This window comes from Thunnus thynnus, chromosome 16 (genome assembly GCF_963924715.1).
Source record: "Thunnus thynnus chromosome 16, fThuThy2.1, whole genome shotgun sequence".
NCBI lineage: Eukaryota > Metazoa > Chordata > Actinopteri > Scombriformes > Scombridae > Thunnus > Thunnus thynnus.
In genome coordinates this window covers 9,594,514-9,651,366 of record NC_089532.1, presented here as the reverse complement: position 1 = coordinate 9,651,366, position 56,853 = coordinate 9,594,514, and the positions used below count along the sequence as shown (strand labels likewise).

The window sequence follows — 56,853 nt, the reverse complement described above, 5'->3', positions numbered from 1 at the left end:
GTAGATGTGGAGCTAATTCACAGGATTAAGTGAAATTTTCGGCCTGCTGGTGGCGCTAGAGGAAATGTCAGGGGATCACCAAAGTTATTAGGAGTCATCCTCTGGGGACCATGAATGTATGTACAAAATTTCATGGCAATCCATCCAATAGCTGTTAGGATATTTCAGTCTATGGTGGACATCCCTACAGCTAACACCACTAGCATGGCTTAAAATATTGCAATAAAATCCACATCTATATAATAGTGTCAAATAACATCCTTTGACATGACATTTGGTATTGATGTTCATTTGACAGGGCTTGTCAAATACGTTGGTACGTCAGACAAAATCGTTTGGGAACTTGTACCCTAGAGCTTCTTTCAGGAATATTGTAACGGCTTTTTGGGTTCCTAATTATTAGTTACTTGAAGTTGTAATTTTAAAACTTTTGGAAGAGAGCATCAGCTAACACCAATGCGACATGTCTGAGAGTTTATACACTTCTATGGAAAGTCTGGGAACTTAAATTAATACTGTCAGGGCCTTAAACAGTTGTTGACACCCTTTAAACCACAACAAAGTTTTTGGCAGAATATAAAATGAAAAAAGAAATTCTGCAAGTACAGCTGCAAGTCTAAGCAACTGTCTGGGGTTAATTATATGTGAGCTTAAGCACTTGACCTTATGTTGCTGAACGAAGTAATGTGAGAGTAAATTATCATGATGTTACTGATGTTTATGACTGATATGGTTTTCAGTTTGCTACAAACCTGTCAAACAGGACCTTTTCGGGCTCTTTCCAAACATACAAAGAAAGAGACATTACTATTGAGGTATGTGTCACCTCTTCTTTTGTCACTTGATATGTGTGATGTTTTACACCTCTTCAAACTCCTGAAATATTCATCCCACTAGAGGTCTGGTGAGACTAAACCAGGTTCCCACAAAGGTCTAAAAGGGTGGAAAAACATTCCCAAGTCTTGAGTAACTACAATAGTCTCAACAGGAATTAGGAACAATGGGTGTTTGGAAATTATGCAAATGTATATACCTGCAAGAACACAGCAATTACCTGATGTTATAGACGTGAGAGAAGGGAAATGTGTTCACGGATGAAATCAAGGGAGTCTTTCCACTTTTAACATCATGTTAATATGTGTCAGAAATGCAAGAATAAGTGCATCCTTATCCACTAATATATTTTGAGTGACAGAAACACCTAATTTTAACCCCTCTATTTAGCATTTAGGGTGGATAAATATTAACTGCCCTACAAAGGCAGAGAGCAGTTGACAAGTGAATCAGATGAATGTTTGGATGGATGTGTTTTAGGTTGATTTTATCATAGCCTACAGAAAAATCACATAGATAAGACCAAAAAACTACACTACCCCTTTGGAAAAACTTCAGGAAATTTAAGGGGAAGCAACAAACAAAATGTGTTTTTTGTTTATAATCAATAAAATACATTTATTTAAATATATTAATATAAATACATATATTTAAATATGTGATTTAAAAATAGTTTAACTGAACCAAATTGTGAAATCAACTAGCTTCAAAAGCTAAAATGGCAGTTAACTAGCTATGGCTACTCCTAAGCTAACGTATATGATATACAGCTGGAGCTAGCAGCTAGTTAGCTTAGCACAAAGGAAGTAACAGGGCAAAACCACTTGTTGCCTGGCAACCTAATGCCCAACCAGGAGCAGTCTGCACATAACTGCTGGAAAAATCCGCAAATTATTGGTTTTAACGGATACTCTTTGGTTTTTGTACGGAAAAAATATATAAGATATAAGAGAAAAGGAAATGGTAAAGTGTTAATTAGCGTTTTAGAAGTTTCTCTAATTCTGTCATTGTGCTAAGCTATGATAAGCTAACCGGCTGCTGGTTGTAGCTTCATATTGAACGGACATATGAGAGGTAAAATTAACTTATCAATCATATAATTCAGCTCTGCTAAAAATATATTATTATTTATATTTCACCAAAAGTCAAACCATTCCTTTACAATTATCTGCTTATAACTGCATAGTATTATGTTTTCTGCAGCTCATAAATGCTAAATGCAGCGGTTAAGATTAGCTAAGTGTTACCAGTGACTCATGCATTCTCGATGAAATTAGGCTTTGATGTTGTTTAGGATGACCACGTAAATACTGACTCGTGTAAAGCCTGTTTGTCATCTTGCGGCTCCACAGTGACTGAATAAGTGGACTTCCAGCAGACTTTCCGGTAAGAAGCAGCGAGTCTGGAGGTCTGGACACTGAGCTGCGGTGAGCAAATGGTTAACCAAAGATGCGAGGACTGTGTGAGTCTGTCTGAGCATGTGCTGCTGCTGCAGTGAAGTAAAATGTGTCAATTTTCATCGGAGAGCAGAGACACCGTGGAGGAGAAGCCGGCGACAGACGTGCAGCAGACGGCCACAGCGACATCCAGGACGATCTCACCGGGTGTTGCGTTTCATCTACCGGCCTGTGTGCAGAGAGAGACACCGCAGAGTCCAATCTGAAGGTAAAAAAAAAAAAAACCTGCACTGAGGATGATTCATGTCCGTCTGCTGGAGCCGACATGAAACCAGCATGTTAGGATGTAGGAAGCATGACTATTTATAAGAACAGCATATGCATTTGTGAGGCTTTTTGAGAAGTTAAATCGGTCGGTTGTTAGCATAATTTAACAAGCTTTACCTCGAGAATTGCAATGGATCATCTTTAATGAGTGTTTGCAAGTTGGCAGCTGTGCAAGCATGTTTTTTTTTAACTGTGTCCCAAATCCAGTGCTCTGTAATTTGTGCAAAGTAAATAGCTGAGCTTTTATTTTAAATCAGGATGCATTCCCCTTCATTCGGCGTGCTTTTTTATCCTCAGTTCGGCTGTTACACCTGTTAAAATATGGATAGGACAAGGCGATGCAAGCTCAGAAAGAGGACTCCAACAGTAGCCTGTGTGTCTAATTGCGTCTTGTGGACTCCAGTGTTTCTTTGTAAGGCTTATAAAAGTGTTTTCAAGTATCCTCTGTTGATTTTCGGTGATATTTTTTTAGTGTTTGAGGATCCTAAACGTACCGCACTGCTCAGTGTGAAGGATGCTGCAGCGGAGTCCCAGCAGCCGGGCCTGCGCACTGGCCCGTAGTTCCCAGGGACAAAATAAAAATGACTTTGGCCATGTAGCATAATTATTACAACCCTCAGAGTGTTTCTAGGGCTGATTTAGTTCAGTCAGATTTCATTTCATCACCAAAGTTACATTCGTGGATGCTTTGTGCAGAGAAATGGTGCTATATGGGGCTGTGGGTTGGATTTCCAAAATCCCTCATCGATTTATTCCATATAAGGCCTGCAGTTCACTATCATTTGGGGTGAGATAATCCCTGCTGCTGCCTCGGTAGCCTATATCCCCTCTCAGTTTTACACCGTATTGACAGTTTGGACCTATTTATAACAGCCTTTCACAGCAAGGAATCTCAAAATGACACCATGATAGAAATAAAATAACATTGAGCCCACCTCAGCTGTGGGTCTCAATGATTGTAGTATTTAGTACAAATGGGTTTAGTACTGCCTAGCATGATGTATTTAAGCAGGTTTTTCATTTCTTGCTTCTGATTTTAACAGACCATAGCCTATAGGACATGTCGGGAAGGCACAGTTAGACATTAAAGGCACACAAATAGTAATTGCTGTGGGAAAGGAATTACTTTCCCAAACCAAATTTCCACTGTGTGTGTTTGAAGATTTGTAATACAGTCACATTAATAACAAAATTGTATTTCTGTACTGTTGCACTGTCTCTATGGAGATACAAAATGTTCCATAATAAAACAAAGCAAGGGAAGATGGCTTTGAAGAATAGTAATGACTAACAATAAAAGTACAGCGTAGCTGATGAATAAGCCAGATAGTAGATATATTAACTTATCACAGATATATCAGTATTGGCATATATGTCAGGTGATAATTGCCAAGAAATTTCAGCATGGATAGGACAAAGATATGTTTGGGGTCATTTGGAAACAGTGTTCATATTACACTGTCTGCCAGAGAGGACTGAAAAGTAGATTTTTAAACAGGCAAATGTCTCGGTACATATGCTCAGTACATATCTTTATCACAATTATTTTAAGAACCAAATTTTAGGGATACTTATTAAAAGTTTTGTATGATTTTATGTTAAAAAACAAATATTGGCTGATATATAATCAGATTTTTTGTATTTAAATATTGGTATTTTAAGTATTACTTGACCTAAAATAAGATTTTTGCTTGATACAAGTATATAAAAGTAGGTTTTGCGTTTTCTTTGGAATAGATCTCTGCGATTTAGACACCTGTCTGCACCTTTAGATTTGAAACAATAAGAATAGACATCTTTATTGTCCACTCACGAGGAAATTTGTCTTTGGCTTCACAGACATACACACGATTCAAAACTTCACGGACATACATACACTTAAAAACTTTATCTGTCATGGGTTAGAATACTTGAGATAAAGACAATAAATAAGGGGGCCTGTGATAATAAATGGTTGGGATGAAAATGCTAAAATAATAACAATAAATACATATCTTAAATATACTTCATAAAAACAGCAGCAGTCACTAACGTCTAATTAAGAGTCACTTGTTTAGTGAGATGACAGAGGATGAAATAAAAGATCTCTCAAAGATGTTTCTCGATGCTGTGGGTACCCTATATCGTCTTACTGAAGGGAGGTTTTCAAATTCATTAGACAAAGGATGTGAAGGTCCTGAACTATTAATGTTGCTTTCCTCCTGATTTATGTGGTGTACAGCTCCACCAACTGTCTACTGGCTGTGTTTAAAGGTGCAGTGTATATAATTTAGTGGCATCTAGCAGAACAGACTTGGCAGAAAGGGAATATAATATTCATAAGTATGTTTTAATGGGTTTATAATCACCTAAAAATAAGAATTGTTGTGTTTTTGTTACCTTAGAACGAGTCCTTTATATCTACCTAGTGAGCAGGTCCTCTTCCATGGACCTCGCTATGATGCACTGCCATGTTTCTACAGTAGCCCAGAACGGACAAACCAAACACTGGCTCTAGAGAGGGCCCTCTGCATTTTTTGCGAGTTTTGCGGCCACTGTAGGTTCTCCTACACGCTTGGAAGGGGAGGGTGAAGGGAGGGGTATTCAGTTGGATGCAATCTGCAACCTCACCACTAGATGCCACTAAATCCTACACACTGGTCCTTTAACTATTTTTGTGAGCTTGCTTTTGCTTCTAGCTACTAAGTTTCTGTACCAGTATGTGAGATTGTAGGAAATTATACTTTCCACTAGACTGGTTTAAACCATTCTCAGGACGTCTTTGCTCATGTCAAAGCCATTTAATTTCCTTAAAAGAAACAATCTTTGCATTGCCTTCTTAAAAATGTGGTCTGATTGTTCATTAAAATTTAAGTTGGTGTCTAAAATCATTCCCAAATATTTAAAACCTACTATCTCTACAGCTTGGCCCTCAATTGTAGTTGGCTGACACATTGGTTGCCCACCCCTATTGTTGACAACGAGTTCCTTGGTCTTGTTAGCGTTTAAGAGCAAAGCACTGTCTTGTCATCATGTTAATAGATTGTTGATGTGATTGTTGTAAGAACTCTCTAGTTCATCATTACCCTTAAACCCACCATTGCTGTGTCATCTGCATGTTTAAAAAGACAAAAGTTGCTGTCATAGATGTGTGTGTTTCATTTATATACATAGGAAAAGTGCAGGAGATAAAATGCAACCCCAGTATTCAAAATGATCTCATCAGACAGGGAGCCTTGTACAAAGACTCTTTGGGGGCGGTCAGATAAAAAGTCTTCCTGTCAGTCCTGATCGTAATAAAAGCTGAACTAAAATCAATAAATAAAATTCTGGCATAAGCCTCAGGATGCTGGATGTGTTTGGTAAGCAAGTGCACTAATGTTAATGTAGCATCCTCAGTACCTCTCTGTGCTTTAGAGGCAAATTGAAGGTTGTCTAGCTGACCATAGGGAGATGTTAGGCGCCCCAGTATGACCCTTTCCATGCACGTGCATAAGATACTGGTAAGAGCAACGGGCCCCTCTCATGTGCCCCTTTCAGTTTAACAGACAAACATGCTAAATATTTGACTTTTTTGAAAGCAGATGACACATTTGCTCCAGACCTTGCCTGATTGTCAAAAATCTTTGGCCCTAAAACCTTTGCAGAGCTGCTAGCATCAATTATGCATTGTCAGCGATTGATTATAAAGCTTCTTTGTCTGATAACAGATTAACATACACATGTATCCCTCCGTCAGAGGCATTACTCTCCACGGCACCATGATGACCATGTCAGTAAATCTCCTGCTTTCTCTGTAGCTGCTCCAAGATTTCTAATCTATGGGGCATGACCCACATACTATTCAGGAGAGAGGGCTTAGCTCCCATGTCTTAGGGTCTTTCATTAAACTGCAAAGAGCTCAAGAGCTTTAATGAGTGTGTGGGGGGTGATAGGCAGATGAGAGAGGGAAAGAAGGAGAAGACACTTTCAGAAATGATTTAAACTATAAATGTCAGTGTGTATAAAGGTAATTTTTGGGATACTTATCGGGCAATTAAGAGATAGAAAGACAGGCAGGGAGGCAGGCAGGCAGAGAGACAGGAAGTTACACAGAAGAGATACCACGAAAGACCACCCGCCAGCAGCTTAGATTAACCAACAGAATAGATTAAAAGTCAAAGTAGATTGCGACACAGTATGCTGTCAGTCCAAAAGCTACCGTAAGACCAAATTCATCAAATAAAGAGTGAACAGAGGTCACACTACACACCATCAGTCTGTGAAGGTTGAAGTGACCGAGTGGTGTCATGCTCCAAAATGTGATATCCACCATCAGCAGAAAGTTACACTTTATGCTTAACCAAGAATTAGAGATGCACTTTTTTCTCCTCTGATACTAATTACATTATTTAAACTCAGTTTATTGACCAGGTTGAGAGCCGATCTAATACCAGAGAACATTTTTCTTTTTCAATTTAAAATTTATAGATTAAAAACACAAAAAATCTATCTTATTTCAGTCTTTTATTTCCTTTCCTCTATATCTTTTATTCACATACCAAAATTCTTTTTGGGCTTGTGCACATTTTAATTACATTTTCTAGAGAGTTTGTATTGCATTTGAGGGATGGATAAAATCTTAATAATATGGTATATTTAATTGTACAGCATATGAAGATGGCAATAAATCTTGGCGTTAAGGCTGCAACTAACAATTGTTATCATTTCCGATTGATCTGTCAATTTTCTCTAGATTAATCGCAACAGATCTCAAGTTCCCAGAGGACACATTGAGGTCTTCAGACGTCTTGTATTGTCTTAACAGCAGTCGAAAACCCAAATATATTTAGTTAAACTTACATAAAAGAGAGAAAGGTAACTAATCCTTACATTCAAGAAGATGGCATTTTTGCTTTATAAATGACTTAAACAATTAATCAGTTATCAATATATAAAATTGCAATTAATTTTCTGTTGATTGACTATTCAATTTATTGATGAATCAATTCATCTTTTCAGCACTACTTGGTATAGTACTGAAAATTCAATTTAGAAACTGTTAATTGATAAATAACCAGGTGGCACCAGGTTGTGATATTGATAAACTCAAATTTAGTGGTATTTTATACCTTTTAAAATATGCAAAAATTCAACAATTATGCAATTAGTATGATTCAATGTTACATTTATCACTTAAATGATTAAAAAAGTAGATTTTTAATCGTACAGTACATCGCAATATTGATATTATATTAATTTATTGCTCAGCTCTATTGTATTTTGTCAAAGCTGCTGACTGAGCGTAGTATCTGGCTGATTCTCCATCCATTTAATAAAGTTTGTATCCTGATACACACTGACAAGGACATGCCAGTTCTTTTGAAAAAGGGTATCAGCTAATGCAAACTGTTTTACAGATGAATCTTCTATGATATAATATAGACAAAAAGTTATGATCCTGAGATGACCTCAGGTTTTATTTCTTCCAGATCAATACAGTGTTTTTGATATGAACCCTTCAGAGTACAGCTCCTGCTTCTCTGTTTACATGGAGCCCTCCCCACTCTGCTTGTTTTGTTCGGGCTTTCACCTTGCAGATATAGAAAGGATGCCTACTATAAAGTTATATGAGCCCCTGTTGGCCATGGCGCGTCCAGGCTTTTAGTCTCAGCCCTCATGGCGTCTCTTCAGCTCTATCAGAAGCCATTCTTGTTTCTGATACCAATATACTTAATGTGCCTCAGGAGGAATCTCTGGATTTAGGAGGATGAAGGGAGGAGGGATAAGTGTGCTAGTTTGAAACCTTGCAATGGCTGGGAGACCCTGGTCAGGGAAATGTAGTTTTCTGCCCTTCTTCAGCATCAAGGTGTCATTGAGAAGGTATTTACTCTAACAATCCAATTCCACCAATTCTGTATTCCTTTGTCTTGGTCAGAGTGGTTATCACCTCATGTGAGGCTGCAGTGGAAACATGTATGATAGTATTTCTTATAAACCTTAATGCCACAGTGTGTGCTATACTGGGCCAGTGGAAAAGTGGCCTATCAGATGCCAAAATTTAGAGGATTGTGGTCGTGCTGGACAGCTTACTGGTGTGTATGTGTACTATGTGCAAATATAGACATAGAAAGTATTCTGAAAGACGTTCTACATACTTTAGTGGAGACTTAAAGGTAAAGAAAAGTTTATCATGATGACATAAGTAAGGTTAAAATGTGGTTCATCGTAAAAAGTGTCATTGGTGTTGCCTAGAAGCCCAGAATTGTACAAATCTGAGTTGAAAATAGTTAAAAACGAGGTTTGGCAATGTATGATGACTTGGTGAAGCAAACTCCTGTGATTTTGCTCCTGGTGGAGAAGGAGTCATGTGATAATGTAGGGGGAAGAGCCAGCTTGCTGTTTCAGGTGTAATTGACCCTGTCTTTACGATTGATCGGGATCAACTTAGGCTATTTTGCGCTGCCTCGGACGGTTCTCCCCTACCATCACCCTCGCCCATCTTTCTTACTCTCCCCTTCGCGTGACATGCACCTTACTCATCACTGGGTCATGGCTAGTTTTCTGTTGATTGAATAACGGACAAATTGTTTCAGCACATCTGGCCAGTCCTGTCAGCTTATTGGTATCCCGAATTGTCAATCTGCAGAATAGCTAATCGCCTTACATGTACACTATTTTCATGAAGACAGATGCGACTACAGGGGCATGTATCTGGCAGCTGCCGTTTCCGTCACAGTTGATGAAGTGGTGGTTAGGTCACCTTGGTCACTGGCACTTAGCTGCATTGGATACTGCTGGTTTCTATACGCTACACCGCAGCTCCCAAAGTGACCTTCCAAAAGTCTGCATAGACCCGGGATCTGTGCCACAGCCAGAGCCGGGAACAGGGATTATATCATGATGTGAGGTCAGCAATGTGTTCAGTTTCTGATTTAATCACGGTGTCAAAGTTCACAGCTGTCAGCATGCTTTGGGCACAGTAAAGGGACCTCTTTGTTTTGCCCCTTTTTTATTCAACCTTGGCTTGCTCCCATATCTGTGTTTTTTTTCACGCTCGTCTTTGTGTACCTGCTGTCAGAGGACTGTCTAACTCACAGACCTGTCAGCCTTCTTTTCAATGAGAACCCTCTGGTAAAAGCTTGTTTTCGCTCACTCCCTTTCTCTACCTCACTCTTTACCTTTCTGTTTCATTGAAAAGCACACACACACACACACACACAGACAGACACACAGTCAGTTGGTGTCTTCCCTCTGTGATCTCAGACAAACTCCCAGCGCTCTTGGGTGAGACCCCCCACCCCGCAACACTCCTTTCAGTTCAGATAACCCCCTGCCTGCACTGTGTCTCCCCATGGTCATCGGGAGGTTTACAAAGCATGTAGTGCTATCACATCTGCCATTCTGATCACCATCACACAGTGATGTCCCTTAGCGGGGTTCATTAGAGTGCAATGGCGAAGTGGGGCGCTGCAGCAAGAGCTGGCAGGGACCTTGCCGATCAATACTTTGGGCCTGTGAGAGGGCTGGTGGGTTGGTGGGCGATATCCCTACAACAGCTGCAACAACAACAGCAGCTGAATCAAATAGCACCCAGTGTGTGAACTGTGTCATGCTGAGGCAACAAGTCAATAGATATGCTGAAATACACACACACAGAAAGGGTGTGTGGGGGCGTCCTGGTGGCGTAGGATTTTAAGACGCTGACCATGTAATCGCAATATCCCCGGTTTGAGTTCACCCGAGGACCTTTATGGCATGTCAACCCACATCGTTCTGCCCTTATTTCCTGTCAGCTCTCTACTGTCTGTCGATTAAAAGCAAAATAGGCGCCCAAAATACACTTAATTTTGAGTGTCCAATGTTAAGTGTAGTTTGAGTGTCAGTTATAATGACTTGGATTCACATCACATTGTACAGACTAAAGTATGAGCAGCCAGAAAAAAACATTTACACCAGCCTACTAGTTGTAATTTGAGTTTGAGAAATTAGAAATATGACAGATATGTGAAAAGAAGTACAGTAGTGTCAACAAACCTGTGGAATATGGCTGCAAAGCCGCTATTATTGGGGGTTATTTGGAAATTCAATATTAATACAGGGCTTCAAAAGACAGAACTCCCCACGCACAGCCAGTATTTTCAGTCAGGTGCTGGTCGGTCGCAGGAACATATAAGGTGAAAATCTAAATTAACCACTGCACACTGGAATGACTTTACTGTGACTTTATTAGGAGTGAACAACGCGTTTCGCCTGTAGCTTTCAAAGATTTCAGTAGCACACTTTTCACATCCTGACCCTTCACAGTATGGAGTGAGTCATTTTTGATCCTGCTCAAGTATCCCTTTATAATAAGCCCGTATACCAAATTTGGAACCAAAATTGTATTTTGCATCCATAGAGATCTTATCAGTCATTAATCAATGGGTGATTAATCCTTCATTAATGTTTCAGAGAGAACAGAGAGTGTTTTCTTTAGGTTTGACACTATTCGTTTATAGAGAAAACATTCCCAATCACACTACAGTTGACTTAACTAATCAAAATGAGTTGCTGCATGTTTTATCTGTATCTGGTTTCACTTGTTAACAGCTAAATGTGTAACGCAATATAAAAGAGCTAGTCTCGGCTGCATTTACACTTATCCGGTGTGACTCAAGCTAACCATGTTGAAATAATGTGAAAATAATGGCAGGTTTTTTATTTTCCAAAAGGCTGGCTGTAACCAGGAACAAGTTAGTACCAGTTAGTATGAGACACATATGAGAGCAGTATAATTATTCTCATCTCACTCTTAGCAATAAAATAAGTAATCATATTTCCCCAAAAAATTGAAAAATATAAAAACACTTTTTAAAAACGATTCCTTTACACTTTTTGTATTGATTATATGATTTAAAGCTGCAGTGATTAGTTGATTAATTGATTAGTTGTCAAATATTAAATTAATCATTTTATTTTGTTTTAATTAATCAAACTAAATTGATAATCGATTAAAAAAAAAGCCCAAATTCTCTGGTTCCAGCTTCTCAAATGTGAATATTTCCTGGTTTCTTTAGTCTTCTATGACCGTAAACTGAATATATTTGGGTTGTGGACTGTTGGTCGGGACAAAACTAGACATCTGAGGACGTCACTTTGAGCTTTGGGAAATACTGATTTACAGACTAAACAACTAATAAATCAATCGAGATTTAATGAAGATAATCATTAGTTGCAGCCCTGATATGATTGAAGTTTTTCAACCTAAAAATCAAAAGTAGATTTGACAAGTTTTACTGTTATAAGCAACTTATCTAAAGCTGTGTTCAGACAGAACGCAAAGCGAATTTTTGCCTTGCGTTACTTGCGCGAGTTTAACTGCTGGATCATTTATGTTAATTCACCACAAACAGCCAAAATACATTACTGTACATTAGCCGTAAACTAACTAGCAACTGAGGGCACCGACCGTGTCTGTGGGAGTATTTCTGTGTGTTTGTGTTCAGTTTAGCCTCTGACTGAACTCAGAACTCACCAGAGACTCCGGTCCTTTCTGTTATTTCCCTCCAGTCTCTCTCTTTTTTCACCTCTCCTCTCTGTACGTTCATGAAGTACATTCATAAAGCGACGCGTGCAAATTTTTCACTCGCGGACGCGGATTTTTAATTCACGTTGCCTTGGGCGAATTTAAGCCTACTCGCGTCTCTGCATTGACTTTGTATCTAATTGTGCCCGTGTGGAAAATTTGCTTTGCGTTCTGTCTGAACACCGTTGGATGTTTTGATGTAGTAAATCCGTTTACTCCATTTAGTTCTTGTAGCAGGTCGAAGCATTATGCTCAGAATCTTTTGCAAAGTACTGTTTGACCTAGGCCAGCTTGGATAGATGAGAAGAGAGAGATTCCTAGGGAGGCAATGAAAAGATGGTGTAAAAGGTTTAGGGAGGTCAGTTGGTCTGTCGCTGTGGCCCAGTTCCTCACATGAAACCCTTGTTCCTTGTTTGGGAGAAATGTGCTAATCCCCATGGGCCCATTCTGGGCCTCAGCCAGCCTTTGAAGACAAAAAGAGCCAAAAAAAATCGGCTTTTGTTCTTCAAACAAGCTTTTGTACTCCTAGCCTCTCTCTGTGCTTGTATTTTACAGAGCGGTTATGATCCATTGTATAATGCTTGCTGTTTTGACACAGTTTCCTCTGGAGGCATTGTAGAGTAGAAGATATACGTTCAGTGGCCTTCTCAACTATGTGGTCTTTGAACTCCTCGGTATGGTGTTGTTTGCCTTCAGTGTTTTTTATTGGACATGTGTTGTGATAAAAAGAGTAGAGGAAGGATCCAACCCTGCGTGGGCCTCCTGACACCTGACACCAAAGCCTGTGTGCGTCAAGCTGCGGGATTTGGAAAAAGAGCACATGATGTAGGCAGTCAGATGATAAAGCTATACCTTACATAAGAAACCCCCTCAGTCAGTCAGTAAATAGCATCAACTGAAGGAAGGCCAGCGTGTTAAGTGCTGTGTAGCTCTGCAGTCTCTAAATTCATCTTACTGATGTCAGTCAAGTGTTTCATCGCCGTGTCCTCAATTGAACTTTGGCGTGGCACCATTTGAAATTAAAAGAAGTCGGACTGAATTGATTTATTGAACTCTCTTGCCTTTATGTCTTTTTTACACCTTTCTTTCTCTCCTCTCCCTTCAGATCTGAATCTTATTAGAATAAGATCACACATATAGAATAAGAGCAGAGGAAGGATGGAGACCTTGGCAACCCCAGAAGCTCCTGTGCCTCTGACAGCGCTGTCCCGCTGGTACCTTTACGCCATCCATGGCTATTTTTGCGAGGTCATGTTCACCGCCGCCTGGGAGTTTGTGGTCAACTGCAACTGGAAGTTCCCTGGCGTGACCAGCGTGTGGGCGCTCTTCATCTACGGCACCTGCATCCTCATCGTTGAGCGAATGTACCTGAAGCTGCGCGGCAGTTGCCCCGTGCTGTTGCGCTGCATCATCTACACGCTATGGACGTACCTGTGGGAGTTCGGCACGGGGCTGCTGCTGCGCCAGTTCAACGCCTGCCCCTGGGACTACTCCGAGTTCCGCTACAACTTCATGGGACTGATCACGGCCGAGTACGCCGTGCCCTGGTTCTGCGCCTCCTTCATCGTGGAGCGCTTGGTCATCCGCAAAACTCTGCGGCTGCGCTTCCATGAGGGGCCCGAGGATGGCTGGTCAAACCATCCGTCAGATGCCGGGGGTGGAGGAGGGGCGGGAGGAAATTTGGGGGCTGGGAGGAGGAGAGAGAGGAGCAGAGGGATGGGGAATAGTTCTAACGGTTACCTGAAAGGGGAATGAATGAAGGAATAAAAGAAGGACACAATCTGAAACCAGCCCAATCGCCCTGCTACACCTCTTCTACCCTCCTCAGCCACATTTCATAAGCAGTCCTCCCCCTCACCCGTATCGGGGGGGAAGACAGACAAACAGCTATGTAGACTGGGCTGGTGTGCAGAGGTGTACAGAGTATCACAACAACCAGAAAACAAATCCCTAACCGGGGCTTCAAACTCCCAAATCACTCACTGCGTCCTCTACTGTCAACAGAGGCACAGTAACTCCATGCTGCATCTCATAACACACCCACCCGTTTCCATGTGGGGTTGAAGAGATCAGGGTCTTGTGACAACAAGGGACCTTTGACCAACCAGGATTACACTTTCAATCTCCTCTTTTTCCATCAAAGAACATGGGATGAAAAAAAAACAACAAAGAAAACAAAACTGTGGTTGCAAAGATTAGTGTTATCATCCTGCAAAGGATCAGATTCAAGAAAAAGGACAACAATATTTCTGTTTCAAGGGCAAATCAGTCTATAAGAAAGCAGAACGCTTACTGCATAGAAAACATAATAAAAGTAGCTGCAGTTGTAACGTCCTTTTTAAACTGTACATATTGTCCTTTAGTATTATTCAAAGTACTGTAGTAATGTAGCTACAAAAGGCTCTTTAAGAACAATACTGTCCACCCTGAAGCAAAGCAATGCGCCATGTGTCAGCTTTCGCCATGAAGAATGTTTTTTCTGCAGTTAATGAATACCCACAATGCCTGGAAAAAAAATGCATGGAGAAAAAAAAAAGTTGTCTTCCAATATGATATACATTTCTTACAAAGCAGGTCACTCAGCAGTCGTTTGTTTTCTGCAGCGCCGGGAATGATGACGGCAGCTCAGGCGGTGGAGCCGGTCGACCAGTTATCACGGTTGTTCGCTCCTCCTGACTGCATGTCCAAGTGTCCTTGAGTAAGGCACAGGTTCCCAAACTGCTCCCGGTGAGCAGGTCATGGCCTTGCATGGCAGCTCTGCCGCCATCAGTGTATGGATGGATGGTGTGTGTGCGTGTGCGTGTGTGCGTGTGCGCGTGTTTGCGCTTAGGCTAATGTGAGGCATCAAAAGGCGCTAAATAAATACAGTCCATTTAACATAATTGCAGGGATGCCTTTCTGTTGATGGTAATGATTATGAGTCGTGACCATCAGCATAAAGCACCAAACCTCTTGGTAATTTTCCTTTTTACAGTTTTTCAGAAAACTTTTTAATGACTCGCTGTCTGCATGTTCATTTAGTGTGCTTTTAATATCAGAGTTTCACCTCTCAGATCTGCCGGGGTCGCTTACAGTAAAGCCTCATTTCTTAATTCTCATTCACTTGAAGCCATTAGCCATTCCCGTCGACTCTCACAAATCACCTGTGGGACATGTTTTTTTTTTTTGTCATTTCTGTAAAATGAAAATCTCATGGACTGCCGCACGATAAAAATAAAAAAAACCCAGTAGATCTTCAATAAAATGCAGCTGTGACAGCCGTAGTCCATTTTAAATGATCAAACTTCACATTCACAAAGCACATTTTGCCCATTAGCATTTGTTCAAAAGCTTTTTGGTTATCAGATTTGTTAGGGTTTTTATTCATAGTTGACAAATATGTGAAGTGAAGAAGAGAAAAATACTGGTTTTAATTCATGAAAAAACTCACATTTCACCTGAAACTTTGCTGCTCAGTTGTTTCACAGAATGATTGATCGATTGGTGCTGCAGTGGATTAACAACTGAGACAAGTCGCAGAGATGTTGAGGCTGATTTCAGGTTGCACGCAATCCACAGGTGGCACTATTTAACCATAACATAACATAAACTGTTGTGAAATGCTCAAAACAAACTCTGTCACTCACAGTTTATGTAAAATTAGGATTTTTGAATGATCTTAACTTCTTGTGTCTTACATGGTAACGTCCAGACATCTGGTACTCCAAGCAAAAACACACAGCTTTATTGACTCTCCATGTGCATCATGTGACTCATACTCTGCAATAGAAAGGTTAAGGACTGTACGCTCACCTCCATGCATACAGGAGCTGGCAGTAATGTGAATCTGGTGCTACTGGTTCGATAATAAAACGGCAGTGATCGGCAGTATACATGAAATGGAAACATGATCACTGAGAGGTTTTCCTCAGGAGGACCATTTATGTTGTCGACTAAATCGCTAAATGTTCGTCTGCACTCAGCTTTTACCCATTTGAACTGTTAATGTAAAAAAAAACAAAAAAAAATCAAAATCCATGTTTCCAGCTGACTAACGGACTAAATATTGGCGTGACCTTCATCATTGTGGCTGCAGTGCCATGCAGTGTTTTCCCCTGACTGCCTCCATGTGAGTGCAGAGGGCGGATGACTGGATCATAAATGAAGTGCTGCCATCCAGTGGATAATATGATAACAGCAGCTGGAAAACAGATGTGTTTTATTAACATTGAACAAGAAATAAGAACAAAAACATAAAAGATCAAGAATCCTTGAGAGGATGAGGAAAATGTTTTTGATTTTATCACATTTATTATTTGAATTTCATGATTCTTTGTGAGCATATTATGGGTTTTTTTTTGTTTCTTACATGAACCAACAGGCTTAAAAGCAATAGAGGCTTCTGACCCAGCAATGATTATCCAGCTTTCATTTAAAAAAAAAACTCTACTAAACTACATTATGAGAACTTATATGCAGCTAATGTCTTTATCCAATTCTACTGCTTCGATGAGACAAATCACAAGAACAAGTGAAATGAGGTGTATTTGTTCTCTGCAATATGTGAATGAAGGAGTATTAGGTGAGTGTGTATAGTGTGTTTTACAGAGACAGTCTCTGTATGTGTATGTGCATGTAAAGTATGTTTAAACTGAACTGATTCTCTGGTATTTTTACCTTGAGGCTGCATGTCCAAAATTTTTCCATTTCTCCTCAAAACTCCGGTTTTATCCAAGTGATTATAGGCCCCATGTACTGTAACGGTTACTTTTTTTGTCCATTTAAAAAAAAAGAAAGACAGATTTTAGTGAAAACACTGTACTGTATATCACTCACTTTGATTATTTACATGTATAATTTATCAATTTTTGGGATTATATGTATTTATTTGATCATAAATCTATGTGTTTTTTGGAAACCATTTCATTTCTGCCTGCTGACAAAACATACATATTAACCCTTAGATGTAAAAGTGGTTCAAAAATGACCTGACTGGTTTTGTTTTTCGGGGGGATTTTTTTGTGACAAAAATATCTCAAGCATTTCATATTCCAGGTATTCCTCAAAAATCTTGTTTTTGATATCTACACATTTTTTATTCACATCCTTTACATTCTAAGAAAATTCAGTTTTTGTATTATCATTCCAGTTTTCCATAAGGGGTTAAAAAATGACCCGTATGCATTTCCTATGGAGATTTATAAGGACATTTCCTCCTTTTTAGTTACTTTTATTAGATACATACAGTATTTACTGTGGACCACATCTCAGCTGTGATTCACATCATGTCAGACGACAATTTTACATTTAAGTGTTATCTATATTTTTTATTGATATCACTGAATTGATAGCTATTTTATAACTAGCTAACATTAGCTTTTTAGATAACATTACTGTAGTTGTGTGTAACTAACTATAAAGTAATATTATTAAAGCTTATTTGTATAGCATCTTTCAAAACCAATGTTATAAAGTGATTTACACACAACAAACAATAAAAACACAGATAACAGGAATATAATTAAAAGCCTAGTCTTACATGTAGACACAGGAACAGCCAGCAGGTTCTTGTCTGAGGACCATGAAGTGAAGAGCCTTGAACGTAATCAATAAAATCTTAAAATCAGTCCTAAAACAAATCGGTAGCCAGTGTTGTGATGCTAAAAGTGGAGTCATGCTAAGTAGCATCAGCAGATTGATAATATGATGAAAATAACAAATACTGTAAATATCACAAACTTAAAATAATGCTTATTCAAATAATTATTCTGAGCAACATTATGATGATAGCATTTATAATAAATAAATAAACAGATTCTAACAGGGGTCATTTTTTACTCATATATGGAAGCATTCAGGTTCCTCTGCACTGTGCATCTAGGGGTTAAACATTATGTACATGTCTTGTCAGCGTTTGTCAAAATGTTTCTGGGCAACAGGATGAAACATTTTGTATTATCATGCTTGTATTCCTCAGAAAATTCTATCAGATAAAAGCATCAATACCAAACTTCTTCTTCTTGTTGTCTCTTCTTTCTCTATTCAGGTTTTATTAACACTTAAACTAACATCTCATCTTTAGCTGTGGAGATATTATGAGCTCCTGAGAGTCTGGCAGTACATTTGTTTGGCCACACGATGGCTCCTTTTGACCAAAAAATAAAAAATAAACCGAGACAAACCTGCCTTGTTCGAACAGCATGAGGACGCAAGTTGATCTCTGAGTCATCAGTCTGCATTTGAGTTGGTCTGTCAAGGAAACAGCTTTTATTACTGAGCTCTTCAAACAGCGGGACAAAGATTGGCTTAAAATATAACCTGCTAGACAGGACGTTGTAAGATTTTATATGGACAAAAATTTCCCCTCTTGTTTTCCTCAATAATAAAAAAAAAAATTCCCTGCTCTTTGTCTTTAATCAAGCATGCATTTATGACAGCTTCATATAATAGTAAAGCAAAAAAAATCAAATCAATTAATTTAAATAATGCTGCGATGACAGATTTCTGTTTGCTTTAAAAGGAGGCCTCGAGCAAAATTTTCCATCTCCTCCCTTTCTTGCTGCCACACCTTGTGTCAGGTAGTGAGAATCGGGGCCATTTACGTGTCCCGGCAAATCCTTTAATTGGCCGTGAGTCCCCTGCGGCCCCGGGGCCCCTCCAGCAAAGCGGTGCCGACCTACCTACCTACCCTACCTGCCTGAATGGATGAGGGTGTGTCCACTTTTCACACACACACACACACACACACTGCTGCACTAATGGCATGAACCTGCCTCATTTGGCACTGTCAACATGTGGCTTCATCACATCTCTTCCAATCAGTCACTCACACTCCAAATATGGAGATTCACAAACCTGTAATCTGTGCGCCGATGACGACAAGAAGTGTCCTCCCTGAGGCCGATTTTAGGGCCTGTTTATGAGCGTGTGTGCGTACTGTAATGCGTGTCAAGATTAAGTTTCACTGGGCTGTTTTTGTGTGACTTCACCGTTCCCCGTGTCAGATTTCCACAGTTTGCTCGACAGGAAGTCCAGGGATTAATATAGAATGTCTTCAACAGCTACGTAGGTGTGTGTGAAGGTACGATAGTGTGGTTTTTTTTAAAAAGTCTCTGGATAGTTGAAAGTCAGGTTGGCATTGGAGAGTGGTGGTGCGAGTGACAGCGTCATGGTGCATTTGTTGAGCGTCAGTAAGGGTGTATGGAGGGAGGGCAAGACCTTAACATTTGCATTTCCACTGAATCAGAGCCGGTGAAGAAAGAGCCCTCCATTGAGGGGAAACTTGTTTGACGTGTGAATGAGCGAATGCATCGGGCCTTTGCCGAAACACATTCATGGCTTCACAGCTTTGGACAGACTCTGGGTCTTTTACTGAGATCCTGCTGGAAAAGTCGGGCCCTTTTTTAGTCACTTTTTCCCTTCCATGTACGCTGCCGGGCAGTCAAGCTCTCCTGCAGTCAGGGTTGGCTGAGCCCAAGATGGAGAGATGGTTGATGCACTTTTCTTCCAATCTTCCAAAATGGCCACCGAGCACCGAGCAAGTCAAACCCACTTTTGGCCACCAGAATGGAGTTTGCTCACTTGTTTGCTTGACAGAAGACACAAATTCCTCCACATCAAACCATGCAGCATCAAATCAATATGATATAACAATATATTTCTATAAAGGTTGAATCTAAATTAAAATCCTCTTCCACTTAAAAATGTGTTTTACGTATTGTTCTTCCTCTACATTCGTCGAGTTTAACACGTGTAACTCTGAGCACGATTTGTGACATCACAACTACAATTTACATACTCGGAGGTTCATGATTTTTCAATGAGGGAGAAGGAGTAGATGTAATTTTAAGACCTTTTAAGTAGATATTTGAACTTTTTTGTGGAAAAACCTTATCACACATAAATTATTATTCAAAGCAAGTACTTTATATGTCTTAAAAGAGATTTTTTTCACTCATAATTTTTCAGTTATTTTATGACTTTGTTTTTCCAGCAGCAGGGAGATGACAGGAAACGAGGGGAGCGAGAGATGGGGAACGACATGCAACGACAGGTCGCTGGCCAGATGGGAGTTTTGGTTCATGGGTTGGCGCCTCACAGGTTCCCAATTTTTCAAGTCTGTCTTAAAACAACAGTCAGGTGTCCGAATGAACATTGAAACAGGTTTTGATGGGTGTAATCATTCCTCCTGTTCATACTGACCATTAGATGGTCCCTTTCAAATGCGCTGCATGTAAGTGATGGGGGACAAATTCAAGTTTATCTGAAGATAATATGAGGCTTCAGCAGCCTGAGTTACTCACATCACAAGTTTGATATCTTCCAGAGCCCTTTTAGTAAAAAATTTGTGTCTCGACGGACATTGTTTTCCTGTCCAGCTGCAGTGGAAGAATAATAACGAAAAGAGGGAATTTGGCTCTAAAAAGACTGTAACTTTGAAAGATTTTGACTTGATTTGACAAAAATCAGGTGGCTGAAGATTCATATTAGCCATAAATAATTTTTTAATGGTTAGTATGAACAGAAGGAATGATGTGTGTCGTGTGTCAGTTTTCATTTGGGCACCTGACTATTGTTTTAGGACAGACTTGGAAGAATTGTGAACCGATCCTTTAACCACATTGTTTGCACATGATGATTTAAACTTTTTTATGTGCCACTAATTCCTTTAGGTGACAGACATATTGTACTTTGCTAAAACAGTACAGGCAGTCTGCGATCCAGTCCCTGAAGATTCTTCCCCAGAACAGGTTGTACAGCTGACGTCTTCAGAGGGGGAGACTGGAAATAAAGTTCAATGTTTTCATCGAACAAGACTTCTTTTTATAAGGCTGACTGATATTTAAAAATTACCATCTGCAATTGCTTGAATTACAACTGAGTAGAACTGATGTGTGGATTTTCTACAAACTGAAACTTCCTCCCTCCCAGGTGTATTCCCCGAGGTAACTTTTAAAAACACAGCCACTCACTATCCATTTCCTGTCTCAAGGCATGTGAAATGAGAAACTTTCAGTGCCGGAGATGGGCTTAGAGAGCTATGAGATGATAGCTCCTGAATGGAAACTGTCCCGCCAGTTAGTAAAATTACACTTCATATCTGGCAACCCTCCTGCAATATGTAAAGCCAAAACAGGCAGCAGGTTGTGTGCATTTGATGTTGACAGTTTGAGCCTGTGGCCAGCTGTAGTACTCTAGAAACCTGTCGTTTTGTTAACGGTCATGGCTTATCTCTTGCTAGGTTTTGTATAAAGAGAAGGCACAGCGCTTTCCCACGCTGCTTTACATGTATTTTATTTCAGGGTTAATTGTTTGAAATAGAAGTGCATTGAGGAGGAGCTATCATTTCCCTCCAACAGCAGTATAAATTCTGCAGAGTTAACCGCTGAAGATAAACCCAGTGATTCTGATGTTGTTGAGTTTTATGTTTGTAACTCTGATTCAGAGGAGTTATAACATAAACAGTTTCACAGCTATGGAGCCTTTTCTTGAACTTGTTGTAGGCAATCCAATTTGCGCAATATATCAGTGCAGAGCTCTGGTGAAAAAAAAAAAAAAAAAAAAGTGCTTTCATAACCGTGCTGCATTCAAGCACAACGGATCTAGGCCTGAGGTCAACGAAGAACCTGCCAAGGAAGAAATGTTCCGCCGCCCTGCCCGTTTTTTGGGCGCACTGCTTTCCATATTCAAACTCACGTTGTTTGCACTGTAAATAATTAATTTAAAACATCCTGAGTTTCAGTATATCAGATAACAGTCAAATGTTTTTGAGTCTTTGCTTCTGTGTTATCCCCCCCCCACCCCCACCCCTCACCCCCCCCCGCACCTCTCCTCCCCTGTCCCCTGTCTTGTTTTGCTCCCCTGTCCGAGGTGTCCAGGACTATTAACAGCAGCTCTGCTCTCCAGGTACTCGGCAGAGCGTGAATTATGGTAATAGCTGCTGGCAGGAGGGAAAATAAGAGCAGTTATTAAAATTAATGTGCTGCTGCTTCTCCTGCGGTCCAGGGCTGCAGGAGGAGCTTTGGGGTGCACTGGGCCCATTCAACATCTATCCCTCAGTATGCATGTGTCTTTATTTTGTGTGCACACGTGTCATCCCTGCTTAATCTCAAGTCCAGGTTCCTTTCCATTTGGTCTTTTTTAGATGCAGGATTTTGGGCACCGATCAGAGTGTCTTATTTGTCCAACACAAGCCAATGCCAGCTTCAGGCCCAAAGGCCCCGGTCTGCGTTGTGTCTTAACACGGTCCGCTAAGCTTCAAACAGACGCCACACTGTACTGAAGCCGGGGCCCGTCCTCGTTCCCTACTTTGAAGTGGGAATCCTGCACTTAGCACGTTCTAACGTCATCATGGCTCGGTTTTGATGGGATCCAAATGCTGAGGCTGGCTCTGTTGTGCTGGCTCCTTCTGAACTACACATTTAATTCCTACTTTTCCTGCCCAGTACACAGGACCGTAGACACTCATTTGGCCACCAAAGCTGCAGTAGCTGGCTTGTGATGCTACCAATGTCTCTTTATGCCTGTTAGCCTTTATGAAGGTAGCTGTTGGAACCATTTAATTATATGCTGGCCAAGATAGAAAGTCAACTTTTAACAGTTAACCTGTTGTTTAAACATGTTTCAATTTAAGAAAATGTACAGAGCTCAAATAATTTGGACAATATAAACTTAAAGAGTGATGTTTATGATGAGTCTTTTGTGATTATTTCTGTATGTGTGTGTTGGGACTTTTTTTTTGATCATTTTAAAAAACTGTGTGCTGCAAATGTACATCAAAGTGATGAATAATTAATCAGTAATGCTGATGAAGTGAGTGATGAGCTTCTCACCTAATCACATCATGCTATTTCAAGTTGAGAGTCTTTTTATATTTGCTTTGTCGGGAAAACATGCTGTGTTGAAAGTGACTTTCAGTAGATTCATTCATGGTAGGAAGTAAAAATGAAGACAATTAAGAATTACTTAAATACTTTCATGTGATGTGTCTCTAATTCTCTGCATCAAGCAGTTTTATGGTTGATGTTATCGTCCAGATGTTACTGGCAATGTGGTTTTATGTATTGTATAAAGGGGATTTTTTATTGTCTGTGTCAAAGCATTGCATTGTTGTGGAGAATTGATTTCACTGATTGCCCGGATTAAGTACACATGAAGGACACTCACTTCCTGCCAAAACATCTGTTTTTCAAATTTGCTATCATGAAATAAACAACTGAGGAGGCATTTGGTGCTTGTCAATGCTTCAGTGTGTGAGAACCTTTACTGTTTGATATTATTCAATAAAAACAAAGTGAGAAATTACATATTGTTGGTGTTGACTGTTCTATTCTTGTTTGATTTCAATGGTTTACACCAGTGTGAATATGAGAAAATGTAAAAATTGTCAATTCTAGACATGATGTCAAATGCTGTGTCCCTGTCATATTTCATACTAACTGTATACTGTAGAGTACTGACTATAACCTAATCTCATAGTATGCTGTGCTGCTGTTTCTGCACTTAGAAAAATCAACATACTACTCAACGGTTTTATACTAACAGGAAATTATACACTTTAGCTGTCAGAAGTTAATCAAACTGCGACTTCAGAATGCAAAACATCTCTCCAAAAATGTTGTAGTTATTTTTTGTTTTCTGATGTGTTTCTGGAGCTGTTACACCACAAACCACAATTAGTTTAAATTTTTTCCAGCTGTGTGTGCAGCTCCTCCAGTGCAATGCATTGTGGGAGGATAGTGTATATCAAGAACACATTCAAGAATCAAGTGGGGTTTTTTTTTTTTATATGTATACTGACTGTTCTGAGTGTACTTTAACACGCTACATACATGTACTCTGCTTGGAGTTATGAAATATAGAACAGAATGAAGTGAAAATAGCTTGATTTTCCTGCCTCTCTGTGTGTAACTGAGGTTCAACTGGAGAACTGGGAACAAGTTAACGTCAGGTACAAGCAAACCGTCATCTCCAAGTCATTAACCGTATTTAACGGTATCACCTGCCTGTTTACACTAATGATAGCTGTGGGCGTACACACAAGTGTGTCCGCACACACCATATTTCATAATTCAAACAAGCTTAGATAAGAATCTAACAGTATTACTTACCCCTTGAGCTAAACTGCAGGAGCTCCTTGTTGCATAAGCCTCCCCAGTCATCATCCGCCCATCATGTTTTCCGACTGTGGGAGAATGGATTGCCTGTAGAGGGAAGTGTTTGTGTTTTCCATGTGAAGCTTCCAAGCCGCCGGCAGTAGTGGTGGTGGCCGGGTCTGACACAGGCCTCTTGAGGAACTCCAGCATGCCATTAGCTTGAGTGACTGGCTGTGGCTGTGTGTGTGCGTGTGTGTGCGTGTGTGTGTCAGGCCCTCTGTTTGCTCTTATTGGCTCGTTGCCTCCATACCTACAACTCTGAGCAGCCATAGCCTTTTTGTTCACCGGGTGTATGTAGCAACACCTGACAGGGCTTGACTTCCAGCTGAGTTAGTCCAGCTGTGGAGACAGTAGGCACACGTGCAGTAACCAGTCTGAGACTTTACATCAACATCTTAAGCCGCACCGTTCTTGCCATTTCAGCTAATACCTTTATCTAAGTGGGTGAGCACTGCAGCGCTCAGCCAGGTCAACTGCTTCTTTTAGCTTTTCTCCTGTGTGGAAACTTCAGTTTTATATGCAAACGTGGGTTAGCCCAAACATGGTACGGCCTGCTACATGAACCTCCAAGGGGCTTGTTGCCGTCTGCATGGGAGCCGCTCTACAGGAGGCTACAGTGCGGCCGCTGTTTGTGCAGGTGCGCTGCAGTATGACGTCTGATTATGAAATATGCTGGACATTCACAGCCTTTGTTTTCTCAACCATTTGGGCCGTTCAAAAGAGCCCCCATTTGAGAGTCAAGGAAAACAGTGTGATTTCCGGCCCGGGTCAATTCTGTGGTGTAGCCTCCCCCCCGTACTTCTCCACCACTTTCACCTCCCTCACCCTCTCAAGCTGGTGAAGCTGAAAGCCGTGGGGGCACAGTCAGCGTTTATTTATAGAGATACTTTGATGTGTGGACTGACAGCTGATATTTCCAACATTAAGCTGCGGGTAACCTCTGAACTCTGCAGAGAGCCACCTGTGAGCTCTGCTTGGTTAAGCGATGGAGATGTGGAGAGGGGGGCTCGTACTGTAGCCGTCACCCTACATGTTCATCACAAGGGGAGACCTCTCATGCCATCCTGTAACTCTGTGGGGTTGTAATGCTTTGTGTGATTACTTCCCTACAGGTATCAATCAGCGGATGGTGGTCGGAGATGCTGTTAACTGAAGGTTTGAAGTGTAAACTAAAAGATTGGCAACAACTCCGGGGTGAAAAATGCAAGATCGGACATGTTTGGCTGCCTATGAAAAGGGTCAAGTAGCAAAAACAGCGTAATTTGGCAGCAACAAAAACAGCATCTGCTCGGTTCGCTCATGTTGATTTTGGCGCAGAACTCAGCGTGGTTTGTGTAGTCCTCAGCTCGCCTGTTCCTCTCATGGGAGCTTCTCCTTCCTCTCAACCCCTCCTCCTCCCACCAACAACTGCTGCACTTTATGAAGCAGTTAAGTTATTTTACATCATGTCTACTCTCCACAACAACCCTTCCCCCTTTCTACAAATCTCTCTTGTCATTATGAAAATAGTGCTCTGCTGCAGCTTTGCACGCCAGGCTCTGGAGATAGAATGGCCCCTCTGTGGATGTGGAGTTGGGCACGGCGCATTTTGGAAGTGTGTGTTTCATGGAATACGAGAAGGGAGATGAGTGATTGCTCGCAGGTGACTGCAGCACAAGTTGCTCTATAGGAGCCGCTCTGATTGTGACAGGAGAAGTTTCCAACGTCAGGTGTAATTATGACAAACGGCCGGGGTCGTTGCTCAGGTGTCCCTGTAAAAGCCTTGAAAAGGGGGAGTTGTCAGCATTTAGGAATCACAACACACACTTCTCAGATCAGATTGTGAGATCATGGCTCTAATGACTATGATTAAACACATAAATCATTACAAATATGAGTACAGATTTTACAACCAGTGAAGTTGTAGTTTACATCCATGTCTGTCCAGACTTATATAATATTTGTAGTGAGGAATTTAATGAAAGGTGTTAACTGTATTTCCTTTGTATGTGTTCACATGCTTGGATAATAAAGCTTATTCTGACAGAGTTGTAACCATGACAACAGACAAATTCAGATATGGATATTTCTGTAAAGAAGCTACAAAATCCAAAATATGGATGCACCACACACATCTTCAACCTGGCAGCACAGATGATCTATATAATCACTACAGTTTCAAGGTGGACACCCAAGATTCGTGTCACCAGTTCAGTATTTGACCAAATGTGAAATATGGTCACAGTCTCCCCTTCTGTTCCTAGAAAGAAAAAAAAAACGCTTGAGTGGAAACACGAATTCCGCAAAGCTTTTACACTTGGCTGAAGTGGGAAAGTTGGTGTATCATTAAAAGAAAAATGCAACAAAGTCTAATGGAAACAGACTTAAGACTTAGTGAATAAATCTTGACATGTGACCTTAACGTCCACTGTCTACTGAAGAGATGAAAAAACATCAGAACTGTATGGAACGATGAGGAGACTGTAACGCTCCTTAAATTAATACATGAAACAGACTTTTAATTATAATCTTGTGTTACTTTCTCCTTCTGCAACGGTTTGATGGGCCCCGACTGGAAACTAGCTCCACGAGCTGTTTATCCCAACAACTCAACTCCAAATATTCACATAATAGCAGTGCATGGAAATGTAATAATTTGAATTATCTTTTTTACTCTTTTCTGGAAATTCAGTTAAACTTTGCACTACATTTAGATGGAAACCTAGCTGGTATTTTACTCCGACTGCACCTCTAGCCTGCAGGCGACGGTGCGGTTAGCAGTAGGAAAAGCTAGCTAGCTTTGCCACGTCGTCATGTAAACAACCACATGACTTCATGTAGCAAAACCAGAACAAAATACAACATATTCAACACTCAAATAAACATCAACAGTTGTTAAAATGAGGGACTCATACCTTCTGGTGGCAACTTTTACTTTTTTACTATTGCTCATGTTAGGATGACATAAACATAAAACATGCTAAAACACAAGGACTCTTTTTACTGCTGCTGGCAATCTATGGAAAGTTGTTTAGTGATAATATTTGGTCCATTTATGTACTTAAGTACATTATTTTGCTGTCACATCCTCACCTAAGTCGAAGGAGGACGACTGGAAGAAGCCACAAAATCTCCAACCTCACAGGAGACAGAAATAGCCGAGGCATGATGTGACCTGTTCTGTGAACATACGTGTTTTTTTTAAAAATGATGCCAGTTCCTAATAGTCTTTAATCCTCATCCATCATCTTGGCAGGCCCTTCCCTCCATCTAGTTCACTGATTGGCTGAGAGCCAGTTGCCAGACAGAACAGGGTTCACAGCCATTATGATGTAACAATGGGAACTCTACCTGAGGGCTCCCCTTTTGTCTCTCCTGAGCTGCTTTTGACCCCTATGAGTCAGCGCTCTTTACGTTAGTGATTGATACAGTCTGCAAACACACAAACACACACCCTTCAACCTTTCATTAGTGCTCACAGGCCTCCTTTAATGTTTGCTCTGGCTGTTCTGACTTGTCAATCACACAAGCAGGCAGGCATGCACACACACACACACACACACTCGCAAACAAGTGCCAGAGGTGGAAAATAGGTTGTGCAAACTGGATCTGCAGGTTTGGGGCTTTCAGCAGAAGCAGCAGCCATGAGTTCTGTGAATGGCTGTCCAAACGTTGGATGAGTAAGCAGGTCTGTCTCATTGTCTGTGAGTTCATCGCTGACCTCATTCTTTAATTTCCGTGGAAAACAACTTGGTCAGGCTCACATGGAGCCAAGATTACCAGGTCTAGACAATGACTGTGAAACCAGCAGGACCAAGTGGGAACGCTGATTGCAGAGAATGCTGTTCTTGTGCCAGCCACAAATTTTGATTTATAGCAATAAAAAAGTTCTGTGGAACTTAAGTGGAATATGAACTTCCAATGAAGTTCAGAGCTGAGAGTAAGATCCCCAAATCCATTTGTCCCCAATCTTCATTTTGTTCTTCAGATACTTCTAAACTAGGCTTCAAAAACACCTAAGGGGTGCAACAAATATTTAAAAATAAGTTTTTTCTGTAAAAAAAAAATTGAAATATATCCAATATTAAGTCTAACAATTCTATTTCGTTTATGTACTAAATGTTAATAAAAAAAGAGAAGAACTATTGCAACTAACTTGATTTTAACATGATCTAGGTACAACTGACTTAAAGGGTTGAAGGATATATTCATATTTTTAATATTCATCTCATGTGCCCGTATGTGCATTAAAACAGTTTCTGGTCATCTTAATGGTCGTGAAGAGATCCCTTCCTAACTCAGTTCCAATGTAAATTGCCCAAATGAAGTAGGTATCTGCAAAGTTAGTTTTTTTTAGTGCAAAATGTTCTTTTCCTCTCCAACGCAGCTTAGCAAGGACACAGAATATTTGGCTAAATGCATTTAAACTTGACACAAGGGGTTAATGTGAATCCTGTCTGTCGATACCTACCATGCATGTAGATTTTGATTTATAATTTTGTGTCAGATTTTGATTGCACCACCGAGGCACGAGACAGATGCATCATACGTGATCAGGCCGTATCTTGCTTTAATTATAGTTCTGACAGCGTTACAGGATGCATGTCAGTAATTGTGTTTACATTCTTTCATTCACATTATGTTACAAGCGTCAGTAGGAAGATCTGTTTTGGTCCATTGCTGAATATGAGACTATTTGTGCAGTCGCCGTATTTATGTTATTTCATTTTTATATCTCATTTCGGTGGGTAGGTGACTTACAGTGGTGATGCTGTTCTTAAATGTGTGTTACTGAAAAGCAGCAACAATCTCTCAGTAATCTCTACGCTGGAAACGAAAGAAAAACACAAGATGACCAATCACTTATCATCTCTATAGCTGTAGTCCTAACATGTAGTCACATTTCTGAGGAAGTTCATATCAGCTACGGTGAATCTACAGTGGAAACGTGCACAGGCTCAGCAGCTAAACTGCAACTCTTTATCAAAGAACTATAAATCCTGCTTAAATCAGCCTGCTTAAGTCTCTCATGAGCTTCAGCTGAACAAGGACTGGGGAATTTATTTGTACCCTGGAATCTCTTTATAGCCAGTGTGGACAGGAGGGCGTGTAATTATTGTTGTATTTTTATTCTGGGGCTCTACTGGAATATGTTTGCATGATTTACAGTTAAAAAAAAACTCCTTGTTTATCTTATACTGGCTCTTAATGCAGCCCCTCAGGTCAGCCTCTGTCTGAAACAGGCCGTTAAAGCTCCCCCTCCCAATGAACCAACTCTGCTCTGATTGGTTTGCTCCCGGCAAACTTCCATCAACTCCGGATGCTACATGAACAAACACCAGTTGTTAAATGTTGCTTATTTTTTTTTTTTTTTAAGTCTTTACTTAAAAAATATAAACTTCTCAAATCCATCTGTACATGTTTGAGCCTGATCTGATCCGAAATATGTAAGTGGACAACACAAACAACCTTAGCAACAACCTTAGCAGCAAAGGCTACAGAACGGATGGCCTTTTGTAGGCATTCATAAACAATATGATGTCATTTCGATGGAGAAGTAGAAGTAACTTTGCAAATAGAGCGTTCAGAGCAGGCTGAAGGCAACAGTTTTACATACGTTCTCCTCAAGTTTTGGAACTTTGAACTTGTTTAACATAGACATCTGACATTAAAACAGCATAAAAAAGCATGTTATGTCCCCTTTAACTTATTTTTTTAACCATCATTTAAGTAATTTATTCATTTTACATGGAACTATTCCTTTAAGTCATCCCTTGGAGGAAAGAGAGGCTGGTCTCCTGCAACTGTTGAAAGACAGGGTCAGACTGGTGCTACAAAGGTCAGCGGGGTCAAAGGGTTAGGGGTTCACACACACTCCTAAATGCCCCTAACCCTCCCTCCCAGTCCTGTCCAGCAGGTGCCATAGTATGTGACCTTGACTGGGAATCTGGGATGCCGGGTATGTGAGTGTACGAGAAGCCGGTCCTGGGGGACAATGTGAGGCAGATCTGTGACAGCGCGGCTGTGATCTCGGCGGGCCGGGGGGCCACTGTGGCCGCAGACTGAGCCAGACTGGAGTGTGGGTCACTTTCTACCGGACGCCTGCCGCCTTTGATGTCTGCTCTTCGCGGCTCGCCGACAGTTGGTGCCTCTCTACATCCTCGCCTGTCCCACATTACACTGGCAGACCACCCATATCTGAAAAAATGTCCTGCCAGGTTTAAGTTTTCTCAAGAATGCGGTCCATCTGAGCATCCCCCCCATCCCATCTGGACCCCTCTTGACCTGGGAAACCCTGCGATCACAGCGGTCCACTCTGTGGCATGCATGTGTGGCCTGGTCATATGGGACAATTGAGTATCTCTGTAAGTTAATTCCAAAGTCTCAATATCATCTAAAGAAATTCACACGTGCTCGGTCGATAAATGCTTTAGGGATTCGTTTACAGTTGTATAGTGTGACAAAGTATTCATGCAACTCAAGATCTCACATCCATGTTCGCTCGCACGATAAGATCAAGCGTTTCTCTTTCTTGTTTCATAATAACACACACACACACACACACACATACGCTGTTTCAACATTGATTGGGTGAATAGAGGTTGTTGACATATTTGTTTCCCTGGTACTTTCCTCTAAATTTTCCCAGTACTTCACTTCCACTGGAGTACTTTGACCTCAGTTCACCGTTCCTCATTCAAGACCAAAGTCTCTTGCGCTGTTGTTTATTCAGACCAACGGCAGGTGATTGGCTTTGATACGGAAAGCATTTGATAGTGTTTATAGGAGTTTGGCGGAACAGATGTGAAATGTTAAGGGCTGTTAAAGACGCAGATAAAAGGTAAAGTGCCGGTTTGAGCAGATAAGCCAGAAAGGAAGGAGGGAGGGAGGGAAGACGGTTGTCTGACGCAACCAACATCTGACTGTTTGGGTCTTGAGTCTAAACTGCACCTGTCTGTGTCAGTGTGCCGAGTGTGTGTGTGAGATTGCTATTGAGACGTGACATAACAGTTTTTATGAGATTGACTGATTTTCTGTTTGCCTCAGGGAGAAGGCCTTTGTGCTGTTGTCTGTACATCTGTGTGTACATTCTCAATTCAGGATTAGTGGGGAACATTAATGCAAAACAAGGTTACCTGATATATGAGGATTAGAGGTTTTGGAGGAGGAGCAAAGTCCAGAGATTTTTCTCTACAATGCACTACAGACATGGCAGGGCAATACAAAAAAATATTATTGTACAATGTATGTATATTGTACCAAAAATATATATTTTTCAAACAGACAGTCGATAGGATATGTATAATAGACAGTCGAGCAAGAATAATAAAAGACCTGCACCACCTGCAAGGCTGTCATCATTATACATTAATACTGGTTTATCCCACCCAGCTATTGTCTGCACCAGTACCGGGAGTCACCGAGCAGGTAGAGACAGACTGAACAAAGTAGATTCTGGAAACTGAACCGACAACTGACACAGAAGTGAAATTCTAGGAAGAACAATAAACAAGTACATTATGTGTGTCACAATTGTTTTGTTGTGGCTGTGTGTTTGAGTCATAACGTGTTTGTCGTCTGGCAGAGTATCAGATCGTCTTTCTTGTCTTTCTCAGAATGCGACACACACACACACACACCCTCACCCTAACCTTATCTTAACCTTAAATCAAGTCTTAATGTACTGATTTACGTGTCCCTAAGAAGGAGACGAAGACGACCTTTGGATGGGAACCATCGAGCGCATTTAGTTTCACATCAGACTTCTCATTCAGCAGGTTGCAGGTGATTAGAGAGCCTGCTAGGTTTGAGGCTAAGGTCAACTAGTTCAGTATGTCTAGCCAGGGAATTTGTCACAGCATATATGATTAGACTGATAGCTTTATAACATTGATACTTCCTCCCTTCCCTGCTGTATTATCTAATAATGATCCATATCACTCGTGGTGATGAAATGAGCAACAAAGCACCTAATAATCTACAGAACCACATATCGTCCAAAGCGCAGGTCTTCAAAACTGTCAACAAATATTACAAAGTGTCTAATTCCAGTTATTATTTCATCTAGTTGTAGCTCTACAGCTCTGCCTGTTACTGATCACTGAAACAAGACACTTAAATGTGGTTTTATATCAGATCAGTGTCTACCAAAGCCTTATTAATAAGTGATCTGATTGTTGAACATAGTTTTGCTCAGGCAGATAAACAAGGTGGGGGTTTTGCCTTGATATATAATTTAACTTCCAAACTTGACACTAAATTCAGCTCATTTGAGGCTCTTATTCTAAGTCCAACAGACTCTGTTGATTCCACACTGTGATACTCTATCAGCCACCTGACGTTTATTCACAATATTTAGAAGAATTTGGAGAATTTATTATTATTAGTTTTCACTATTCATCTGAACAGGCTGGTGAATGAGCCTTTCTTAGTAAAGCCTTTCTGGTGCTTGTTGATTCTTTTGGGTTCGTTCAGTTTGTTCATGAGTCATTCTCGCTCATTCCAGTGGTAACACCCTTGATTTGGTTTTATCTAAAGGGATAGCGGTTGCTGATCTGACCGCCTTGCCGGCCACATCCGCTGTGTCAGATCATTTTCTCATTAAATTTGAGGCATCACTGGCCTGTCCTGTTAATGCCGACACAGATGTATTTACCACTCGCCACATTGGTCTGTCTACTATAGCTGCATTTTGTTCAGCAGTCGCCTGAAGTCTTGGCTTCTTTCACTGCAGAGACAGGCTCTGTTAAAAATTTCACTAGTGACTTAAATGTGTCCCTCGCTAGTCTCCTGGATTCAGATGTACCTCTCACTACCAGAACTAGGCGACTAAATTCCAACTCTCTTGGCTTAACCAATATTAATAAACAGATTTCTCTTCAATACTAGCTAAACATACTAAAAAGCAGCCGTCTATTAGCTGCTCACCTATTAGAGGTCATGAGTTTCTAGACTTTTTCTGCAGGAAGGTTGCTGAGATTAGCTACTCCTGTGACAATGCAAGTGCTTTAAATCTAAACTTAAAACTCATCTTTTTGCCCTTAACCTACAATTAGTTAGTTGAATACTTCATGACCTCATATTGCATGGTGAGATTATTGATTATTGCATCTGTTCTGATAACCATTGCATCTCTCTATACTTCTGTGCAGCTCTGTCTTCTCTCTCTATTTTCTCCTCCTGCCCTCTCTTGTCTCTCAGGCATCTCTTTGCTGGATCAGCACCCATCCTGGAACCGCTCTGCTTCCCTGGCTTTCGGTGCCATTTCCTGAGGTTTTGGATCTGGTTCCCCATCCTGCAGGAGGTCAGCCTCACCTCATGTCTCTCTCTCTCTCTCTCTCTCTCTCTCTCTGAATGATGTCTTTATCCTTTCCTCCCTCCTCTGTGAATAATGTCTTTTCTTGTCTCTTCTCACGTGTATGTGGGTGGTGTGATGTGAGTCTCGCATGTGTGCATGTGTAGTCCGTCTTCCTGCCAAGTCTTTACGTTGATGGAGGTCATGTGGCTCAGGTCCTATTCTGTTCTGGTGGCACCTGGAAGCTGCTTGACATCCTCTTCATCACATTCTTCATATATATTATAAATACATTATAATTTTGTTACCCTGTTCAATGCTGTATTCTGTAATTTCTGTTCTATTCTGTACACACATCTATTGCACGTCAGCCCTGCTTAAATATCACGTACGTGGTGTTTTAGGTCTAGTGAGACAATGAAATATGATCCAGAAAGTACAGTTTGAGTAACAGATCTGTCAGTTTGGCAGGCGCCAAAACATTAGACAGAAATTTATAAAACTCTGAGACAGCACCTTACATCAAATGTATCACTGTGGCAATAATTTTATCTTTTGTCATGACGATTGCCAAATAAATGGCAGAAATACAGTGTTCATCTTACAAAGTAATCTAGCAGGAATCTGTCTGCGTGTACGTGTTTGATTGCCCAATGCAGCCCAGTAGATCATATTGTATTCATTCAATTGGAGGACTCCGATCCGGATCTCTGGACTGAAAAACAATTGAATCCAGACCAGGAACACAACTTAACCGTAACCTGACCTGGACAGCTTTTGATTGACGTCATGTCAACTCAGCTGTCATCATTTAGCCGCCAGCTAGTAACCACAGTTAGTTAGCGAGGTTGTTGTGGAATGTAGGAGCTCCGGTTGAAAAAGTAAAATGGTTTGTTTCAAAACTAGCCGATACAAAAAGAGAAAGGTTGACAGTGAAAAACAGCGAAATGCATTTAAGGACGACTGGACTGAGAAATACACCTTTTTACCTGAGGGTTGTAGGAGATCATTGTGCTTGACTTGCAACTTGTGACTATGACACCAAACATTCTTGTTTTAAAAACTATCCCAAAAACATAGATATAAGAAGCACAAAACTGAACCAGTTGAAGTCATGATATCAAGACTCCAGTGGAATAATTGTAAAATCGAACATTTTCAACAACGAATACAGTGAAGAACTCACTAATGAACACTTACACCAGTGTCTCCACCTGGCCAACACACCTTTATATTTAATTTAAGGACTTGATTACATAGCGAAGGTGTCACGTCTCCCATTAATACAGAAATGCTGTTCATGTACAGAGTTTGGGTTTTTTTTTAATGAAATATCATCATGCACCCTTACTGGACCTTCAATGCAGTGGTAATTTATTATGTGGACCTCTAAGGCTTACCTCTGCAGTGGATGATGCGCTGTGTGGCAAAAGTTGATGAGGGACTTACAGGAGGGGAGCACATTAATTGGCATCACTGGATTGGATTAGAAATACAGACTCCTCACTGGTTATTTCCTCTCATGCATGTCAGCATTCAACTTGCTGACTTTCCGGCGTGTTCGTGAGTTCATGTTTAATCAAAAACATTGGATGATGCAAAGTGTTTAATTAGACCAGCAACTGATTTGCTCTTGGCTTGGAGCATCATCGCTGTAAAATGGGTGTGGTGTACCCAATAATTTAATATTATTACTGTGATCCTGTAGATATATTATGTCATAGTTAAGCACACTTAATTGATGATAATTTAATTATCTAAACCGCACCTATCAGCTGGATTATTACAAGCAAATACCAGCTGTCACAGATTTCATACACAAGCTGGTATAAACATATTTGCCTTCGCTATAAACGTCAAACATGTGACCATGCAGCAACAAAATCAAACATCAATCCACATAATATGAATGGGGATGTGTTCTTCTCTGACTGCTATACGAGTACTGCTATATATGCGAGTTACACCAACCAGCCAAACAAGCACACAAGGAAGAGTTCTGCATAAAAACCGTGATTCATGATTACATTAAACTTCATAAAATTACTCCTCTGTGTTGCTTTTATGAAACAAATAAAATAGTTTAATACCCCTCAACACATTCAGAGCTCTTTTCCACTGTTTTTTTTTTCTTTTTTTTTTGAAAAGGTGTAAAAACAACCAGCCTCCTGTACAATTCTCCACCACCTCACACACACACATACACACACACACACCTAATGTGGCTTAATAGCGGTTTTAAAAGCCTTTTTACAATAATGCTCACTCCGCAGCTTGCTCACAAAGCTGGCAGGCTGGCAGGTCAGAGCTTGTGATTGAGTCAATGAGACCATTATGTTCCCCCAACTGCAGCCAGAGCCCATAACCTGCTCAACTGCAGGCCGGGGAAAAAAAGACCCCACAGTGCTTATGGGCCCATAGGAAAAGCAATGGAGAAACACACACACACACACACACATTCACTCATTTTATCCTGCCAGTGCTGGCACATGGACAGAGGTACACCTACCAGACAGACACATGCAGAGTCAGACACACTGTACGTTTAAAGCACAACCGTCACAAATGAGCAGGGACACAAAATCACTCACTCTCAGGGTTGTGAGGGTTACGTCAAAAGGTATAAAGTCATGCTAGAGTCCCTCTGAGGCTGCAATACTTGTAGACCAGGAGAAAATGTCAGCTGGATTGAAAAATGGAAAGAAAACTTCCTATTCCAGGTTAGACACTTACCATTAGCAAGGTAAACTAATGTTTTGTGGCCATTTTATTCTTTATATCTCAGACTCAGTTTCACATTAGATACACTTGGCGCAGCTTCCATCAGTCTAAACTGGACTTTGTCAGCCTCATCTTAACCCTCTTTGGGATTGACTGACGTAGTGGATGAAAACGCCTCCACATTAATTCTATCCATAGATAGCTGAAGTCATGATGTCACATCTGGTTAGTGTCTGTTCTGCTAGCTTCTGTAAGTCAATGCAATCGTCATTTAGCACCTTTTTCATTGGTCTTTCTGGTCTTTACTTTACATATTCTAAGACCGCTTGGCATCCACTACAGCAGTCGCTATCAGGAAATTTAAACCATTGTTATTTTAACAACATTTAACAATGTTTTTGTTGCTTAACCTCCTTAAAAGAACTACAAGTGTGGGTACTTACCATTAGTTGGTGTTGTCCATATCCATAAAACTCCCCAAGGCTTTCTTCTAAAGTCATTTTTCAACTTTCTGGCTGTAATCTCTGCTGTTTGAAGCCTTCACTCCTCTCTGTCCTGCTGTTATTACAGACATGTCTGAACTAGCCTTGACCCCTTGACTTGCTCATGGACTCTAATGGGAAACGATGGTCATTAAACGCCGCTACTAAACATAATTATTGAATAAACAACAATATTAGATAGTTTTTCAAAAAAAAACTCCTGGAAGTTCCAGTTTGACTTCGACTCTCTACAATTAACACGTTAACTCTCAGTACATTAGTATTCAGTTCGAGGCACAGCTGAGTCTGAGTAAAGCTGCGGCTTAGCCTTCAGCCTTTGGACTGTCTCATCCACTTGTGTGGGAGAAAGTCCCGGATATTTCCCATTGAAAAGTTTAAGGAAGTGTCTTGACTGGTGGTGAGAAAGTTAACCAGATGTACATTTGCCAAACCAACCAGTTAAGCTGAAATTATACCTTCCACGTCCTCTAGGGTCTGCATGACATAAATTTCATCATCAGAGGGTGTACGCATAGGCTCTGTCGACATCTACGAACCTCCAATTTGTTGCGACCGCACCAATCTGCGCGGTCACAACGCTGTCTTCCTTTAGACACCGATCTACTTCGATGTATGGAATGAATCCTCCAGAAAGTAGTATATAAACACGGCTACTTTGCATCTGTGGTGTCTGCAGCTGTCCGTGTCTGCTCGGGAGTATATCTGTGGCTTTAGTTTCATCCTTGAAGCCTTTTTTTGTAAAATATCTATCTCTCATTGCTGCTTCTTGTGGCCGATGGGGAAAATACACTCATATCAACCAACTGTGATTGCAGTGGGTGTTTTTCACCCTCCGGCCACAGGAGGAAGACTATTCCAACTTAGATAATCAAAGAAGGCTCCACTCAAAAACTTCCTGACAAGCCACACAAAGGTGAGATCTATGCTTTATGTTTTCAAACTGTATGTTTTGGTTTTACAAGAGAAAAGCCTTCAAAGATGAGGACTAAGACTGTTTGGTTTGACAAATGTCCATCTGGTTAACTTTCCTATCTCTTGCACAGCAGCTGCTGTCCTAAGCTTTTCAGTGGGATGTGTTTGGGACTGTCTCCCAAACAGGATTAAGCCTCAAGCTGGATTTATACATGACATAAGTTGTGATTTATAGTTCAACTCCAGGTTTCACCTGCTGATAGCATCACTGCCACGCTAGACCAATATACTGTACATGTTCAGACCAATCATCCCCACAGTAATTTACAGTATATTTACAGTGCTGTGAGCAAAAGGTTTGGAGCGGAAATGACTTTGCTAGATGTGTATTTTTTGAAAAGGAGCACATTAATAAGCATTTTTCCAACTTTTGTCATGTTGCCTTCACTCTCAACAATCTATATCACTTGTAGGACAAAACACAAACAGCCCAAGCACAGTTTTTGCAGCCCCAACACTGCATCTCTGCACCTTTACCCTGAACCCTTGATGCAGAATTATAAATTTAGCTTCAGCTGTATTTAGGCACAGCTGTGTCTTGAGCTTAATAGTAATGTGCTTGTGCGCTCACAGCTAACGTGTTAATATTCAGAATGTAATGTTTAGCAAATTAGATTATTTGCATACAATCATACAAATGTTAGCTTGTTTATTTATTCACCGTTAGCAGGATCACCAAAGTCATTACGATTTATCTTCTGGGCAGCAGGAATGTCTATTCCAGATTTAATAGCAGTTCATCCAATAGTTTACAAGATGTTTTCACTCTGGACCAAATTCTTGTGGTTCTCTAGAGCTGCTAGCATAGCTACAAATAATCTATCCAAAGGGAACAGCTGCGTGTTTGCTGAACAGCTGTGGTTTAAGTTACAGTTTAATTAGTCATGTGAAAAATATACCTAATGTTTCCCCTGACTCTTAGAATCTGATTGAACATCTTTTCACACCCCGCATATCAAAAATAATGCTGTCTCAAGTATTTCACAGGTGTAAAATAAAGTTGAGGCTTTTGTAGGTTTGTGCCAAACATAAATTCTCCTGTGGAAAATTTTATGACTGGCTTTAAAATCATTCCCAGCAGTTTAAAGTCCGCCTCCGCTCAAAGATGTGTTTTGCTTATTGTTCACTTGAATGTTTGAGCTTAACTGTTCAGAATGATGTATGTGCAGAGTTTAACAATAGAAGGCTGTTTTCACTTTCAGCCACCGAAGTGGGAAAGTTTCTCTGAGCCTACTGAAAATCTGAGTTTAAAGTGTGAACCTGAAAGCATGACTTGTGACATCACAACTAGTTTGTAGTCAACCCTGGTCCAGTATGCATCTCATGCAGATGTAATGTGGGAACCAGTGCACACACATTGAGAATTGACTTTTCAGTGAGGTGAAGAGACATCTTTTTTCCAGCAGTTAAACTTTTGAGATGAATAATATTTGCATATTCATAGATTCTGGATTTTTAATGAGGTAGAAGGATTAGAGTACTAAGAATTGTAGCCACTGTAGAGACCCGGTGGTGCAACATGGTGGCCATGGAGGCTCATTTTAAGGTAACAAAAACACAATGATTCTTATTTTCAGGTGATTATACACTAATTAAAACATATGAATATTATATTCCAGTTCTGCCAAGTCTGTAGATGCCACTAAATACTACTCACTGGTCCTTTAAAGATGTTGCAAGCATAGTTGATATATTAAAAACAATAAACATTTTTAGGTTAAAGGCAGAATGAGTAGGATTTGACGGTTGCAGTTTGTAAATGCGATATTCAAAGTTGGCCCCTCTTTTCCGGCTCAACAACACTAGAAGCACTACGCTTTAGTGCAGCACTATGTTGCTGAATTTTTATAGAGTCAACCCTCACACCCTGCGTGCTGTTATTGGCTTTGGGCTACACACCCACTGTCCAAAGGTTGATGCCCAGAAACATCCCGAACACAACAAAATAGAAAATACAGACAGAGGGCGCTGTCTCTGCAGATACAGACACCGCCACACACGACTAGTGGGTGTACAAGTCTATACATTGTTTTTTTAAGGAAAATTCTACTCATTCTGCCTTTAAGTCTTTACTAACACAATAACAAATAATTCCCACATATTAACATCCACACTCACGCAAATGTGCATACAATACACTCACCCACGGCACAATGGCAGGCCCCAGGGTGGGGGAACTGTCTCAGGTAGATTGGGTGTCATCTTTCTTTGCCTCCACATTCATTACATCTATAATCAGGTCATAGCCTACTTGATGTCTTTATGAAATAATATGCTGCACTGCAGGCGAGTACATGTGAAGAGTATAGAGTAGCAGGGTCTGGAAACCCTGCGTCACACAGGGACACTGCTGCTCCTCCGACTCATCCTGTACGTGGGTGAGTGTCTTTTTTATGTGAAGTATACACATTAGGGTCTATGTAATTACAGAACGTGTGGTGTGGTGTATAATTTGAGTCATCACAGAGAGAGTGAATGAATGGTGCAGGAGGACATGGTGTTACTGTAGTGTGGGAAAGAGGTGTGTTCAGTGCAGCTATATGGGTTCAGTGTAGGTAGGGCGCTGTACGTGCGTGTTCACCACCAGGGGGCAGTAGAATAGTTCCCACAGGAACTGGGGGGCTGCACTGTCAGGATGCAGGTCACACTCTAGTTATCTCCCCTGCTTCTTCCCTTTTGTCGTCTTTTCCCTCCATCTTTCTTAACTCCCCTTCTTGCTTTCTTTACTCTCTGCTTTCCCACTTTCAGTCTCAAAAGGGCTCACACAGTCGAGTTATTTTCATTACAAACTACCTCTAGAGTTCTGCACCGCTTTCCAAATTACTGTACATCCTGCAGGCCCACTCACGAGAGGTGTGAGGTAGGCATGTTTCGGAGGCGGGAAGGAAGAAGTGAGCGGAGTACAGCATGTGAGGGAGGGATAAATAAAAGCGAGGGGGGCTGAAAGATGCACTAGAAAGGACACGCTGTGTTTGGTGGGGGTGAGTGTGTGCCTGTAGGTGAAGTGAAGTGGTCTTCACATTGTGTTGACTTTGAAACACAAGATCACATGCTGAGGTGAACGCTAACGTCTGGCCAAAGCTGTCATCTCTCCATGAGTGCTGCTGTGGTTTAGGGAAGCTGAGAAGTGTGAGGGGGGAGGAATTTGTTCATCTGTTCAGTTGTGGTCATTTATGAGGAGAAGGGTGTGAGTGTTTTGTGGCTCTTTTTGTATGTGTGTGTGTGTGTGAGAGAGACTGTTGATGTGTAATGTGTGCTATAAAACCCTGAGATTTTGTATCAGACAGTTTGTGTAGGCACGTAGGCCCGACTCGGTTTGGAGGGCAATCGCTCAAAAGCAAGTGGTGTGTTTGTGTCTGAGTGGGTGGGTGCGAGAGGGTTTTTTTTTTTTTTTATTTTGTGGGGGGGGGGGTTGCATCCATTCCCTACTGGATGGTGAAAAGTGCAGCGCAGCAGAAATGCATTCCAAGGGGGGGAGAGCTGCATGGGTTCCACGACTATCAGGTTCTTTGGCTGGGCTGCGGGTTTGGCTCCATCGTAGCTTAATGGCAGGAAAAGAGGGGAGAGTATATAGATGATTAGTAGTGAAAGGGCCAAACCAGAGAAAAATGTTTTAGCCCTAACCTTTTATTGTTTATAGATAAAACGCTTTGCCAGAGCCGTTAAAAGGCAAGCGAGGGGAGAAAAATCACAACCTTGGACCATTAAGAACAAAAACTGATTCACTTTAAGAAGAAAAAGCTGCTTGTTATGCGATGTTCTGTGTGTCTGTGCATGCTGATACATGTGTGTGTATGTGTCATGTGTGGCTCGGAGAAGCCTGCAGCAGGCCCTGTAGCCGGTCTGACTGCTAATGAACTTGGATCGGCGTCCGCGAGCGTTGGGGCTGAAAGGGCTCTTTCTCCCGCTCGGGCCACAGCCACTCAGCTGTCACTAGCTGACCTACAGCTCTCTGATTATGTCACTGTCGCTTAGAAGGCTCCGCATTCATCCATCATGAGGCTACACGTCTGGACACCCCAATCAAATGCCCCATTAAAACCTTCTACTGGTCTCTTTTCAGTTTGTTTGCTGATTGAGACGCAGCTGCTGCTCTGAATTAGTGCGCCAAAATCATTCAGTCTAACCTCTTTTTTAGGAGTTGCATCAAATAAAGATGATGTGTTGAAATGTTCGCTTATATAACTGTTTATAAGTGAAGAAATGGGAAGTTGAGTGTCATCACTTTTGATTTATTGATCGGCAGAGCTCAGCTCGCTGAATGCCATCCATTCCTGTTAGTGGTGGAAAGTAAGTACATCACCCAAGACCTGTACTTAAGTACAATTTTGATGCACTTGTACTTTACTTGAGTATGTTCATTTTATGCCACTTTTTTACATCTACTCCTCTATATTTCAGAGGGAAATATTGCTGTGAGTTGTTAGCAGTTCCATCAAAGAGGGATTTAGTCATTAAACCTCTCAGATGGTTTAATTTAAGTGATTATTCAAGACCCACAAACTTTCAGTTACTCAATCTTTCACAAAAAAAAAGCAAAGATTAGAGAAAAGTCCATAAAAAATGATATATATTGTGTCGCAGAACTTTGTTTTTTCTTCTTTCCTGCCTCATTAATCATCTCACAAACCTCCAGATTTATCTGACCCTTTGGAGGCACCAGATTAAACTACTGAACTATATATAAAGTTAAAACTACTTTAAACTTTGACCCGTTGCAACAGTGGAAAATTTAGAGCTGCAACTATCAGTTGATTAATCGATAGTGGAAGTAATCTTTAGCCCTAGGCAATTTACTCATTGATGCATCAGGATTTACAATCTAATAAAATCATGTAACAATATATCATCCATGGAGGCCATTTCTCTGCAGAGTAAGATAATACTGCTGTTCTTTTGCTAAAGATTGTTGTGTTGGTGCTTTAAGTAAAGAATCTGAATTCTTCTTCCTCCACTACATTCTGTGTGTGTTCGGCCTTTTGGATCTGGAGGAATCCATTTAGCGCTGGTCGCCAGGAGCAACAGGCCCTCGGGAAGAGGAGGAGGAGGAGGAGGAGGAGGAGGAGGAGGAGGGGTCTGGTGTCCACCCGTCCGCACCTCCCTCTCCCTCTCCCTCTCCCTGTCCCTCTCCCTCTCTGCCATCCTTCCCTCCCCTCCCTCACATGGGCTTTGCCTTTGGCTGAACGCTGGGATTCTTTCACAGAGGCTGCCGGTTGCCAAGAGAGAGCGAGCCCCAGAAAAGCTGGGCAAATGTATGTGGGTCACTGCGAGTCAGAAGGGGGCTTTTCATTCTCCTCTTCCCTCCTTTTTTCTCTTCCTTTTTGTTCCTTTGTTCTTCTTGGCACTTTGGCTCGCTCCTTCCACCCTCACGAGTGAAAAGATAACATTGATTTGTGTCAGTCCCGCTTATTATTCTCCTGGACGAGCTGCTAAGACAAGGCCCAATAAGATATGGAGCTGTGTCCTATTGACTTATTAACTTCTCCCTCTGTGTGCACACATCTCCGAGCATCTCTTTGTGTGTGTGTGTGTGTGTGTGTGTTTGGCTTGTTTTCCTGACCTATGGACAAACAAAACGTTTTGCGAGAAGGGGACGGACTCCACTAAAAGGGATCTGGAGCAGATGTTTCGTTGGCTTCAGTCTCACTTCCTTTCATCAGCTCTCGACTTCTTCTTTCCCTTCCTCTTTTTATCTGATGGATGCTGAGTGGTTCGAGCTGTTTTGTGGCAGCCTGTTGGTCTGGCCGACTGCGTAGACGCGGGAAAGTAATCCAGGCTGTTGACATTGCAGGGACAGATCAGGAGACAGCTTGTGCTGTTGGCTTGGTCTTCACCTTATATGTTTGTCTCTGCCTGCCATATGCGCTTTCTGTCTGTCTGTGTCTCTCTGGCTGTTTACCTCGCAGCCTCCTTTAAAGTTAGCTTTCAACACATGATTAGAAAAACAACCCCAGGCAGGGTGGCATTTAAGCCCGTAAGGTTCATCAGTGCCATCTCAATCAGACCTTTGAAATCCTTATCTGTGGTCACATCTACAGATAGTTTCAGATCCAGGGGGATTTTTATTCAACATGTGTCATCCCCTTTTTGAGGGAGTGAAAGTGAAGGTGTGCAGGAGAGTTCACTGCATCATTTTACTGTTTCATCCTCTTTGTGTGTCTGTGCTTCCCAAGGTTAGGAGACACTTGACAATGGGGTATAAGTCTAGATATCCCAGATATCCACATCAGAGCTCTTGCTATTATTTCATTAGATTGATATCAGGTTGTCACCCTCTTTCTCCCTCATTCGCCCTTCTGCGGCGGAGTTTCTCATTTCAGCAAAGACAATGGCCTGTCTATCCTGCAGTGCTAAGTAAATGTCAGGTACTGTCTACCCTCCTCCTCGTCTATTCACTGAAATGCTCTAGGGGCTCAGGGGTAGATATCCATCTACCAGGGTCTGTATACATGTGCGCTACATGGTACAACTCAAGTCAAGTAACGGGATCGAGTTTCCCTACATGTATATAGTTTACTTTTACAAGAACTTACACAAACTGAAGTGCATATTTCAAGGATTCTACTAGTGAGTTTTTAAGCTTATGTTTGCTAAATAAGTAGGGGTGTAGCTAGGGATTATGGGGCCTTTTCTCTAGCACAAACATATTCTTTATTGGTCAATTATCAAACAAACCCCTGATTCAAATTATGACCTGAGAGCAGTACTTGGCTGCCACACGTAAACTTTCACCAGTAGTCCTGTGTCTAGGGAGGATAATTTTGTTTCAGTCTGCACAGGAAAGGTTTTTTCCCCTGTTTGTTCCAGTTTGACTCAGATAACACAAAACCACAAATTCCACAATTCATCATTCTTGGTAAAGCGTTGCTTTCAGTTTTGTTTAGTTTCAACTAAATCTTTCAAAGTCAGGCTAGCTTCATATTTAAAGCTGCATGAAGCAATATTTTTATATAAACAATATGTCAAATGACTATGTTTAATGTCAGAGGGGTTGCACATTGTGATGAACCCATAGGGGGCTCAACAGGTATTTTAATGTCTTTCAGGTCTTTATTTTGGTTTTAAACTTTACAGTTTTGGTTCAGTCACTCATCAGCCTCATTTCCAGCTGCAGATATCTATCTATCTATCTATCTATCTATCTATCTATCTGTCTGTCTGTCTGTCTGTCTGTCTGAAAAAGTAAACTTGAAAGATTTGAGTCTCATGTACTCTCAGGTATAGCCTAAAGGTGGACAAATCCTGGATGGAGAAGGAAAATTCTTGTCATCGTCTTCCTTCTGCTTTTCCAGAAGGTCAGCTAAATGAAAGGGACGTGGCTCAAATATAGATCGGGGGTTGTTACTCCTGGAGGGACTGACGGCATGTGTTATGTTATATCGTTAGGATAATAATTCCTCCGATATAAGACACCTCTGGCAGGCTTCAGCCCTTTCATATCCCCCCCTCGCTTTGGACATCTGGCAGACATACGCTTCAGGCTCATGGCAAAGGGAGGATGTGGGGGCAGGGATCGATTCCATAACTCTATATGGACTGTTGACTGAGAACTTCAGTATATTCACTCCAGCTAACTGAAAGAGAGAAATATGGCTCTTTCAGGTGTGAGCATTTTTGTTCCGTTTTGTTTGGCTCCATTGAACTATTTCTTTGCCAGAGTCTATTCCTATACTGTAACACTATGAGGAAAAAAAAACAATAAAACTCTAGTCACCTGATTTCCTGTCTCTCATCTGAGCTTTTTTCTTCTCACTTCCTGCGCGGCTGGTTTCCACCAGATATTTCTAGAAGCCCTGTCTTAGTGGTGATGACAATAACATGTGTGCTGCAAACTTGTTTTAGGCCTCAGTGTGATGTGAACAATAGGTCATATGTGTTATGACAGACTTGTTTATGAAGTTCTCCAAAGCTTAATTGCTATCAGACATTATCCAAGGCCTGCTTGAAAGGACTATAGAGATAAAGGGGGTGCATTATGAAAGAGATATGGGGTTTGGAATTCCTGCATGATTTATAAGATGAGATAAAAGTTATTGAATCCACCAGGAGGAAATCACGTCACATGCAAAGTATGGAACAATAAAATGGCGACTTAAAGGGGACATATCATGCTTTATGTCATTTTCTGTTATTCATATACTTTTACAGTGTTGGATGTCTATGGTCAGAGTTCCAAGACTTGAGATGAACATATGTAAAAATGCCCCCTGAAAGTCAAAAGCCAGGGCTTCAGCCTGCTCCGAACGCTTTGTTTGCAAAGTTATCTCTACTGCTTCCTCCTGATGACCATAGACTGTAAAAAGTATGGACGTAGCCACCGTGACATCACCCATTGGTTTCTGAAGAGCGGTTTCAAAGCTCAAAGTGGGCGGCTCTGGCCGTCGCCATCTTGGCAGTGCCTGACTCTGCCTGGGTAATCCAAAATGGCCGAAGAGGTGGAGCTTAGGTGGGCCGAATGAAGTCTGGTTCCTGAAACAAGCCACCTAGTGGCTAGTGACCTGCCACTTAAAGCAGCCATGTCCTTTATTATGCATAACTTTACTGCTTAATAAGATTTAAACGGGTGAGTTATAGAAAAAAAAATCACCCCCCATACAGTTGTCATGAAAGGGTAAATTAGCTATAGAGCCCAAAACCGTTGTTTGTACCAGGCTGTAAACATGTTTATTTCTGCTGTAGAGTTGGGCATTTTAACATGAGGGTCTATGGGGATTGACTCGCTTTTGGAGCCTCAAGTGGCCGTTTGAGGAACTGCAGTTTTTGGCACTTCTGCATTGGCTTCATTTTTCAGCCCTGGAGATTGTCACTTGGTGATGACATCAGATTGTTTGTTTCTGTTCCCTAGCTTCTGTTGCTAAGGTTGTTCTATGAGTTGTTCACGTCGCCCACTCGCGTATTTCAGATCGGAATCAGGCTCAAATATGTACGGATGTGTTTAAGTTTCCATTTCGAGTAAAGAATGAAAAGAAGAAGTGAAATCCTACTACTGTTTGTTTATGTAGCCTGTGGAGCCAGCAGAAACTAACCAATCAGAACAGAGGGGGCTCATTGGGAGGTGGGCCTTACAGAGACAGGAGCTAAAACGGCCTGTTTCAGACAGAGGCCGAACTGAGGGCCTGCATAAAGGGCAAGTATAAAATAAATAAGAAGTTTTTTGAACTGTAAATCATGCAAAGATAGAGCCCCAGAATATGAATATAGACCTGGAAACGTGCATGATACATCCCCTTTGAGATATCAGAAGGACGATTATCTCCACAGCTATAGCAAATAACAGAAACAACAATATATTATCACAACTTTGCATGATCTTAACCTCCCTCTCAGCATCCCTCTGTGGCCCTCACAGGAAGCTGCTTGAGTTGTCCACCTCCAGTTGAGCTCTGTGTCCATTCCATTTCCCCCCGTTTATTTTCCTTCCACTGCGTGTGTCCAGTGAGAGATTTGCAAATGACCTAGTTTTTGTGAAGACTCAATAGAAAGCGTTGTGCCAACCACTCCTGATGCCAGACAGGTCCAGGGACATGCCATGCCAGATAGCGTGAGAGTGGAGAATCCCTGTACTTGATTTGGAAATGTGGGTGAGATCTAGTGCACCTTGAAGAAAAAGAAAATCAGTCTCTGTGTTTCTGTCTGACTGCTATAACTGGTGGCTGTGCTGTAAGCCAGCTCTCCGGGGTCCCTGCTCTGGTTCTAGTTCTTTATTAGTTAAATTAGAAATTTATGGAGCACAGAAATAGAGGGTGGGAAAACAAGATCTGTGGATCATAGTGGGGTCTGTTTTGGTTGCTCTGTATTTTAATGTTTCCCTTCTCATCAGTAATGTTCAGTTGGCTGTGCAAGGCTTTAATGCTGGAGGTAGCTACCTCATGGAAAATGTGCATCATTACCACACTTGTCTGGCGCACAACAAACATGCAAGCACACAAGGACACACATTAAAACATGCACACACACACACACACGCACACACACACTCACACACACACACACACTAAATGTCAGCAAAGCCAGACATAATATAAAGTAACTGTTTGTATTTGCAATTTTGCAAATGTCTGATCCATCACTTCCTGTTCCATGTGGGTGGAGGTGATGGGGGGGGGAGGTGGCAGTTTTTTTTGGGCAGCTCTGCCTAATGAGCAACTCTTTCACTGAACCAGACAGTTTATGGGGTGCCTGCCAGCCTCATTAAGAGCAGCTCTTAATTGCCCTTTTTTAGCCAAAACCCAAAAGCTGAAACATCTGCTGGCCCATGAACTCTGTTCCTCCTCCCCTGTACCCTCTTCCGCCCTTTACTCTGCTCTGGCACTTGTTGATCGCCTACTAGCAACAAACAGTACTGACTTCCATAACAACAACATCCAGACAGCATGCTGTCAAGAGCTGAACAATACACTGTCAAGTGACACAGATTCAGGCCAAGAGATATAGAGGTGCTGATAAACATATGCAACAGGTTAACATTTAATCATTGGGAAACTAGTACTTTTTGCAATGGTCCTTTTTATGTGCACACAATGTTTACATCCCATGTCCATGTTAACATCATACTCTTGATTATAATTATCAAGTTTAAGCAAGCAATCTCTTTATATTTGAAAACATGCACTGTTTGCATCCATTTTTTCATGTTGGCTAGCACTTCTCTTCTTCACTTCCTTTTGCTGGCGCACTGCTGTGTTCCCCCAGCGTGTTATCGTTGCCAACTGTTGATCAGTAGAAGATTGTGAAACCGTCAGCAGGAGTGTGTACTGTGCCAAATGCATGTTTATATGTAAACACGTGATTCCTTGTATGTGTGCTAGAATTGCATGAAAATAGCGCTTCTAGTGCCCAAACACTCCACAGGGTACCTTTTTAAAGTGGCATTAATCGACATTTATCTGATAGCAAAAGTTCCATTTACTATGTGTAATGTTCACAGTCGCTCATAGTGACAAACCCACCGTAAATTTTCACCTGACTCTACAGTTCCCCTCAAAATTGAGTGTTTTAGTGTCTTTCGGCTCATTGTTTTGGTGTCATCAGTGTCTACCTGCCCAGCATTAAATGGCACATAGTCAAACTTAGCCACAAGCTAGTGAACATAGTGGAGCTTCTTGATTTGTTATAGAGAGTAAACAGAACAAAAAGAAGTGAATATTGGATTTACACTCAGTCAAGTTGACAGAAACACAACTCCAAAAACTATTGTTGCTCTTTGTCTGCTAAATTTATAAATAATTTTGACATAGAAACATTTTAAGCGGATAATATGTCACTATTGTGTTTACAGCTTTCTGCGCTTCCCTCAAGAGGCCAAAAAAAAAAAAAACCCAGTTAATGCAGGTTTGAACTCTGTTATAGTCAAATTCATTAACAAGTTGCACATGTGTTCTGCTCCTCTGTAATGTTTAGTTTGAAGGAAAGTACAGACTGTACTCAGCGAGACCAAAACACCATCTGTATGTATGAGAAGAGAAAAAAACAATCATGACAAAAATCATCTGTAAAATGAGTCATTGCATTTATAGGCGTATTTTGTTTGACTTCTGTAAAAAAAAAAAAAAAAAGTCTAAGAAGATAAATATAGTAACACAATAAAAGACTTGATTCGATTTACTGTACCATGAATTCAGGATAAGCAATTTCTTTGACACCACATTGCCATGGTAACATATCCTTTCTTGTCTCTGTGCTGAGGAGACTGTGGGAGAGTTTGCCTGAGAGGACCTGTTTATAAGTGTGCCAGATACAGAGTGACCGCCAGAGGAGACTGATAAGACAAGCAGTTTAGACAACTCCTCATTGTCCGGTGCCCAAGGTCACTAATTCCCTGTGTGTGACAGAGGCATCGATAATGAGTCACTGTGCGTTCGGAGTGGCCTTCCCTCCTTCTGTGGCAGATACAGAGAAGAAAAGAGAGGTTCTGGGCTAGCAGATTAAATCAGTTATTAAAGAAAACAGTTTCCACTTGCTCAGCCAAAAATAAATTAAAATTGTTTGACCTCCTGTTGGTGTTTTTGATACAGAGAGTGAGAACAAGCGAAGGAACATAAAACATACAACCAGGAACATGGTTACCCTGCCAAGCGACAGATTTGTTTGTAGGGCCTACATGTCACAACAGCTCTGTCAGTCCTGATCCTTCTAACAGCCATGTCGTGTTTGGGTTTCTCATTGATTACCTGGCTGGGAGAGATGAGACAGGGGGGATTTGGGGAGGGGAAGGGTGGGCGAGCGTATGCAGTGGAGGTTTCCCGACTCTGGCAGGCTGTGGACAGCTGGACCACAGGTTCGAGTTTCTCCTCACAGCGAGGCTGAAATTTCAGCCCCTGAAAATCGAGGGTAATAAACGATTGGGGCTCTCAAAACAACCTCTCCGTGTGTTTTTTTCCCGCCCTTTCCTTATTTTTCCTGTTCCAGTTCCTTGGCCCCGGCCTCGACTCAGCTCCGACAGGCCCTGGTATGATCGCAAATGTGATTATGTCAAAATATTTTACTCCAAACATGGTCAAATAGTAAAAAAAACAAAATCCCTCCACAGCTTTAGTATAATGTTGAATCAGCAGGGCTCACAGCTGTTCTGGGCACAGCGTGGTTTACGTGGTTGAGATTATTCCTTGACCGCAGCGGCTGTGTTCTTCCTGATCTGAAGTCAGCCATACATGTTTTTTGGTGGCAAGAGCTTTGAGGAAGTGAGAAGTGCTGATGAGACAGTTGTGTAGCAGCACTGGTGCAACGGGAGTGACTAACAACAGGATGAAGCAAGGCTCCGACATGGCCTTGGACATGACTGGGGAAGTGGGAGCTGAGTGGAGATGCATTTCTGAATCATGATGACAGTAAAGACAAAGTCAGCTGAGGTTAAACAAGAACACTCCAGCAGGGTTTAGTCACCATCCACTTTATTTTAAGTTTACTAACATATATTCTGTATTTTTTTGGTTTGGCAACCTTACATATTTAACAGGTTCTGCTTTCAACAGTCCATAAAATACCGTGACAACTTTGTGATGACAACAGCTGTAAGAAGAGACGGTAAAGAAGACTAAATGTTTCCCATAAGTACACAGATGGTTCATGTATGTCCTCACATTAGCATGACTTCATAACCAGACATTACTCAGGCCTCACAGGGTTCTGTGTCCTGTCAGCTCTGGTGCAATCTCTCAAGCCAAGATGAGTATCTTTTCTGTAGAAAAAATAAGCCTTAAGTAGAGCTGAAAATGTTAGACAAACATCTACCATTCAGTTTGGGCAAACTTCATCTACTGAGGAAGATGGTGTGATCAAAAGCTCCAGAGCAGCAACTAAACGGACCTTGTTGTGACATTGTTTTTTCAAGTGAAAGATCAAACTTCACTGATTCCAGTTTCTGAAATGTGAGAATTCCCTGGTTTATATCACCATAAACCGAATATTTTTGAATTTAGACAGTTTGTTGGACAAAACAAGCAACATGAAGACATCACATTGGACTCTTGGGAAATAGTTTAAGGCATTTTTCATCATTATGTCATATTGACTAAATGATTTATTGATTATTTACTCTTTCTCACCCCTGCACAGCTGGCCTATCACTGTTTGGAGTCGTGATGAATGTCAGATTGTTGGTTTCGCTAAGTTCCAGAAATGGCTGTACACCCCCCCCCCCCCCCCCCCCCAATATAACTTGGAAAAGGGTTTCTGAAGCTAATCAACTGTCCGACAAGCAGTTCTGATGGAGTATACTGGCATTTTAAACTTATCTAATGGCCTCCTTACCTTATGGACAGACATGAGATAATCACATTTCCTAAACTGTTGCACTGCTCCCTATAAACATGTTAAAACCAGTGTGATATTGCACGTACAACAGCTCGCTCACTGGGAGTGGACAGTGACTTGTGCAGAACGGTCACATGAATGAGGCATGAGTAGTCAATCAGTTGTGCAGAGGTTTCACAGCCCAGCTGTCAGAAAGCTGAGCTTTACCTCTCTCCTTACTCAGCAGAGCAGAAAAAAAACACACACTCTTGTCTCTTCATTTCCTCGCTCTTTCTTTACCCTCGTCCCTCCTCCTCCTCCCCGCTCCCTCTCCTCTGTGATGAATGGAAGGTATGAATTCTCCGCGGCCTCCCCGGGTTTCTCTCTGAGGCCCTCAGCAGCTGAACAAACAACACGCTCTCAACTTAAAGGCGCAATCAGGAATTTATTTGAACCATGTACGTTTTGGGTATATTTGTATATGGCCCTGAAGCGCTCGAGAAGGAACATGGAAAATAGATTTTTGCAGACCTGTCATAACTCAAAACGTCTTTTTTTTTTTCTCTTTTACAAACTCTGCAACTGTAAACAAACGTTTTACGAGCCCAGACTAAGCAGTTACTTGCTCATTTATCAAGAACTCAGGTAATGTGTTTTAATGCATAAGAAAATTATTCACGCACCAGTAAATCATTGCGTAAATAAAGCCAGTAATGGAGAAACTGGCAGCTCTGTAGCAAGTATGTGGGCACAGACTCATAGAGGTGGTGGTGGTGGTTGCGGGCAGGGGAAAGGGAGTGTTGTTGGTCAAGTCTGGAGGGGTGGTCCTGGTCAGGACTCAGACCCAGCTGTTATGGCCTATTTATCCATGCCACAGCTCCAGAGGTTGTGGTAGAGGGTTGGATGAGTTAGAGAAGGGAGAGTATGAAACTGAGAGAGAGAGAGAGAGTCTGTATAACAGGGGTGGGGGGTGGAAGACGAGATGGATGAGGATGATGAGAAGCAGATGGAGGGCAGTGAGTATTTTTTAAATTTTTTTTTTTAAATGATTATCTGCCTGTGACGCAGGTTGGAGCTCTCCAGGTGCATTGTGGGTAGCCTGTATGAGTACATGCTCAGCTTCTTGTGGCTCCGTCTTGATGGAGGAAGACTGTCTGCGGTAATGCAGCTGTCCACAGCGGTGCACCAGTGGTGGAACAAGTATCCAAATCATTTACTTAAGTAAAATGACCAAAATCCTACTAAAGGAGAAGTACATAAGTATTATCAGCAAAATGTACTTAAAGTATCAAATCGTCACTACTAAAGGAGAAGTACATAAGTATTATCAGCAAAATGTACTTAAAGTTTCAAATCGTCACCTTCCTAAAATAATGGCCCAAGATGTTTTTTTTGCCTAAATCATCTCCTCATGATGTTGGCCTCCTCTGGTAAAATCACAGATGATAAACAGATGATGCCATTCTACCCCTGTGGTATAATGACCTATGTCAAGAGTGTGACTAAATCGTCATATTGTGTAGTTATTTAGTCTTTTTAGTGAGCATTTTCGTCAGCAAAATAGCCATGAAGCTAGCATTTAGCAAAGAGTGGAAAGGCTCCAGAATATGTGGCTGTTTCAAGTGATTACAAGGTTTTCTGTTTACTGTTTTCTGCCTTTTAAACATTATTTCATCTACAGTTTTTGTCTCATTTTTTCCATATTACATGATCTAATTAAGAAAGATTTGAATACCGTATTGTAATCTAACAGCTAGAAATTATGTGTATAACTAAAAAAATTACAAAGGAACCTCTTTACTTTTGTGTTTTCGATGTGAAAATCTCACTTGAACATAATATTAGTGATCATAACATCATTTGACCGGTATCATAGTATGCCTGTTGTACAGTGTCTAGAGGCAGCTTGTGCATCACTAGGGGGGCATTCACACCATGATGATTTTTTTTTTGTGTTTTCTGAGAAACCTGAAAAAAATGACTTCTGCCATTATTTTAGGAAGGTGATGAAATGTCAAATTCCTTGTTCTGCGGAAAAAAATCCCCTGTGAGTGATATATTATTATGTTACACATTTTTAACGCTGATGCATCAATATTTAAGCTGCAGTTATGACTATTAATGCTACAGTTTGGTAGTTTAGTCCAGTGGTTTCCAACCAAGGCCACCTCCAAAAGGTCACAAGATAAATGAGGGGTTGTGAGTTGATATATGGGAGAGGAAAGAAGAAAAAACAAAAATCTGCAACGCAAATTTGTGTTTATTTTCCCACTTTCCTCTAATTGTTGCTGTTTTTGTGAAATATTGTATAATTTGACCTCTTTGGGCCTGAAACAAGGAGCAACTACCACAGCTTGAGGCTAAAGCCGATACAGAAGTACCTTTAAGTGCAACGTCACTGACGGCCGCCAGATGCTGGCTCCAATTGACTCCCGTTCAATAAACCCATTCAACGAGTCATTATGGTCTCAATAGATGAATTTGGGCCCACTAATAAGTGTACTGGTGGTCATTTTGGAAATTATTGCATTATTATTGCACTGTTAATAAGATTTGAAGACTTATAGTAGCTTTGATGTCTGCTGTGTGTGGGCATTGATTGACAGCTGTGATTGACAGTTTGCTCACCTGCTGCTCTCCCCGGTTCCAGGACTCGTCGTACTGAGTCAGACTATTAACACAATTTAGCAAAAGTAGCTAACATTAGCCCAAGTGTACACCAGAAAGCTAGCGTTCGATCAGGTTTGAGGTAGCGGGGTGCGTTTCCAGAGCAGGAAAGGCAACGGCACTCCTTTTTTGGAAGCTCCAAACAGAAAAGACGGCACTGACTATAAGCAGCAACTCTGGGCTTTAAATTCAAACCGATGGGTGACGTCACACCTCACTACGTCCATCTTTATATGAAACTGTTAAATTAAACTATTAAACCAAGTTTAGAGGGGGAAAATCACTCTTTGGTGCAACTGCCAACAACTCGTAGACATCTTAAATGTGACAAGGGCTCACAAACTAGCTAAAAAGTTGGGCAACTACTACTTTAACAACGTGTTTATGTTTAATGTAAAATCTTAATCTAAAAATTCACCTGTCAAATAAATGTATTTCCCTCTAAGTAGAGGTATAAAATGGAAACAGTACAATTACTTGAGTAAATGTGCAAGAGTTATTTTACACCACTGTCAGACAGAACAGTGAGGCTGTATACTGTAGCTGCTCAGCGAGATGATGTGAAATACACAGTAGAGCGCTGGAGGCTTGACAGCTCTTTAACGATCTGCAGGCTGTGTAATTCGACTGGTCTTCACTCCCCCCACCCACCCATCCACCTCTCTGTACGCTACAGCAGCCAGAACATTCCTCACACATCTGGCCCCCGAGTCTTTCCCAAACGCTCCCTCTCCCACCACTCCACGCCATAATTACCCACAAGCCCTGTGTTCTCCTTTTCTCTTTTCTTTTTATGATCCTCAGCCCCCTCCTCGGCTAAAAATCATAAAAGCATGGAGCACACAAACGTCATTTATAGTCATGATTTAGAGAAGAGAAAGGCTTTTTGGTGTCCGTAGAGATGTGCCATCCAGAAATATGCTTTTTCTTCGGCCGAGCATGTGTTGCCAGAACTTATGAAAGCAGGACAAACATAATGAATCAGTTACCCAGTTTGAACCGTAATTTCTGCTGTAGATAATTGTTTGCCCCTTGAGATGTTTGTACTGTTTTGAAGGAGCCGAGTGAGGCAGGATTCCATGAGTGGGAGTGGGAATGAGGGTAATTTCCGATGATATAGATGTCTTATGGGAAACTGCGTGTGTTTTCGGTGTGTGCTAGGGAGCGGCGCAGAGGTCAGAGGTTGATGGCATGTGGGGTCGGTCAGCGCTGATGCGTCTGCGGTAAGGCACATGTCTGAGCGTCCACAGGAAGTGAGGGCGCATGCAAGGGGGCGCGCATACAGGAAGGTGCTTTGTTGTCGTTCCCTGCCAGGAAAGAGCTATTGTTAAAAGTACCCGGCTGTGTTTTTTATCTGAAGGCGCTGTTTACTCCTGCTTTGTCTGTAATCTCAAGCCCCTCTCTCCTGTACCTCCCACTGCTGGCACTCTGCCACTCATTTGTCTTACAGCTCTTGTGTTTTTTTCAGATTGTGGCTTACTTTCACACTGTGGGAACAATTGTTGCGACACTTGAGTGCCTGCTATCTGAATTGGATTAAAGGTTTGTTTGGAGCTGTATAACACCCACTAGAACTGATATGGTGGGAATACATATGAGTAAGAGCGGCCTGCGACAATACCGTATACCATAATTTTTAACGGGAGAAGCAAAGGAGACGAGGTAGTTAATAAAGAAACGGATGGAAAGTAAAAGTTCCTTCAAGCATGAGTCGTCAGTGTTCTGCGCAGTGACCTTGGCATTGAATTGTGCTCATATCTTGTTTTTCTTTTGATTAACCAAATCGTCCAGTAAGAAAAGAAATCAGACACTTGTCATTGTCCTCTTTCCGAGAAACCCCATACACTTTAAAAAACAAAAGCTCCTCGACTAACTGCTGTTAAACATATTTATGACCACTAACTGAATGACTGGTTCAACACCTCCATGGTTCATTTGTTTTATTTGAGGAACGTTTCATTGTTCCATGTGGCTCCTGTTAGTTTGATCTTTGTTTTTCTTTCAACTCCAACAGGCTTCTCACAGTTTGGTGTTGCAATGATCTAAGTGTTTGCCTTCTAACCTATCATTGAGTTCAAATGCATACGTTAAGAGATCTCATACATCAGAATTATATCATCTGATTGATCTCATTGTTTCTTTACAGTTATAGGACAGTTCAATTTAGAGGCATTTTAGTTTATTTCTTGGCACAAAGTATCTCCTTTCCAAAGAGCATTTCTTGCAGTGTATCTTTACCCCCCCCGAGATCCCCTCCTATGACATTCTTTCTCTTTACTATCAAACTGTACGCTCAGCGGCCCTGCAGCCCTGCTCTCCTGACTCAAATCCCCTCAGTCTGCCTTCAATAGAAATGGAAATTTGAGGCCCTCCCCTCCCGCGGCTCCCGCGGCTCCCCGTCTCCTTGCTCCACTCCCCCAGAATGAGCCAGGATGTTTTGAGAAGTGGGATATTGCTCCTAATGGATTCCAAACACCACAAAAGTTTATTAGGAAGCAGGGCATCGTAAAAGGAGGAGGTGGGGGTGTAGGGTGAGTAAGAGGGAGGAGGGTATGGGAGTGTGGATAGTTTCTGTTTTGTTTTGATTTTGCAGAATATACATATCTGACTCCTCTCTGCTGTAGGAAATTAACATTAGTTTCGTCTGAATGACTGAGGTTGTATTTTTAGTACAGCCAGGTGTGTTTTAGAACTCTCAATTCAACTTAATCTTTTTTTAGTTATCTTTTTTCTCCTTTGCTCCTACACAGTTTCATTGCTGTGACAG

General features: G+C 41.3%; 1 protein-coding gene and 1 long non-coding RNA gene across 4 annotated transcripts; one reads left to right on the top strand and one right to left on the bottom strand.

The window, feature by feature from the left end:
• The first annotated feature begins 1,521 nt into the window (after positions 1-1,521).
• On the top strand, positions 1,522-18,074 carry tmem229b (transmembrane protein 229B). 3 transcript variants are annotated; one of them, XM_067614577.1, is made up of 4 exons: positions 1,522-1,797; positions 2,187-2,261; positions 2,365-2,499; positions 13,190-18,074. In XM_067614577.1, exon 4 carries the CDS (start codon positions 13,243-13,245, stop codon positions 13,837-13,839), a length of 597 nt encoding a protein of 198 aa, XP_067470678.1. In that variant the 5' UTR covers positions 1,522-1,797; positions 2,187-2,261; positions 2,365-2,499; positions 13,190-13,242; the 3' UTR covers positions 13,840-18,074. The 3 variants fall into 3 exon arrangements, with proteins under 3 accessions (XP_067470678.1, XP_067470679.1, XP_067470680.1); XM_067614578.1 differs by having other exon boundaries at positions 2,129-2,261; XM_067614579.1 differs by lacking the exon at positions 1,522-1,797 and adding an exon at positions 1,806-1,908.
• On the bottom strand, positions 16,133-25,547 carry LOC137199935 (uncharacterized). Its single transcript, XR_010931876.1, has 4 exons — positions 24,174-25,547; positions 18,246-18,312; positions 16,741-16,830; positions 16,133-16,264 (listed from the first exon to the last, which is right to left on the bottom strand). It is a non-coding gene; the product is annotated as an uncharacterized lncRNA (long non-coding RNA).
• Between the last annotated feature and the right edge of the window lie 31,306 nt (positions 25,548-56,853).

What these genes read in the sequence shown, in the direction of transcription:
- tmem229b (XM_067614577.1), top strand. Translation starts at nt 13,243, where the DNA reads ATGGAGACCTTGGCAACCCCAGAAGCTCCTGTGCCTCTGACAGCGCTG.